Below are 70,660 nucleotides of genomic sequence, written 5' to 3' on the forward strand. Positions count from 1 at the left end.
GGAACTGGTTGTTGAAACACGCGCGCGTGTGTGTGTATCTCTCTCCTTCATTCAAGAGCGATACTAAGTAGAAAGAACAACGAATTATTGTGTTTCTCGATGGTCGCATTTGTTATGCACCCGTAACGATGTTTTGTCCGCAACTGTTTTGAGCCCACGCCAAGATGCCCACGGATGCCTCGCAGCCAAGCCTTATCCTTGCGGCCAAATTGGAAATGAAAATCCCACCCACCCAAAAACAACGACTCCCGGAGCAATGCATGCCGCCAACTACCGCATCGTTATGCGGTCATAATTCAACCACAGAACGCGCGTGTATGTGGCCGTGTGCCCGTGCCCGTGTGTGTATGATTGTATGTGTGTGCCGGTAGTGACCTACTACGGAGCACTCGCTACACACCGCTACACAATGCCCTCCCCAACGTCGGTCCGGCCGGTCCATGGCCTCGTTTATGTAACGTTCAAATTCATAAAACATTCTTTTTACATTTCATCAGCCGCAGGCCGCAAGTCAAGCGTGGCCCGACCTGGCGGTTCGCCGTCAAGCGGGTCACGGTCGCAAGGATCAAGCATACTTGGCATGGAGAGCTTAACGAAAGGATGTGGGAAAGAGGGGCTCGGAGTTTTTCCCTTTTTTCCTTCGCGAACCTTCACCGGAAGTCAGCTGGCAAGCGCACGAGAGTCACGCGGGGTTATTCCAAACGAAACGTGGTGGCGACAGTGTTTCGCTTATTGGCCTAGTGAGGCGAAACGACAAACAGACGGCAGACAGTACTTGCTTGCCGTGGCCGTGTGGTAGTGTTTCGTTTGCTTTGTCTGTGAACGAGGACATGTGGCCGGCGTGGGAAATTGGATTGTCGGTAGTCGATCGAGCAAACATCTGGTAGATATGGTGGATGAGCCACGAACTGCGGAATTCAATTCCATTTTTCTCTCCGCAGACCATCTGCAGGGTAGGTAACGAGGAGGGCGATTGAACCACGTAAAGAGGAAGGACCAAATGTGGCAGTTCGTGGATGCTTACGAAGGTTGATAAGTGTCTCTAGAGATGAACAGATGAACCATTTACTTCCCAGAACTAGTAAAACCAAACAGTCAGCAGCTTTGTCCCTTCTAGTTACTGTCAACAAGTACTTTCTAGGGATGAAGTATATGTGCTTCCGTTGTATTTGTTCGTCATACAGATCAGGAGTCGAACCCACGTCAATGTGTTAAAAGGATGTAGAAGAACAATTCATAACGAAAGGTCACGATGATATTGTCATCGCGGATCGATTCCACCATTCCAGACGGACGTCATTCCTGTAACCAATTATCCATCCTGATTGGCGAATGTGACCACAGCGAATGCAGGTATCGGTGGCCATTGTAGTAACATTGCCAAATGGCACCAATAATGTCCATATTTTTAGATCCTGCCATCGATTATTCTCGCTTTGTTGTTGACCTGATTCGGCGGGCGTGTGTCAATTCAATGGCAACTTTTAATAACCCCGAAGATACCCGAGAGTAACGACAACCTGGACGGACGACACCTGAAACGTCAACCGGCAGACCTACCGACCGAGGGTGCATGCAGGTTGAACGAACGAAAGTGTTGAGGACCGAATTTATTTATAAGCGTCATTTGCGATAAGGAAGAAACCATGAAGCCGTTGAGCATTCCTCTCTTCCTCCTCCCCCTGGTGGTATTCCTGGTGTCATCAGGAGCAGGAGCATCGCTCGGGGAGTCAGGAGTGGAAAAGGGGATGGTAATACGAAAATAATGATGTTGTCATCTACACGCCACCGGCGACCGGATGGCGATGCCGATGGCAAGAGAACCCTTGCGCCACCATCGCACGAGAGCAGGAATTTATGCATAACACAAACGCGTCCACATCGTGGTCGTTGTCGTCTGTCGTCTGTCGTTGTCCGCTTCCTCGTGTGAAACATGACACAAACATATATCATCGTACGATACGTGCTAGCTAGTGGTGGTGGTGGTGGTAGAGCCGGAGGCCCCGAAATCCGGACATCACAACAGCCCTCGGATGGTGCTTGCCTTTTGGCCATAGCATACCAGTGAGCTTTCGTAGTTTGGCTGCTCCATCCGATGTTTTTTTTCCTCGCTCTCTCTCGTGAAAAATGGCCAAAGTCAAAGCCAACAGATAGGATTATTATTAGCTGGCCTGCCAACCGAGTGAACCGGTGCGGTGGGAACAGTAACAGAGAGGGTATGGCCATGGCAGGGTTGGCAACGTTCGAAGGGAGTTATCAGGAAGGTGTGCTCGGTGATAAATGACACACGATTTGCTTCAGGTGGTGCTTGTTTGCCTCGCCCAAGTGAAGGTGTTTATCCCGCGATTGCTCCTTTTGCTTCGCTTTCGGCTTCGCCACTCCTTTAGCTTTCGAGACGCGGACGATAATGGTGCCACGGGATAAATCTTTGTCGCATCGATCATCGCAAATAACCGAACGGGATGAGCTGGCAATTTCTCATCCGAGAGAGACTGAACTTCTTCTACTCGCTTCTAGAGCTTTTGACGTTTTTGAAAAATACTCGTTGGAAGGATTTAATTTGCTAGAATGATTTTGCATAATTTTGGGCTCTTGGTAGGCTTGAACAGGATTGGAGTGACTTGCAACATATTGGATGAGACGAGTCTCTCTAATTGTTTAGTAAGATTTAATCAATTCAATTCAAATTTGAAGATATCTTTGGGAAGCTTCTTTAAGTTTATTATTATTTCAATTTTTATGTATTTTTTAAATTTTTGTAAAAATACCAAAGTATGATTGTCTCATGTTACAAATAGGCGTATAAAAAATTATCTTTCTTTTAAACAAGAAGTGTTTTTTCTAATAAAATTAATTTAACATACCGTTCAAAAGATATGGCTGATAGTAGTTCCGAAATATTTGGCAGTTTGGCTCGATTATCTTGGTACTTAGATAATCCTGTAACAAAATGCTTATGAAAGCATAAGTTAACAGACTTCGATGTGCTGTTGTTAGGATGTTGGGAAACAAGTAAAGCTCAATAAAGCTTAATAAAGAATAGATGAAATAGTAGCAATATTTTCGTTACGGTGCTTATCTAAAAATGTTCTCTCAAAAACAGAAGAACGAAAGTATCACCTCGATTCGCTTCCAAATTCAATTGCCCTGGAAAGCACAGTAATCCGTAAGATAATGAATACTTTACAAAGATTTGTTCTACTTATGCATGCGGAGTCGCAGCTTTTCATACCTAAAAACCAATAAATGAATTCCATTTTGCATATTTGACGAGCCGCCCCAACGGTATGCTCCGATTAACGTTAATGCCATAGCAGCGTTGCCTAATTTAGCATCATCAGCTATCGAGCTTTTCCTTTCGCGTGCCTTTTCCCGGGCAGCTGTATCGGAACGGCACCGGATACGGCTAAAGATTCTTGCGACGGTCCTTGGTACGGACGCCATCGGACGCCCAACTCCCCCACCCCAAGGAATACCGATAAATCCAAGCTAACGTGAGTAATAATAATAATAAATCTCATCAGACGCAAACCTGGCCACCTGCCGCTGATGGATTCCAGCGAAAGCGTCACGTTCGCTGGCTGCGCTGCGTAAAACGAATTTCAATTTCCACGCCCACCCGAGCAATCCGGCTGCCTGGTGTAACGGTGTAACCGCGGTGTAAAGACAAGAAGGTTGGTTAATGGCGCTACCAGAAAATCCTTTAAGACGCATTCGCGAGATCTCAAAGGCGCGTTCTCCCGTGTGTAGGTTGTCACGATGGATGTTCGTGGCTTTAGCATTCCAATCGGCATAAAAAGAAAACCTCGTATTACGATAGACGACCCGGGCTGTTCAATGCCAACGTGGTTCGCGATATTGCCTTTACTACGAGCAAGTAGAGCACATGACGGCCTTCACCTTGTCTGGTATGAAACGACTACGCCATCACATCAGCATAGAGCAACGGAATCTAATCATAGCAACCGGTGCGAGCTAGTTATGAATTTTAAATTAGAATAAATCTTTCATTAACAAATTGCACAATGCTACGCAACAATGGAGCATGTACGCGCGTGCTTGTGTGTGTGTGTGTGTCTTCCGACAGCTCCATTTAACAGGAAGCCGAACACGGAACATCCGGAAACGCAAATGCTATACCCACCATTTTGTGCTTTTCCGTTTGTCGGAAGGCTTCCGTGCACGCCGGGTACACCGTTAGCCATTTGCTTGTCTTCGTCTTCGACGTGCGGGAATGTAAAGTACGTGAGCAGCATACTGCACCCGCGAGGCGTGGGAAGACGTAGCAAGTATGTCACTGTCACCGTGTCATTCGGTGAAGCACCGGATGTGCTGTCACAGACTCAACGGTAAGGACCGACCTCACGATGTCGATGAAAGGAGATGGAAAAAGATGTGATGTGGCCAAACCCGGGGGAGGGGGGGGGCTGTGTTTTTTTCGTGAAAATCCGTAAACCCCTCGTGCGCGGTCGTGATGTGCACCGTGGAGCCGGAGATTGAATTATGAAATCCGGAAGAGCTCGCGCGCCAACTCGCGAAAGCCCAGAATCCAATCATCTTGTTCTTGACTCCCGCCGTGCGTAAGCCTTTGTTCACGAGCCAGTGCCGGTGTGCCAACGCTGCCACTGGTGGTGAAGGTTGTATATTGATCCCTGAGCATCCACCAGCAACCGGAATTGGCCATCTCGCAGAATGCCGGACGAGGAGTGGCGAGACTGTGACGCTGATATCGATCCAGAATTCAGAGATTCTGGAAAACTCAAAGCATAAGTAGCTACATCAGCTCACGCTTCACGACTGCCACGATTTTCGTCGAACGAGCTTTTGCCTGCCATCAAGACGACTCTCGTGTCGTGGCGCGAGACGAGCAACGAGTTAAAAGCAACGTCCACAGACACGGCGCCTCCGATTGGCCGTTCGTTCATTCTGGTCACGCAGACAAACCCTTTGGGATGTGATAATGGGTTGGGATGTTCGAGGCTGCTCGAGCAGCGTAACGAGTTGTTTCGTCGTGAGTCGGAACTTTTTTGATTTCGGTTGACAACATTGTGCATGATGGCAATAAGCATTTAAGTATTGGAAATGATACCGTTTCTACTCGTCGAGTGGAGTTTATTTCGTATTTCTGCCTTCATAGCCATCATCCATCAGTTCGTCGTTTTTTTTTTATGAATGTCTCCTGCTGCACATCCTTCACTTGCACACGGTTCGCTTTATGGTGAATCTGCGTCTCGGTCTCGTCGCCTCGCCAATAGCCTCCAGTAATACAAGACTTTTCACTTTAAAACTGCCATCGCAACGCTCCGAGCTAGAAGAGTGCCTTCGGTCCAGTTCTTGCTTTCCAGGACGTGAACCACATTACGGAGAGGAAACTATCATACAATCCCCTAGGAAAATGCTTCATTTCTTCCTTATCTTGTTGCGTAAAAATAAGGTTTCAAGTAACTTTCTTTTATCTGTGACTGTACCAGATCGCAAAGGGCTTCCGATGTCTTATCCAACTTTAACATCGTCCTGTTTTAGCCCTTCGGACAGCAGCGCAGCGTTGGTTCTGACCAGTGAAACCGGCAAGCTGCAAAATGGAAGCCGTCACTGTGATGCAATAGCAATCGAGAATTAATGACGCGTCAGCAATTGTGTCTGTTAACATCATTCCCCATGAATCTCAATCATGACGTGCTGTCTCACTCCTTCTCTCTCTCCCTGTCCTTACTGTCCCCGTGTCTTCCTTACGTTGTTCCAGATAACTAGAAATATTCAAATCAACAGGATTATCAGCCATATCCTTGGGAGCGAGTGCACGAATGAACGGGAAAGAAGCCATCATCCAGTGTGTTCCTTGCAGCTGACGCCATGATACGGTAGCTGCTCGGTTTCGTTACCGACTTGCTCATGCTCTCGAGTCAGCATTCATCAGGGACGCACCGACCGACGGACACGCCACTCTTTGCGACGACGACGATGAGACCATCGCAGCTCGGATGCTGGTTTGTGCTTTTCCATCACGTTTTACCATCTTTGATACCTTACTATGTGTGTCTGAGAATGGACGCCATCCTTTGCCATTCTGCAGCGTCAGCAGCTCATCGTGCTTCTTTAATGTTGCGCCCCGCTATCCGGCCGGAAAGAAAGCGTACAAACTAGAATCCATCGCATCCGTTCCGGTGCTGATTCCCGGTGACATGAGTTCATTTTGGACGTCCGTTTGAGCGCCAATGGTCCGCACACCGTCATTTCTGACCGTTCGTTCTCGTCTGCCTTTCAATCTCCTTCAGGCACACTGTAAAGAAGATGTTTCGTCGCTTCTTGAACGGAGATCTGAGCTTGTCGTTGATCCTATTTCGTTTGCGCTTCTTGTTACAGCGTGCGATGGTGTCTCGATATCTCGGCCACACCTTGTCTGAACCGGTGGCATTGCAAACCTGCTGAGCAGGAGCTTAAATCTTTAGCATCGTTCACTGGAACGTCCCCCCTTTTTCGGGCTGACATCACGCGGGTTCGAGTTCTGGTTCTGCGACGGTGGCGGTTCTTGTTACCTGGAGCTTGATCCGGAGCTTATACATTCTTTATTCTTTGTTCTTTGTTGTTCGAGCAGCAGCAGCAGCAGCAGCATCAGCAGCAGGGCTTCGTTTTCACAGACAAGCACACAAGCTGGACAATCTCCGCTTAATCCCGAGCTAATCTGCTTGGCTGAGACGATTTGGCTAAAATTGAATTCCTTTCACATCATTTTGCAGCAATCAATTGACACACCGCTCAATGGGATGGCAGAGATTTTCTTAGATCGTCGAACGCTGAGAACACATTAGAGAGTAAGTAACATAGTTAGGCCGGGAAAATTGCTTTCTGCTTCAGAAAAAAATTCATTTATTGTAACAAAGTTGTAGAATAACTTCTACCCTTCAGTAATTACAACATCATCTGGTTACCATATTAACCTAGAAACGTTATCATGGCATGGTTTGCATTAATGCCACTAAGTATGTCTTCGACAGCACGGTCCCCCGAAAAGGGATTTGTCTCCACTAAAGCCCCCAAAACAAGGCGCCTCCATTAGCATACAAACTCCTATTTCGGTTCGGTATTATGAAACCGTTCCGAGCATCATTTGATTCCCCAAATACACATCACTACGTTGTTTAGGGATTTTTGGGCCACGCCAAAGGCGTAACCAACCTTCCAACTCGCATCCAACCAACCATCTTCCACCACTCACACCCACACCACGACACCCGCATTTCGTTTGACACTTTTGCAACAACAATAATCACGAATTTGCAGTCGGCATCTCCAATGGTTTGCAACTGTGTCTGCGAACGAAACCAAGAAGAGCAACAAAAAAACGAGCCAAAGAAGAAAAGGATCACCGTCCGTCTGCTGAGTGTTTCCATTCTGATTCGGCCACCGGTACCGGAGCACGGAATTGAAATAGACCCACCGCCAACCCCCATTGGAGGCCAATTTAACGCGGTGCTTGCGAAAGTGGCATTAGACTAATATTGATTTTTCGATTCCTTCGCTCGAACCAGAGGGGGAGAGGGAGAGGAAGAGGAGGAGAAGGGGGGTGCCGCGGCGTTGTTTGGTCGGTTGGTGGTCGGACGGTACACTAGCACCTCGCACAAGACGCGCATTAACTGCCTCCGGCAATGGCGCTTTGTGATCGTGAAAAATGCTCCAACTGTAACCTTCATTCTGCCATCCTAGGGCTGCTCGTAGTGGCAGGGGCAATGATGCCGGGGAGGGAAACAATTTTCGATGATGTAAACATTGGCCCCGTCGTCATCGTCGTCGTCAGGGGAATTCGTGAGAAAATTCAACAACCGTTCTCCTGGCCTGGTCCACCGCACCAACGCCCGTTCGCGTCCCGCACAAAACGTAACAAGGACGCGTCAAGACGCGCACCATTCGCCGCAGCATTGTTACGCGAGAGAGCATGTTTATCCAATGAGTCCGTAGCATTTACCGGACCGGAGTGCTATGTCACCGTGGTGTGTGTGTGCGTGCGATGGTCGAGGAGATGTTTTACGGGGAGGGGTTTTAAGGTTGACAAACGAAAAGCAATAACATCATTTCAGGAATGAGCTTTCGGGAATGCACAAACAAGACGATGGAGGCGCCTGGTAACCGGTAAATCGAAAACCATTTCGCCAACAAATAGAGTCACACGCCGCGCGCATCTTCTCGAGAATGTTGCGAGTTTTTTTTTTCTTCTTCATGCCTTCGAGCTACATTACGTGTCCTGGTGCTGTAAATATGCCGGCCGCTCGAACGATGAGCGTCCAATCAGTGATCCATTAGTCGTCTTATCTTCTGGAACGAACGTACGCAAAGAAGACTCCTTATCCCCCGCATCATAGCACAACACAGATTAAACGTGAGTGGCGCGAGTTTGCAGATATCGCCGGCCGCGTCCTGCCTCCACGAAGTACAGTGATTCCGCTTCGACATTATGGGGTACTTGTTTCGCTTAGTGAAATTTCATTATCGCCATAAAAATGCTATCGCTACTGGCGACAGACACTGGATATTCAACGAAGGAGAGGGAGAGAGAGAAAGAGAGAAAGAGTATTTCCAATCTGCCGTAGCCTCCGTCGCCCCAGCGGAAACGATAGGCGTTGACTTTCGGTGCAAAGTGGCTCACTAAACATCCTAAATATGGCGTTTAGTCCGCAGAGAGCCGCACCTTTTTCGCCGGAATCATTAGCCATGGTGGCATCGTAGACGAAATGGTGACTTGACTCAAACACCCGGCTAGGGTGCTATTCCGCCGAACGGTATTAGCGCCGTTGACGCCAGCAAACGATATGTTCTGGGAGGAGCAGCAGTACCTGTGAAATCGGTTTTCCTCCGTTTTTTTTCGCTTCGCCCGGTTCGACGAAAAGCCCTTCCTTTCCGGCTTAATGAGGTGGCAGTCGATGATGTCGCTTCGGTCGGTTGAATAACCAACGAAGCAATGTAAACACTTCAACATTATGGTTTCAATAAATACGTTTTTTATATGCTAGCGCATCTTTTTAGTTTAACTTCTCTGCTCCGTAAATTTGACTTTTTCTGTGAAAAAGCAATCGACCAAAAATTTTGGATAAATAGTTAGGATTAAACAAAATAAAACTAACAAATAAACAGCCATTTAAAAATACGTATGCCTCACATAGCTGAGAGCATCTAGCAACGTTAAAATGCTCTGTACAAAAACAACGTTTTAACCATCGGTGCCTATTGTGGTATAAAAAATTCGGAACTGATCTTATTGACCTTCTGTAACTGACAGTGCAGTTCATTTACAAAGGTTCCTCATCGAATTTTTGTAAAATTTGTCATTCTGATTATTTAATAATTATGAAATGCTAGTTTTTTAAAATGAAAGATGAAAAAGAGCATTTATTTTTCAACACGAATAAACTAAAATCTGATAATTTCGTCACAAAAACATTAAAAATAATGCCTGTGTCCAAATAAACTACAATGCACAATTGCGTTTTAAAACTGGTATTCCTGGTAAAACTATTTCACGCAACACATTCCTCGATGGCTGAACGGTAACTGGTGATTAACAATTAAAATCACTTCACAAACAGATGTTTGTGGTTTTCCCTAATTTTCTATTTTTCACCGCATTTCACATGCGTTCAAAGGCATGCTTCCGAGCAACACGAGAACAAGTTAAACCACGCAATTTAACTCGACCAACTGGAATTGTCACGTCAAGCTTACATGCCGCAGAATGATCACGCGGGATGACCACCACAAAATCCATCAGGACATACGACGTCCCTTTTTGCTCATTATTGTCAACCAACCACAGGGAAGGGGCTGTGTTAAAACATGGAAATCCCTACCGGGGCGCGGATAAATCGCTCGGAAAGTATTTTATTGCATTTATTCGCTGGCCGACCAAAGGTTTTGAAATGTTTTAATTCCCTTTTTTGCTACGGTTTCACATTTATTTATGCCCCCAAAAATCCGATGCACGGCACATCAATCTCACTCCGTACAAAACCGGAGATTCCGTTGCGAATCGGTTGCCGTATCGTGCGCCAACTCCGTGGCCACTCGTTAATTACAGTCAGCCCCTCCCCAAAAAACCAAAGCTCCGAGCTAACTATCCTCTGCATTTCCCCCCGGGCAACGGAACAGGTCCGTTGACAACCGAATGAAAAGAATGGCGAATGCCTCCGGACCGGAGGTTGCACTGTCCGCGGCGCCATGACGACAAAACGACGAAACGAAAGCAACACTTCTCATTAGACGCCGCTCCTCGAGCGATGAAATTAAAGGCGCAACAACAACGAAAGCGACTCACTAATTGCGAAAAAAAGAAGAAAAGAAATACAAATTATCAAACCCCCGGCTGCCCGTGGGGCTGGTTGTCAAAAGCGTGACGGCACGGAATGACCAAGACCCACCCTTCCCCCCACTCCCGGAACACACCCCCGGAACATTGTCACAAAGACGTTCCAGCGTCATTCATAATTGATAAGGATATTTACTCGTTTACTCGTCCACTGCCACCAGCTAACTAAGGCTGCCGAGCGGTCGGCCGGCCGGCCGGTCAACTCTGACCGTAGTTCCCGTTGACTTGCCCTGGGAAACTAGGCCAACCGGGTATGGCAGCTGCTTCTGAACCGGGCTGCATGAACCAAGAAGGCCTGAAGGAACGTCTTCTGTCTTTGCTGTCGAGCGTCACTCGACCACAACACAACAGAATCGGTTGCGCCTTTATGTCTGCGACAAAGCATACATAAACATATTTTCATTAAACCTTTCCCAAAGGGCAACCTCCCACCCCACACACACACATACACACACACAAACACACGGCCAACTATTGGCTCGGAACAATCGCTACACCCCCGTCGGTCACGTCGCTCACCTTCATCTTCTCTTCTTGTCTTGCTCACCATTGTGTGTGTGTGTGTGCGGCGTGCTGTCGAAGTTGCTGCTACCAGCACCGAGAACACAAGAGAAAAGGGTTTCCAGGGATCTGCCCGAATGTCAACCTTCTGCACGTTCCGTCGCGCGTCTCCGGTGCAGAAGAACGGAGCGCGCGCGCGGAACGGAAACTGAATAAATAACGAGCCCTGAACCCGATGCTGCCGAATGCGCCAATGTCCCGGTGGTCGTTTCCGTCCGCCATCGCCATCGCCATCGCCAGCAGTCAGTTTTGCCCCCGACTGTCGGGATTGACCTTGTCAGAGTTCCGACGTATCCGGCGGAAGGTCTGGCCACCGGTGGCCACCACACGTGTCCCGGACGTGTAAGAAACTGTCTCTATTTCCCTCGTGGTTTACCGCGACCATCGTGCCGTACCTCTTTGCAGGTGGCATCGAGCTGCACTGGAACTTACCTCTGGTACTGTTACCGCAATACACCAACACTGCTACAACCTCTGCACAGCTCAGTGGCAACTGGAATGTAAATACCACGAACTCGTCCATCCATCCATCCATCCATCCAACTGACCGACGCAGATATCTCCGCTTTGCGGCACAAGTTTATGGCCAGTAAGGCTGAGATTGTGTAGCAATGGCCGAGGCACAGCCAAAGCCAAATGGAATGCAGCAATCGAGGACTTACAATGAAGAGCTTAGGCTCAGCACAAACTATTTAATGCGGCCCAAGAGGAGTGCGGCAATGGCAATCTGCTACAATCTGCTACAATCTGCTTTTCTCTGCGAAAGGGCAACGCTTAATGCAAATGGAACGTAATGTTGGATCGGACGTAGCTACTCAACGCTCAGATCTTAAAGAGCTCGTCGTTCAGCTCGGAATAACTAAAGTTTATACCCTTGCGATACACATCGCCCCATCATTTCCATGCACACACACACACAATGCACCTGGTCGTACAAATTACTTTGCAGTAGAAGCGAGTTTCCGTATCGGTGACTGCAGCCTTGTTTCACTCACTATACCGGAGACGAAAGTTCAATTCAAATACTCGTAAAATGGTACAAACTGACGGTGTAAGGCCATGCCATCCGTTACACCCCGGTTACAGTCGGTTAAAGTTTGTTACCTTGCTGTTTTAATTAAATTCAAACTTCATCACCCGTACATCATCATCATCGTCATCATCGTCATCGTCGTCATCATTCTCATACCTTATGAAAAGACTGCGCAATGCAGCGCACTATATCGTTCCACTCCCAGGTTACTCGGAACTCGTCGAGATCGGTTCTCGTTTTTATAATCTCATTTCCAGTCAAGTTTAGCTGCCCGTTGCCAACCGATGCGCAATACGTGACACACAGGTAATCCTTCACCGTGGCTCCACCGCAGCAGAACGGAACATCATCTCAACAAAGGACCGCCGGCCGCCATTGTACGGGTGGAGGTAAGGGAGGGGCTTAATAAAATCGTTACTTAAGCCGACAGGAGAGCCACGAAAGGGGAGCGTGGAGTTGCAGGAAAGTTTCGTAAAATTTAATTACATACTCTCTCTCTTTCATGCCACTTTCACTATTTCGTTTCGTTTCGTCTCGGCTTTTGGTGGCGGTCCCGGAACGGTTTACATTGGGGAAATTCTCGAAAACTTTTACCACCGGCATCTCCGGGTCGGGGCCAACACTTTTCCCAGGAGCACTCTTGGATGCGCGCGCCCTTGCTGAGCCCCGCTGAGCATTGTAACCGGAAGTCTCGAGAGGTGAAAGCAACGTTCTTTCATCAGCATTATGTGTTCAGCGTGGAAGCTAATAAACATAGCGTTACCATGGCTTTCCAGCATCAGCTTGTACGTTTGCTCTTCTTGGTCGTTTTTCCCGTGTTCTTCCCGAGTTGCGCATAATCCGTAGCGCATGATACGGAAGCACGATTGCTCGATTGAACTCACTCACGGTGTCACTCGGTGAAGGACTCTTGGCAGGATCGGTGGCAATCAAGCCGAATTTGTATTCACCAATCAGCAACCGTATGTGTGTCTAGAGAGCTTCATCCTTAAAGCATCCTTAAAACCCGCACCGCACCGCATAGGAACGGAGGTCCAACACCAGCTATCACAAACCCGAAAAGGGTGACATCAAATTTCACACCGAGCACGGCATCAGACTCCTCTCAGGTTCCACTAAACGGGGGGGGGCGAGGTGCTGGAAAATGCGAAAAGCGCCGTGTCAGGGATACATTCCCCCGCAGCCCAAAAAAGGGTTTGCAAACACGCTCGAGCGTGAAATATTGCGCTCATTAATACTTCTTGGAAGCCATTTTTTTGTTGTTGGGCAGACAACTTTTCGATTCATTCGGCTCTTCGCGTACGTCGGTGCTTATGATGATGGATTTGAGTCATTTTTTAAAAAACAAATTGTTCTCCAGACTCGGTGTAATCAGCATATTTTGCTGCATATTCGGTTCGGGGAACGTTTTTTCTACTTTTTATGTTTACTTTTGGACATCAAATTACCACCGAAGTGGGTGAGGATCAGGCCTCAGACGCCTCAGAGGACCAACCAAGGAGCTGAATCCCTAAATCATCCAACTTCCAGTGTTCGGAAGGAAATACGATAAGATGGCAAACAACGGAGCGGGAAATAGACACAAGTTCTAACATCCGGTAGCAGCATGTTTCACCTTCCAGCTTCTGCCATGTCCTGGGTGAAGCTAACAGTAAGCATAGTACGGGCAAGTGGGTTGTCTGCCGGATCTCAGGGAACGGAATCCCTAAAGTTACACTTCCGCTTACTCAACATGCAGACCGAACAAACTAGTTTACAATGCTCATCCAGCGGATGCCCCTCGAGTTTCTACGGTATAGTTCCAAAGGCAACAAGTTTCCGTAGCATCGAAGCCACAAGTTTTCATGACAATGCGGCATCACCAGGTGCGCTCATGTGTCATGAAGCGTGTAGCTGCCAAGTTTACCAAGTGAAAACCTTCGACAATGAGGCCGCGTATTTGATAAACTGATAACCTGTATGTAGGTAAATATTGTTTAAACATGAGCTCGCTTGATGTACTTAGTAATGCGTATTAATATAGACAAACATATCATTTCTCTTCTCCCTTTTCTAAGTAAATACAATTGGCAAACAATTTCTAAGCCAAATGCAAGGCAATAAATGAAGTTGAGAACGTATCCTCCACCTATAACGACAACCACTTTCGGCTCAAATTATCTCCACAAAAAATGCGGGAAACGATTCTCCCGAAACATGCGCCAAAATCGTATTAATTTCGAATTCGCATTCGCAAACCGAAACGGCACACATTTCACTGCCACCGAGTAGGGTAGGGTAGTGAAATTCTAATTTGTAAACCAATTAGAGGCAATCCAGCTTAGCCACGGTAAGTCCTTGTTTATAACCACACACATTTTAAGTGTGCATTTACGGTTGTCGCACGCCGTGCCACCACCGCAGTACGAGCGATATGTCTCCAAAGTTGGCCGAGGGAAAACCCAGGAACCCAGTTGTAAAGTGTGTCCGCGTGCGGCGGCAAACGAAAATAAAAACGAGCAAAACCAAAGGGCAACACACCAGCGGAAAAGCGAAATAATAAAACGTTATAATCTGCAGCCAAAGTTTGCGGCACAAAACTCCCGGCTGCCGTTGCCACTGCCACTGTCACTGCCACTGCTGTTGTTGCTGCTGCTGCAAACAGTTTTTCAAAAACAAAATCTTCCGCACCGCCTGACGATTGTGGGTGAACGCTGGGAATGGTGAATGGGACGCAAGCTTGCAGACGGGTAAAAGGTGGGAAAACACGGTAAAACCGAAATTGGTATTTCGTGCTTCAGCGTGCGCTGGGCAAATGGGCACCAATGGGAGGTGCCGTCGGTGCCTGCTGAACAGTTTATTCTTTTCTTTTCTTTTCTTTTCGTTTTTGTGGCGCACTCCACCACAATGCGTACACATGATTTTCCGTAGCGTAATGACTTTCCATTTCTTTCCGTTTCCGCTTCGGTAAACGAATTCAGCTGGCACACAAGCAGCAGCAGCAGCAGCAGCAGCAGCAGCAGCAGCAGAAGGAGACGCTACACGATTTCCCCATGACATTTCTAGTATTTCGAATTCCTGGATTGGAGGAAGACGGCAAGGGAGAGTCAGAAGTGTGCCCATTGCAGCCCGGAACATTCCTCTGAGAGCTTTCGACGCGGAATCGACTTCATATTTTCGCCATTTTGCTCTCCTTTATTATCCACACGTGCTCTCTGTCCGTTCGCTGGACAAACAACCATTAAAAAAAATGCCGTGCAGGCGTCGGACACGGACGTGACGTGGCGTGGCGTGGCGGACCGGTTGTAGTGGTACAGAATATACGAAGCGATTTGTAAAAAATCGAGCCCTCCCCTCGGCAAAAGATCGGATTTGCAAACGTGTCGAAAGTGTCCCCCAAAAACCCGTCGAACGCCACGTACAACCGTGACCGGGAACTGTCTGAAACAGGTAAACAGTTTTAAAAGTTTGATTAACTCAACGGATAGCTTTTGGGGACAATCGTGCGGTCAAGTTCGCGGAATTCGTTCACGCTCACGTACACAATTTGGTGGACTTAACTGCGACCTACCAGGCGGGTGCGCCCGGCTCGCGCTATCATGCTAAAAGGTGCTAGCAGCACCTTAACGGCCTGAATTGGCGACGCTGGAACGATTCCGCGAAGCGATGTGATGTAAACTTTATGGCCTCGCTTAGATTATCTGGCGCCTGGTGCTTCTGCATCGGGAATCGTATATTTTTTAATGGCCTTTCCTTTCACCAAAGTGACCAGCAACCCCGCTGTCGTCGTGGCCATTTTGTGGTCCACTTCAAATCACCTACCAGACGGAACCATGTTATCGGTTGAACGCTCGGACGGTCGGACGTGCACGGACTGGCATCCTTGTCTCCGAAAATCCGTGTTCTTGCACGTCCCGTTACCCGTGGTCCACGTGCTGGCATGTTCTGTTCTTGTGTGTGAAGGTGTCGCTACTGGTGTTGGAAGGAGGAGTTGTTGATCCTTACTTGAATCACTTTTGAGGATCTAAATAGTCACTTCACTCGACGCTACGAGGATTTATGGGGTGAGATATGAGAACGGGATTAGATCGAGAAGAAGTCAACACACGAACTGCGATAAGCAACTAACAAACTGTCAAGAATGGGGACCTGGGAATGTCCAAAAATGGTTCCATTCTCCTGCAATATGATTCATTCGGTTTCGCAATGCAGCTGCCAATGAAATACAAGTTAATGCCGAATACATTTCATGTTATAAAAGGCGGAAGGCGGTCGGAATGTACATCGGCAAGCAGGTACCCTCCGGCCATTCCAGCACTACTGCAACAGACGTATCTTCTGCATTTTGACCGACTATGTCCTTGGTACACACTCGCCCCCTTCCTCCACAACTAGACACCGATAACGAGCAAGGAATGTGTTTACCGAGTGGAGGAAACGTGACAGATTTACACCGACCATTGCTTCTCCCTTTGCTAACGCTCTGCAGTCATCATCAGCAGCAGCAGCAGCTGGCATGCGGAGCTGCATATGCGGTGCATAGAACCCTAGCTAAAAGAAAAACAACTGCATCGCTGAAGTTAGGGTTGGTAGTTACAGCAACCCCGGTTTCGTGCACAAATAAAACCGAAACACTGGACATCAAATATTTAGCCAGCAACAGCATGTGTCGCAGTGTCCGGTCCGCAACACGGGAACCACGCCCGCCGGAATGGCTCACCGTGATAAGAAACGTTCCAGACGGATGAGTCCTCGGCATAGAATAAGCACAAACACCGTGTTTCCGTTGGGGGCATCACGAGTACCAACCAACCGGTCGGAACTTCACGGTTGAAATGGTTTCGGTGAAATGGATCGTAATAAACCGACGATAAAGCTCAACGCTCACCTTTGCCGCCGCGTCGAGCTTTTGTCCGATTCCCATACCTTCTTCCGTTTCTGTTCTGTTCAACTCTGCCAGCGCATTGTGTACCATAAATTATGCTATTTTACATTACGCCAGCTATTCGACATTCGCGCTCTACTCGCGGAAGGACGACGCTCGCGCGCCACGAGAAACGAAGAGAAACAAAGCAGGCTGGGCGAAGTAATAATACGCGAGGCGACAGACACAGACATCAAGGAACACATTCTCTCCCGGGTAGCAAATCCTCTTCCCCCTCGGTCACAGACGAATAAATTGCGCGATAGACAAAAGAGACATGGTCGATGGGTCTCATCCTCCCTCTGTCCTTCTCCTCTTCACCATCTAACTGACATACCCGGGTTAACCCGGGGGGAAAGCATACAGCCCCGCCGCCCAGGACCCGCAGCCATGTTACGCGCAACAAACAACATTCTTTGTCTTTTGAAGAAGATGGTTCGCATAAAAAGAAAATATCTCCCTCTTGTGTGCTACTCCCCCCCCCCTAGGATTCTACATTGTTTTCTTGGACTCGGTCTGGTCGGTCAGCACGGGACAAGGATAACGACGAGCTGACGAGCCTTTGTTGACCGGGACGAATTTATCTGGAGAAAAGACGAGAAGAAAGCTACATGCTACCTTCCGTGTCCCAAACGTGGAATGTGGAAGTGTCCACATACCACGTCCGAGGAGACGTCTAGCGACTCTCGGAACCTATCCGCTGGTCCGCACACGTACCGGTTGACGGTTAATGGTGACAATCATGGGAGTCTGATAGTACAAGTGTATCCGCGCTTCGCTAACCCGTGACCATCGTGAACGATGGAAGAAAAGCAATCGAAGATCCACTCAGGCGTCCAGTCCAGGGCGTGACGTTCAACCTCGCGGTATCAGTTCCCGGGCCAAATGACCAACTGAACGTCCAACAAAGGGCAGATAAAGAACGATGATGCTGGCGGTGGTACTGTTTTGTTTGCGAAATGAACTTGATCACATCGTTGTGTTCCACCATTCGTTGGGATTCGTCCTCGGGGGTGATGGTGGTGAAGGGGATGGTGGGTGAAATGGGTGAAGTTTACAAAAGTTCGTTCGAGCTGGCTGTGGCTGTGGCAGTGGCGCACACCAGGCACAGTACCTTCTACGCCGAGATCCACCGAGAAAGATTTGCCAACTTTTGATAAGCGTCGGAACGGTTCTGGTTCCGGGTTCGGGTTCCCTCCCGAATCCATGCTCCTTGTTCCGACCCGCTTCTCCCCCAAAAACCTGTAACCTTTTGCGCTAAATTGCGTTCTGATTGGTACCATTTCGTATTGCATTACAACGATGATAAAACCAGGGAAATGCCAGAGGCAACAGCAGCAGCAGCAGCGAAGGAACTTGACTGCGAAGACATTCCCTGGGTTTCTGGGACCGTTTGGTCGTCCCTTGCTGCTATCGCTCGTCGGTTAATCGAAAAGCATAAATTAATCCAACGTACGAACACGCGAACCAAACCAGCGACAACCAAAACAACAACAACAGGGCCTGCGGGCCTCGGTTTGGTCGGATGCTGCATATACCCCGACGGATCTGGACCTCAGGTCCAGGACGATGAGAATCTAAACCATACCATGGAATGGAAGAAGGCGAAGGAATCGGGGTCGGGAGGGGTCTATGCTAATTCGGGTGATTGCTTTACGGTAGAATGGAAATGATCAGTCAATCTACATATCCGCGCGCGCTCATGGTCCAGGATCCACGACAGGGATGATGGTGGTGGTGTATGTGTGTGTGTGTGTGTGTTTGGTAATGACAGCACCAGGAATGGAATCATCGGCAACAAGCATAACCCGGGTGCGCATTGCCAGTCAGATCATGGCCTCTTCCGGTCGGATGTGAAATCAAATTCGTTCGTTCCACTCACCGGAATGCTTTTGGGGAGAAACAAAGAGAAGCAACAAGCGGATTCGACGCCCCGTTCGCTTCTCTGCGGATAATGGCAAACATTTATCATTCCTGGGGTTTTCCTGGGATTCTGGATCAACATGGATTGCCATATCATGCACGCATCGTTCGGTGCTTTGGTTTGTGTGTGTGTGTGTGTGTGTGTGTGTGTGTGAATCATCTATCCGTACCATCGCGATGCAATGAAACGGAACCTGTCTTGCGTGTCGAGAAATGCGAACTACGGAGCGCCATGAGACCGAAGCACTCCTGTTTCTTGTAATACTTTGCTTACCTAAAACAAGACTAACTTGCAGCAGAAGTTCATCAATCATAAAGCAAACGAAGAGAATTAATTACACCGAGGTGCTGTAGCAGAGGTGGATAAATATGTGCTCAGCACTAGATTATTCGCACATTCGCGCTCCCAGCCACCACCTACCACCTAACTCGCTCCTCTTCTTATGTTGCTCCCGATAACGGCGTGGTTCACTTTTACAAATGAACCCCAGAGTGCTCTGCACACCAACCAGCCAGCCAGCCAGCCAACCAGCCAGCTAGCCACACTAATGATCCAAACCTCCCTCGAGGACCTACTCCACTACTCCAGATAATAGTGATTACTTAATCGATATTTATAACCCTCCCAGTCCGGTGGTACCGCAACCACTCAAACATGAACACTTCAGGGGTGCAGAAGGGCGGGGTGGGGAGGGGGGAGGGTGTCAGTGGAGGTGGCGCAGGATGGCCGGCTGCTCGCTGTTATTTTTAGCCAAACCATCTGACCCAATATCTTCAGCTGTCGGCCGTGTTCTGGCCATCGTCTAACCCAAGCGGCACTACTAGACCCTCACCGTGTATCGGTGTGTGCGTGCGTGTGTGTGTGTGTGTGCGTGGCCAATCTGTTTCCCTGGTCCGTTCGTTTAACTTGGGCTTCTTTGAGAACACATTTTGGCAACTTTTCTCTCGCTCTCTTATTGTATTGTTGACTTGTACGTCGTTCGTTCCTTAGTTTCTTGTTCTCCGTTGTTTCGTTCCTCATAAGCACGACTTCTTCACACACACACACACACCGGAGGCCCGGCGTCAGTGGTCAAGCTAAAGGGACCGCTACATGATGGTCCAATAGTTTTTATGACCCCCGACTCACAGACGGTCGGGGCACTTGTATCCGGATGACCACTAGCAGGGTTCTCCGAAACTGAGAGGTCGTTCTTACGACAAACGACCAACCTTGGACCGTCTGGTGTTTCCGCGACCTGTCCAGTATGTTCCAACATGGTGTCAACGGGACCCGAGAGTGATATGCTATATGCTGTTCGAGTCCGTACGGTATCGAAACTACTTCACGCTGTCCACACTGTGCCGAGCAAGTGAAAACCAGAATAGAATAAGATACGATGAGGGGAGAGTTCATTGGCAGTAAAAACCTTCTCGGATTCGCGCATAAAAACCATCGCTTTTCCTGAGCCCTCCGGCCACACACACACATGCCGGACAGTACTTTGACGCGGGACTTTGGTCGAAAGGTCAAAAGAAAGCGGACAGCGGGCGAAGCTTAACGCTCTAACTCAAACCTCCGCCTTGATGCCTTGTCTTGGGTGCCAGGAAGAGCACGCCGGAGCCAGCTCGTTGCAGTAGTTGTAGTGGTAGCGGGCGGGCGTCGGCTGACCTTGGCCAGTACCGCTTGTCGGCCATTTTATTGGCTTTAGGTCCGTAAATCAAGAAAAGTCATAATTCGGATTCTTTCCAGCACATATGCGGCATGGTGCTTGGTCTTAACCAATAAAGCGCCAGTAGCTCATTACAACATATTGCGAGGCGTCCCGTTTTTCTTCGTCCTTGCAGCGCCTTCTTGGATTGAAGAAAGTCGGCCGCTATTTGGCAGAAGCCAAAAAGATAAAATAAAATAAAAAAGGAGATAAAAACCATTCCGAACATCAAAGCCAAATCTAACGCACGGGTACTTCTGGACTTTTCTTAAGAACAAACACTTCAAAAAACCATTTTTTTTTTCGCATTCGCATGGCAGCGCTTTTGCTCTTCTTCGCTCTACACACCACCGCATTCTACCTTTTTACGATCATTAATTCATTTAGCAGCGCATTCGAAGAGTGGAGTAACCTCACCAACACTGAACCCCTTTGCTACAGGGAAAGGCAAATAGGCCGGTCCGAGGCCGGGGGTCGGTTCCGTTCGTGCTTTGCATCCCACAGGCCGTCGCACGGGCCGTGGCCGAAAACCTTCATCAAACTAACCTTATCGTGTCCGGTTTCATTAATTAATGCTTTATCAGAAGCCAGTGAAGCAGCATGCGTCCTCCAACCCTCCCCGGCATCCCATGCAAACATTCGCGAGGCTTACGTTTCTATGAAATGGAGCCCCTGGCATGGTCCGTGGGCCAGATACGGCCACACCGGTGCCGGTGCCCCCGGGGCCCCCGGTCGATATCGAAGGAGACTCCCTGCTGTCAGCTACTACCACCACCTGAGCACCCATGGCCAGGAGAGGTATGTATGTCGTTTGAAGTCCACCCAAGGTTCGACTTTATATGCGCCGTACCTGGGCTTCAATCGATAACAACCGTACCGAAGAAGGTACGGCCATGGTCCAGAATGGCCTGCTATATAGTAGCACGCAAATATGAGGACTCGTTGCAAGCGTTCGCGTGACTCGCGCCACTGCCAGGAACTGCCAGGGAAAGGGACTCGCAAAAGAAAAGCCTGTCCTTGCGGCAGAAAACACGCGGGTCATCAAGTCGAATCGATCCGACCGCGGTATACACGCGACTCGTATAGTAACCACACTACCTGCCACACTGTGTATGATCCGGTACGGGAAATCGATGACGATGACTTTGTATCGATCAACCGGCGTGCGTGAACCGTTCCTGCTTTTATTTTCCATGTAGCATTTCCTTCCAGGTCCAGGACAAAGCAACCAACCTCCGGTGATCGAATGGTCGCTAGGTACGATTGTGCCGTCATAAATGCTGCTTGTTTATTGAACTGTGGGTCGGTGGGTTCTTGGATGTTTTTGGGACCTCGTCTCACCTCACTGCGAAGGTCGGTTGTTTGCCAAAAGGAAAAGAAGCAATGTTCCCGCTCGAGAACAGCGAATGAAAGTTGAATGTTACTTTGTTGTTACCCTACCCCAGGGGGGTCAGGACGGTTTTTTTGTTTGCGTTTTCCTGTAACCTTTTTCTGCTACTTTGCGTTCTTAACATGTTCAAAGACTAACTTCCATCAAAAGCATCCCAAAGCAACGCATCGCATTGAATGCATAAATTCGAAGAAAGCATTATAATGGGCCCCCAATTCGTCGGTTCGGTTTCTGGCACTCGGGATTGCACTCGTAATGCCGGTACTGAGCGTGTGTTTCGCTCTCGCTAATGGTCTGCAAAACTTTCGTCATTATTAATAGGATTCCACCAAAAAAAAAAAAAAACTCACTCTATGTTACCCTTTCTCATTCCCGTTCGTTCATTAAATATTCCGCTACTCGAACCATTCCGGGCTCAATGTTTGCATTCGATCCGGTGGGGCACTCCGGTACCTGGAAAATTACTCGCTAGACCAGAAGTGATGGACAGAGACTGGGAAATTAAAATTACAAAACTCTCACACAGACACACACACACACACACACCAACGACAACGGATCGAAAAGTTATGAATTTCATTTGGAATAAAAAACACAGGAAAACGCTCGTGGAGCTCCGATAACTCCGAGAAAACTCCCCAAAGTGAACCACTCACCTCGACAATCCTGTGGAGCGTTGCGTTGTGGAACTTTAATACTGGCAGGCAGCTGAAGCGACAAGTTAAGCGAGCTAAACCTTCCCCCAAGCATGAACCAGAACCGGGGGTCATCAAAGATTCATACTCCCGTGTACGTGTCACTCTCGCTTAGATCCGGCCGCTCCAGACGAGAATCGTTCGATGGTCGACGGCGCTACTCGATCGATGGAGGCGCACGGTTCCGGATTGCAACAAGATTCCTTCAGTCCGCCAATACAGACACACACACCCCTTTCTCAGACACACACAGCAACACACATGCACACGCAGGAGTGGACCGATAGCAGCACAGAAAGGTGATCCTTCCGGAAAAAACCTTCAGCACCACGAAGATCCCCCAATTCTCGGCACTCTTGGGATCACTTTTGCTATCCTCCGAACAACACCGTAGCCCACAATGCCGCCACACGACGATGGCAGTAGGCTGCGGTAAGAAGTAACTATTGCTTTAACCTCAAATGCCAATTACACCAAACCTCACGCCAAACCGCACAGACACGCATCACATGCACACACACGACGCAAAACAGCACTTCTCGGTTGTACCCGGCACGGACGGGCTATGGGGCTATAACGTTTGACTTCACTCCCGAATGGGCGTCCCCCCTTTAATGGGTAGAACGGGTGCCGCTGTCTGGCTGTCTGGCCGATCATCCGTCCGATGCCACTAGCGCCAACGAACTACTAGCATGCCAACCACCGCCGAAGCACCGAAGTGCCAACAGCTGAGCTGAGCGTGTACTCCGGCGACCGAATCGGATTTTCGCTTCGGCGGCTTCGGCTTCGTCGGCTTTCACTCGGCAGGTCGGGAAAACGGCTCCAGTCCTCACCCATCCTTCTCAACGAAGCTTCGTGTTTGTTTTGACAGTTCGCTCCGATCGCTTTCCGGTTACGCTGTTCCGGACGGTTGTGTGTGTGTTGCGCCCTGGCAAAGACCCTCTCGATGTCCCTCCTTCCGTCTCTGTCTGTGGAAGGAAGGGAGGGGAGCTGGCAAAACTGGCGCGAAAAATGTTTACAAAACGCACTGCACCAAATCGTGGAGTGGACTTTTATTTTTATAACCAACGCCCATGACCCATGATGATCCTACAAGTTATCGACCGTTAGCGGGTAAACGGAATACCCATTTCAGTTAGTCGAGAACGAAAAGAATCGATTCGATGTCGATCTACAATCTCTGAGTCCAAGTGTACGAACCGGTCACCACACAAGACGGAGTCGGACACGGTTCACGGCACCATTTTCCCACTGTATTGGTGTGCATCGGGCTTCACCACCTGTCACTGGTTACATGCGGCATTACAATGCGGTTCGCATGCGCCAGAGTGCGACCGCCGAAGGTAACAGGTCCCCTTGTCCCACTGCCACTGCCACCACTGCGGCTTTCCTCCACGAAGCGACGAGTCTTAAACAAACAAAGAGAAGCGCCGTGTTCATTGCCTGTCCAGCGTAATATGCTCCTCCGTACCGCGCCATTGCCGTCGTTTCGTGAAAATCCGATCACCCCACGATACTCTTAAACAAACCAACCAACCAACCGACGATGTTCTCCACGAATAGCCGGGCCAGTGGCCCCGCGTCCTTTGTTTACAGTAAAGCAGTCTCTTTATTTCATCTAAATTCCTACGCCAGTTCCACCGTTTCGTGTGCGGTTACGTAGGGAAAGGGTTTGTTACCGTTGCTAGTGGTAGTAGTAGTGGAGGGCACTGCGTACTGCGTGCATTGCGGCCAACCCTTGGCCGTAATCAATTGACTAGAGTAAATGAGAGAAACGGGGAATGCAAGATGGACACTGTCCCTAGCGTATCTCGTTGAACCAATACTCCTTCACCATGTCTGCCGCTTTCTCGCCGATCATAAAGACGACCGCGTTCGTGTGCGATGCCGGGATCGTCGGCATGATCGATGCATCGACCACACGTAACCCCCGGATACCGTACACCTGTAGCTGTGCATTAACGACCGCCCCAGGATCGGTGGCCGGTCCCATCTTGCACGTTCCGCACTGCAAAAAAGAACAACACACACACACACAAAACACGGTTCGGTATCAGAATCTTCCAATACAACCCAAGGTACATCGGTACTCACCTGATGCTGCAGACTGCTGCCGATCTGCCGTATAGCACACTCCCAGTACTCATCGCTTCGGAACTTGGGACCTTCGCAACCGAAAAACGGTGTCCGGTGAAGGTGTGCCCCGAGTGTCTGGAATGAGGGCGAGTTTTCCACCAGCGACAGGGTCAGCTTGACACCCTCCCGCAGTACCACCAGGTCGTCGAGGTTGGCGTAGAAGTTACCTTCCATATGGGGCCAATGGTATGGGTTGGTGCTCTTCAGCGAGATCCGGCCACGGCTCTTTGGGCGCATCAGTACCGGCGAGATGGAGAAGGCATGCTTCCCGAAGATCGTCCCGTACGTGCGCTGATGGAACTCTTCGGTGATCCCGATTGCCGCCCGGAGCGTCCCGGATTCATCGTTGTTGTACGCTCCGCTGCCCATCACCAGCTCAATGTCCGGATAGTCGGCGGCTGTAATCGAGAGGTGGGAAAACGTATCGGTTAAACATCATCCAGGTCCGGAGAGGTCGGTCTGGAGCTGAACTTACGTGTGTAGCTGATGTTTGTTTTGACGAAGGCGACACCTTCGGCACCACCGGGTACGGTGAATGGTCCACGACCCTGCAGGAAATACTCGAGTGCGTACTTCGGTGAGCGCATATCCCGCTCACGAACGGTGATCGGTTGCTGAACCGGAAACACCAGTCCCGGCAGGTTAACGTGATCCTGTAGATTATACCCGACCGGAAGATCCTGTATCACCGGGATGCCTAGCTCCTGCAGGTGACTCCGAGGACCTACGCCCGAAAGCATCAGCAGCTGGGGGGAAGCGATGGCACCGGCCGCCAAGATCACTTCCTTTCGTGCGCGAATAACGTAACGCCGTCGATGCTTTACAAACTCCACACCGTACGCGAGTTTCGTGATGGGATCGATCAAAATCTTGGTAACGCGCGAGTACATCGAGATGTCCAGATTGGAGCGCTTGGCGGCCGGTGAGAGGTACGCTTTGGCCGCACTGCACCGGCGACCTTTACGCATCGTAGCCTGCGCCTTACCGAAACCGAGCTGTATTTCGCCATTCGTGTCGGTCGCCTCGTATCCTAGGCCTTTGCCCGCCTCGATGAAGCGTTTCAGCAGCGGTGTCTCAAAGCTGGACTCTTCGATGTCCACCAGGCCGCTCGTGGAGCGGTACGGTGAGTTCCGCAGGGACGGGATGTGGACACGCTCCAGTTTCTTGAAGTAATGCAGTACCTCCCGGTAGCCCCAGCCCGGATTACCCGCCTGTTCCCATTCGTCATAGTCACGCCGGTGGCCGCGGGTATAGATGAGATAGTTGATCAAACTCGTGCCCCCCAATCCGCGTCCCTTTGGCCAGTTGCAGACGCCACCCTCTAAACCGAGACAGGCACCGGTGCTCGGATCGGCCTTATAGCCCCAGTTATAGCCTGGTAAGAAGCACAACAAGCAGCGTTAATCACAGCCCTGCTAGCGGTTCGAGTGCTATTTTTGGGAAATAAACATAACTTTAAATGTTCTTGGCTTGTTAAACAACCAGCCAGTTAAAGGGATTTTAGTAAGCTACCTTGGCATTATTCTTGATAGCTAAACGAATTCAGACTAACTTTTCTTTGTTTTTAACATCGAAACGCTTCATAGATATGTTGTTATGAAACCATTATTACAGTATTAGCACAAAACAAACGAGGAAAATGAGCAAATTATTACTTCCTACAAATAGGCGAAGAGAACCGCCGAGAAGATTGATCCAAGGAACGAGAGAAAACATAAAGAGTAGCATATAGCTCAATGCAGCAAACACAGGTTTAATGCTTTTGTCAGACCCTTGTTTAAATAACGCAGAGTCCAATTGCGATGCAAGTGCTATCTGTACCCATTTGTGATCGTTTTTTTTACCGCTCAATTGCAAGCGAGAACGCTTACTGCGTTCCGTTCCGAATCAGTTTTATCTGCTGCCTACAGATACGCCGCAGCATGAATTTCGCTTGCTCAGGGTATGCAACGAGCTGGCAGAACCTTACAAATGTCACCACAACGGTAATGCTATTTATAGAACGCGCATAGAACAAAACATTGAAACATTTAGCAATCGCCAGGAGCAGTGCATTTGTGTAAGCAATGTACAAGTAAAATAAACTAGGCGAAAGTTACACACAGACGGGTAGTTGACTAATCTGATGGTGACGAGTGGAGTAATCTACTCTCTGTACCTCGTGGAAATCTCATGACCCTGACTTATTGCTTGGAGAAGAAAGACACATCTGTGTAACAATGCCGACACGTCGCAGAGAGAAGCGCGTGCACCATATTCCTCCAGAAATAGCATGAAGGGTGAGAAGAAAGTCGATGGACGAGGGAGGGGGGAGAGATGCTAGACTAAAGAACCCTCTCAGATCGGTTAGCTAGCAACCTTTTTGTTGTTGCTTAGCAACCTTTTTGTTGTTGCTTAGCAACCTTTTTGTTGTTGCTTTGTGGGTCCTATTTTTTGTTAAATTTGCCAGAAGGAATTTGCAGCACTACTGTTAAGGGGGTACAGAAATACCTCCAGCACCTGAACACTTACCCGTAATGGATGTGATTCCGGCCGTCAGTGGTACCTCGGTGATCATGTTGCCTTCCTTGCCAGCTTCCAGCAGCAGCACACTCCAATCGCGCATCTCCGACAGCCGGTTAGCCATTACCGAGCCACCGGAACCGGCACCGATAACGATGAAATCGTACTCCTTCCTGTATACGACCGTATCCGGAATGCGATCCGATGCATTCCCAAGCAGTGCGCTCGTCTCATCGAACAGAATCTGTACGACCGTGTTTCCGCTGGCTTCGATCGCTGGGACAACCAGCAGGTACTGGAGCAGCACTACTAGCACTAGCGCAGGCAGCGATTGTTGGACCAACGATGACTGCAAAGATGAGTTGGATTACCTTTAGCTTCCAAAACGCGATTCCAAAACGGTGGCATGACGTCAACATGGAAGCCATTATTAGGCGGTTAGCCTTAAAGAAGCTCCCATCCCATCAAGGGACCATCGATGGTCACGGACGAACCAAAGGCTGGGTGGGTTGAACCCGACATAATCCATTCGAACGGTCTGGCTTGGCCTTACACTTGACCATCAAAAAGCCGAAGACACTTCTCGACGTTTAGGTTTATCGATCATCCATCGTGCCGTGGCCCTTCGACCAAGGCCCAGCAACCTCCGCGATGCGCATCATTCGGCTCATTACATATGCAAAGCTCTACGAAGATCGCTGCGTCTTCGGTGCATTGTGCCCCCTTCCAACCACGGCCCAAGGTGGTCAGTTGGTTGATGGTGAGGAAAGTGGATGAAACTCATCACGCAAACGGGAGGGGAGGGGGTGATCACAACCTTCACCGTCCTTCTTTCACTTCCTGCAAAGCGTCCATCACTCGGTGGACCGGCTGTTATCTTTGGTCGCATTCAGGTCATCTCACATCCGCCGGCGTGCCACAAGGTCAACGGCCCGTGGTACGATAATGCTTGTAGACCTCTCGGCACATGTAATAAATGACATGTTTTCGGGTGTGAGACAATAAATAAATCCACAAAAAGTAGAGCAGAGCGCGTGTGAGTGAGCGAATGGACAGGGCCAGGCCAGACCATAATACTGACGGACGCCACACGTGCGTTCACCACACAAGCTGCTTACATAACCGGCCCAGCGCGTTACGATCTATTGGCTCGCAAGATCGCGCACCACCGACCGATGGGAGTTGCGCCGTGGCAAAAGGGTGTTTATGGCGATCAGAGTTCGATCAATCAATTGGTACCGCCACGGGCCGTCGGTTTTCATTTGGCAAACCACAACTCCAGTTTGCCGGGCCAAACTAGACAGATACCTCACCTTGAACTTCCACGATACAGCACCGCAAGAGCACTAATGGACCAAACTTTCAGACTGGAAACGAATAAAAAATGTATCGCCGATCCAAGAGTGCATTGAATATGTTTAAAAGAAATCGATTTAATCTCCTTCCGAGCATCCCATTGCGCCCTATCATTCGCCGCTTCCGATGCCAGGTGCAGAGGTTGAATCAGTTCCTTAAATCCGGTTTCCTCTTTGGTGCCTCATGGCGGTAATTAACCCCCTTGGCGGAGATGGAATCTCCAATCCATTCCGAATCCATTTCAGTCTTCGGCGAACCCTAAACTGCTGAGCAAATTATCAAATCATTGTTGACACATTGGGCCACCAAATTAGTGTTCGCAACCAGAGCCAGAGTGGCAGTGGCAGTGGCAGCGCCTGTAACCTGCGGTCTGTGGTGTATCTAATTGATCTGTTAGCGTCCGAAATTCGCCCCTCTGGCCGATAATTGCTTGAGCAAAGCGATGGAACGGCCACACGCGCACACCGCGCACAGACCACCGCCGCTACTGCAGCAGCCACCGCCGCCGCCGCCGCCGGCCGGGGAAATGAATCATTATCGGCCGTTGGACGTTGGTGGGGCAACCTTGACCGTCAAACGTGGGCGCCAGCTGCCTATTTTTGGGGGTGAGGGGCGGCGGAATGAAGTCCGGTAAATGGTCATAGCGTGACGAGGTGCGGTCAAGTCAAAGGACGGACTGCTGGTCGTCAGTGACCCGGTGAACCTGCGCCGCCGCCGGAATAACTCTCGTCGCGAACATTCGCGGCCCTTTTCGGTGGAGCTCATAGCGCGAGCCCATCTTTTCGAATGGCTTAGATAACAAGTGACCAGAATAAGAAATGGTGCTTTGCGTCACCCCAGGCCACTAATGACCGACGCGAACGGTGAGCCCTCCTTTCCGCGGTTCAACAAACAAATATGGCGTCATCTATCCAACCAACGCCCGGTATCAGTTGGCGAGCGGAGAGTTCGCGGGAGATATTTCCTTTAGGAGTGGTGGTCTCAACCACGTCTACAGCCGGAGAAGGTTACGCCGGTTGCGCATAAATTAATGCAGCTGCCACTAGTTGCCAAGACTTGGCCCTTGCGTCTAATTACGGCCACCACGACGGAGCTAACGAAGCTGACCAATTGCTCTCTCCTGGTAGTCGACACTGGTTACTAGTGACAGGACAGGGCAGGACGATTACAATTACAAACAGCATTAACCCGCGCCACCGTGCGTCGTTTATGCGGCGACGATTATAAAACCAAATCCGCCCAAACGCTGGGCGATATCGGATATTAGCGAACCGGACCGCTCGGTGACATGCTCGTGGCTCACCGCATCTGCGCAGGATTAGAACTAATTTGGATTTAATTATACCCTTCTCCCGACCAGACCGAACCAGATCGCTGACAGACAGCTCGTGGTCGTGGATTACGATTTATGTTACATGCCCGGTGTTCTTCCCAAACCAAAACCGGACGACGATCGGACGACAGGTCGACGACGCTGCTTACGTCAAACCGCATCGGGTTTTTCTGTTGCAATGGCCACACTGAGCCACAACGGAACGATCGAACGAAACGCTCGATCAAATCCACGTGATTATCATTTCCATTCCATTCCATTCCGATCTGTCAAATATGCGACAGAACCAGTGAGGTTCCGAAGTGACGCAAAATGCTCTTCTTCCCTCAGGGCGACAAACTCGGGCCGGTTAAACCTGTTTTTGGGCCGTTTGTGGGCCCAAAAATGTTCTTTCCATTCCTGGTTCCTGGAACTTGCCCATCGGTTCGTGTCGCTTCCCCAGCGCGTGCGTTAATCGATGTAAATTGTATGGACATTCGGTCGGAGTGGAATATTATGGACGGGGCCGTGGTTTGAGGTTATGGTCGTTGCTAATTTGATCCAAATCTTGTTCCCAGTCTCGAGGAACACAAAGACCGTAAGGGAATCGTATTAACGCATCTCTCATCTTATCCTACGCCAAACATGCTGCATCCATCGCAATCTCACGCAATTCCAAGGTCATCGCATAATAATCTCACCAATGATGATTGGTCGCAACTCGCCGCTGAGAGGTGCAAATTGCGGGTCACGGTGGGAACGCCGACAAATCGGCGACTAAATCGCACGGGAATGACACATAATCCATCTGCGTCGTCGACCGTGGCCTTCGGTTTCGCTACCAACCGCCCAAACTCGGCCAATATCGTGCGTTAAGCGGAGAGTACGGTTGGATGGATTACGAAATGGACTCGCTGATGTAACTCGAGGCGCGCTTTGGACGGTTAAGCCCAATGGCTATCAATGGCCTTCAAATAAAGGGGGTTTTAATCCGACTCCGTAAAGCACACTCAGTGTTGGTGTATTTTAATGAGACTTCTCTCCTCGGCAAACACGCTAGCCCCACGAAGCACCCACGTTATGATGTTGAAGACCGGCCCGGAAGATCCTTCGAACGGTGGACGGTCCGATGGTTGCGCGCGTTCTATCGATCATGCAACGATCGACTGCAATCGACTTCCTAGACTCCATCTCTCGCTCGCTCTTCCTATTAACTGCCACTTCCGATGCCGCTGCAATTCACATGCAGACCTACAAGCACGCCCAACCGGCGGCAGCGATGCTAACCCTGCTAACCTTCGCCGCGTTAGCGATCAGGTTCTGGCGTTACTGGCGGCTGGCCACTTGTTAAAAAGGGTCACGCTGAAATGAATTCACGATGCAGTCGTCTCCGTCGAAGTCGAATATCGGATGCGCATAGAGGTGTTGTGTTCGCTGACGCTGCATTAGTTGTTTGCATTGCTCGGCGTTGTTGCAGATTGTGTTCTTGCTCGCACACCGTCCAGGGCCTTTGATTGGAATTCGACGACACGAGCTGCATAAATTGCGGTTCGGCCAGGCGCCAGAGACTTAGACACTGTCCGAGAAGGACATTTTCATTCAGAACAGCGGCTTCTTCGAACAACCAAGCTGTCATGATGGCCCGGTAGCATTGCATCACGCTGTGGCTAGCTCCGAACGTCCGTCATCCCGCGCCCGAACGAATCATCAATTTCGCTTGTCAACCGGACTCACCTCTTCTGGCCAGTAGCTGGCAGTCAACTGTCATGCTGGTGACCCTCGCGCACACACACACACATCACATCGCTCAATTCGTCTTCATAATGATGTGCCGTCGATCATCACGATCGCTGGAATCATCCATCTCTCCCTCTCCCGGGGTAGCATCAGGTGTTGGACTCCCTTCGCCAACTGGATTGTTATCATTTCCCGGCCTCGTGGGTTGCGAACCACGTGGTACGGATTCCATAAGGAATGGCCGATCAAACCAGTCCTCGTCGTCGCCTCGTCAAAACACACCAGCCGAAACCGGCTACCGGGCGCGTCGGCATGAGCTCAAGGCGAACCAGATACGTGCTTCGTTCCCTTGTCACTCGGTGTGTCCGAGATTCTTACGGCCTGGGCTTCGTTGGGGCCAGTTCAGGAAGCGAACAACAGATGCCGGTAATGCGAGGCGACAGAGGAAAGTGAAATGTTGACAACACCGGCCAGACCTCCTTTTGTTGCCTTTCTCCGGCGCCGAACCCGACATCGCGGTGAGGATTCTCATTGCAACGAGCTCAAGGTTTAAGACGTTCCAATTTCGGTCACTTGCATCGAGCTAAAAAAACAAGTGCATGCCGGCCTGCATGGTCGAGAGAGAGAGGCTGTAGGCATTGGAGTGCACATAACCTACAATCACTATTCGGTCGCTATTGACGTATAAGCATCCAAGTCCCAACAATATGTCTCAATTGCGTAACCGTAATTCGTCGATTGTGGCGTTCGCGCGAACGCGAATTCAGGTGAACGATCTTTCCGACTTATTATATGGAAATGAACCAGATCAACTCGACCGATCGGTAATCGTCGGTACCCGACCACCAGCCAAGGCAGACGGAGTTTCATGACTCAAAGCTAATTGCGCCAACGCAAACACCAGCCCAGACTTAGACCACTTTTCGGATTGGACTTCGGCGCTCCGAACGAACGAACGAAGACCATCAGAGATCCGGCAGTACTTTTCGCAAGTTACCTCCGGACCTCTGGCGTGGCCTTCACGAGGAGAGTGCTTTTGCCACGAATCGCTTCTAACCTTCGTGCACGGTGCGAACCCATATCGCATACTATACGCATACCGGATGGAATGTGTTTGTCTTTCTTCCGGCCTGCTTCGTTTGTCAAACTAACCTCACTCCGTCGAGGTCGGATGGTCGAGATGGAGACAGTGGTTTGACGGTTCTAAGCGCATATGGACCGTGTACGTGGCTGTGTGGAATGGAATCATATAATGGAACCGTAAACAGTGGAGATTCCTATTCGGTAGAGGATTGGACGGCGGACACGTGCCGTACGTGCGAGTAGCAATTGATCCGAATCCTATCCGATCACCAGCAGCATCTCTTTGAAGCCACTTTGAACTGTTTACATTAACGCTCACTTGACCAAAAATCCAACTTCGAGAGGGTCACCGTGCGATGTAACCGTTAGGAGGCCCCTTTGTTGCCTCGGCCACCTTTTTGCAACGGCCAGGGAACGTCACGGTGTGTAATTGTGACCCCGACGACGACGACGACGTGGACGATTGCGTTGGCATAATATTATCCGACCGGCCAACCTACTCCCTAGAGAGACTTTTTTCCGTATTTATCCGAAGACGTTCGCACACAATGATCGCTGATTGTCGGTCAACCGGTCGGTCGGTCGGTTGGTTGACATGGAAACATGGAAGCATAAATTTTCCGTTTTCTCCAAACCCATCCCTCGTCTCACACACTTTAAACGTTCATCCACCCCCCATTGCGCCTTGCTCAAAAACACACAATCGCATAACTGCAAGGTTGGTCAAGGTTGCGCCTCGCTCGCTCGACGGACACCTGTTTCGGGCATAACACTCCCGGCCCGGCACAGGCCGCAAATCGCCGAAATGCAAACTATCCGCCACGAGCAATGGATGAAATGGAGAAATTTGCATAAAATGCGGAACACAAAGGCCACGCAAAGTGTCAAAAACTCCGTCCGTTAAATCACCCGTAAGGGTGAACGCGTCGTTCAGATGGAAATGTAAAAGCAATTGTACCATCTCGAGGCGAATGACTCGTCGTCACGCGGTATGGGGTTGTCATTTCGAGCGTCAATATTGAGACAGCACATGGCACGCAGCATCAGCAGCAGCAGCAGCAGCAGCAGCATCAGTAAGCCCTCCATTGTCACACCAACAGGCAAGACGCGAGCTTTATGAGCTCTTCGACCATAAAATCATTCTTTCCCGTCCCAAAAAAACTGCCGGAACAACAAGCGAACCACCAAGGTGGGACCGTCTTTCCGCGTTTTATTTTTTGGGGTGGCCGGGGAATAGTGACCAAACCGAGCAAACTCTATTTCTCGCAACCCATCCCGCACAATATTGATTCGCGACTCACTGAATCGTCGTTTTGTGTTTCGCGGGCTCCGTACCCATCATGGCGCGCAGTTGGTGGCGCATGCACATTGGCTTCGGTCTATGGTGCGTCGTGGCGGGGGCATGATTAGCATGTTTAGCACAACGCCCAGTATGTGCGCCCGTCCCGAGGGAGCCCCCCGTTGGTAATAAGAACGTTCTGTCCAGGACCGACGACACAAACATTCGAAGACGCAAGACGATCGGAGACGAGTGCATCAAACACGTAAAGCAACACGTAACACTCGGTCTGTCTGCTTGTCTATCTGTCGAGTCTTCCTGCTAACGAATGCGGAAATACGAAGCGTCTGAACCCGCGTTCTGTTCTGGGAGACAGGTTTGAGATTGAAACCGAAAACATGCGCATCTGAGCGGTCGAAACTTGTTCATGATTAATTTTACGGTTCAAAACTCCTAAAACACGCAACACGAATCACGAACCACAGCAGAAACAAAAAAGATCCCTCGGTTTACCGGGTCTCCGAGTCTCCATTCTAGCTAGCAAGGCAGATCAACTTATGCGACATTCCTTTTTTGCGATTTAAATGGTTCTTCATTTTCGCCCTGGATTGAAACCCATTTCATGAGTTGCAATAAACAGTTTCCTTGCCACTTTTAGTGTTTTTCATAACTATTTAAACTAATTAAACCACTACCCAACTCACGTACCATGGTTGCTGGTTCAATAACAGACACACTCGCGATCCAGAACCGACAAATGATCGTGCAAACTTGTTATATCACTTTCACTCTTCGCTCCTGCCACTCAACACGATCGCGCAAACATATCCCACCGATCACCTCACGTTTGTTCGCGTAGAACTTCGATTCACTTTCCACTAGGAACTCTGAATTTTCCTCAAAACTCCAAAAAATCGAACGTTTTGAGCACTTAAAGATCACTTTGCTTGAAGACGGTACCGCGATCTCTCGACGTCCTTCGTTGCCTTCGTAAAAGGTCCTGCTGCTCGCGACGCCTCACTATCAGTGACTGACTGAACCGCGCGGTCCGATCGCGATCGCGCCCGCGAGATCGTGCCCACACGCAACCGCACTCGGACGGTCCGATAGCACCAGCTACGCCTTCGCTGTGACGCGAATCGCGCAAAACACCCCCCGGGGGGTTTGGTCCACAGGTACACAAACACACACAACGCAACGAGCGACGCCGAGAGACGAACGCGATCCGCGCGTATCCTGAGTGTACCGATTGAAGCCGAGTTGGAGTTGAACGGAGAACGACGCAACGGCGACGATCGGCATACCGGTGCACCACAGCACAGTAATTAGTTCCAAGGACACACACACACACAGTGCACTCATCGGACTGACATGTTTTATCAGGAGCACATCAGCTGCAGAAACAACGGCAATGGCGCAGTGCAGTGCAGATCTGTGCGACCATCATTTCACGGTCGATGCCTTGGTGGAAGGTTTTTTGCAATAATGCACCTCGGTAACACAGTCAGACAATTGCAACCATCGGATTGGTCATCACAGAGCAGATGACCCTCAGCCGTGCGTAAGAGTGGACACGAGAACGTAGGCAGCAATCAGCGAATCGCGTAAACGGTGATCATTTGTGCTCAATTCGGATTCGAGACGATTAAGTAATTGTGTCTCATTGTGCGATTACAATTTCATCCAAGAGAGAGCCGGCGCCGCCTCAAAATAGTGACCCCAGTTCGGTTGTTAATGCTAAATGGTCCTAAGCTAATGGTTCAAAGCATGGTTGGTGGTTATTTGATAATTATGTTCTCGCTTATTTAGCATAACTTTTGGCTGACCTCCTGACTGATCTCTCCACACCACCACCACCCTGAAAGGGCTAACGATACGAATGAAGGGCTTGAAAGATTGAATACTGACGTGATCATCTGCTCACCACGATACAAACGATCGCGAGACGATGGCAACCACGGTGACGCAATCCGGTCGCACGCCAAATCTCACGGAACTGTGGACACCGCGACACCATTGGTCATCAAATTAACCGGCCCAAGCGTCACGTGCCAGTGACTTCTAAGGTTTGATAAGCACGCGTGGAAAACGACGAGCACCGAAACCATTTTCGGCGATACGAACTGACCGGCATTGCGTCCGATTTGCAGTGGCACACACACACACACACACGCTCGTGATGAAACTGGGCCACCGGTCAGACGACGGGCCAGTGGGGCCGTTGGAAATACTATTTAAATGAATTGAAGAGTGATTGTATCCGTCCTCTGCGGACAATCGGCAAGGACAAGAAGAAGCTCGCCGCTGCAATCGCCGTGATCCAGGTGATATAATATTTCCTTTTTGGCACCTGCAGATACCGACACCACACTGATTGATTGGAGTGGAAGAAAGTCGAATTGCACAACCGTCTCCTCGCAGTAGAATGAAATCTCTTTTCATCGTCGCATCGCGGTGCCTCGGTTCATATTGTCATTCGTCTTCCGAACTGCGTAATTCCGAACCGAAAAGCAATCAACCTTTCGGTCCGATATGGTTCGAACACTCGGTGAAAAGCGGTGATCGAAGGGCACTGAATGCCACTCCGTTCTTCAGGGCTTGACAAGTGACGACACAGAGCTGTGGACAAACAATTTGTCATTCGGCATCACCCTTAACAGTAATCTGAATCTCGCCGGCATCGGCGTACGGAAATGACATAACAACGGAACGCATCCTGACGCACCACACAGACAGTGACAATGATTTGCAGAAATTTGGGTTTTTGGTAAAGTAGCGAACGACTTGCAGTGTCGTCGAGTAGTTGTCTCTGCATGCACGGCTATGGCATAAAAGCTTCAAAACAATCACATTCAAAGGTTAAGCACGGATTTCGGTTGGGAGTTGCCACTCCAAGTCGCGTATTGGTGCATGCGAGAGCAAATGAGAGACAGTCTCGCGACAATTCACCCTTCGACCCAAGCCGTGCGGTGCGGTGACAATCCCTTTAATAACAACCCTCCCAAGGACAACTGCTTCGGCTGGGGGTTAAAGATTGCGAAGAAAAGGAAAAACGGGTTCGTGATCGCACGTGATCACTCGGTCGTATGCATGCACCGCTTGCGTTGCTGCACCGTGAGCTGGCTGCACCAGACACTGATCGATGATGAAATCATCTGCAATACACGCCCAGACCAAATCAAGAACGGCGCTACGAAAGAGCGAAAAACGCGTTAAGCGACGAACCTGCAGCGAAACGAGGTTGAAGCTAACCGTCCTCCGAAGCGACGAACTGCCTCGCTGATAAGCAACGTGAACTCCGGCACGTAGCAGCACCACTGCACACTGACCACCGGTAGTTTGGAATGCTAAAAAAATCGGTCCCTGGCACTGCGGCGCATAAACGATCAGCAAGAAGGACAGTTCAGAAACAAAAAAAAAGAGCTAGAGGAAGAAACCTGTTGACCTTTCTGCGGTTGCCACCGAGTACTCGATCGAGCGAGAGCGCAGGAGTTGACCTCGGTTTCGTAGTGAAAATCCTTCAAACACCAGATCGTCGATCAAGTGCAGCATGTCCGGGGGAGGGGCGAGGAGGGAAGGGTATGATTGTCGGTTAATTGTCGGGCTATTGTCGGTTTTGTTGGATTCCGTTGATCCTGACTCCACGATCAAGGTTACGCGATGACCATTCATGCGTTTACGCCGTACAATCGATACCGTTGGTCGCTGCCACCACCGCGCTCAAAAGCGTTCGCCGTCATAGGAGGCCATGCAGTGACTCGCAGCACTCGCCAAGCTACCTAACCTCAAACCGAATCAAACTGATATCGACGATCGGCGATGAGTTATCGTATGAAAGTTGGAATATGATAATGGGGACGTGGGACGAGACCTGCGCGGATGCGATAGGACGTCACGCGGAACTAAAAATAGAACTCGCGCCTGACGTCACAGCACGCGCACGAGATAGCCATGATGTCAAGGCCATGCCGTTGTTTGTGTCCCACACAAGATGTAGATCATCTTACCACCAGACCAATAATGTCATTCCGATTGAGAGCCCCAGACAGAGTCCCCTTTCCGCGGAACGTTTCTGTCCTGATTTCAGCCAGGTCACCAGACGCTGTTCCCTCGCGCGTTTTTGCTTTCGATTTTTGGGGCAAAGAATGGGCGAAACAAAAAGCCACAATAAAACACAGAGAGAGAGAGGGAGAAACCTGATTGGCGCTGAACGCTGCGCAAGACGATGACCCCAAAATTAATATGGCTCCTTTTGATCGAGCGTCTCTTAAGGCCTCGAATCGCGAAGTAGTGTCCCGGGCATCGTCCGCTTTGGCATCGATTGCGCCATCCTCCAGTGAGTGAGAGTGATATTCGCGAGTTCGATTCCGATGACCGCCAGGTACCGCCAGCTTCAGGCGATATTGGTCTGTGGGAGGATGAGCTTTGGCGGTGGTTTTTTGTTTCTTTTTGGGCCCACCCGCCAGATGCTCATTGGATATTCTACGCACGCACCACGCCGCTGTCGTAGTTGTTCTGGATGGTAAACCGATGCCGACCCCAAGTTTATTGACTTCTTGGCGACGTTCGGCTGATGGCAGCTGACACAACAAGCACAACAGGTACGAATGGCCGTCCAGCACAGAATGGTATGAGGCAACCTAGAGAACGCTGGCTGGGATGGTGTAAGATCGTTTTCATGGCGCGCGCGCGCTTGCCTGCACGATACCACCTCACCTTCCATGTCCGAAAGTCGAAAAACCGGATCCTCCAGCGATCGCAACATCGGCGCGCAAATTGGAGGGTCTGAAACTACACCGGCCAACAGCATTAATCGTAATCGGACATCACGGTTTAGGCGCAGCCGCAGCACTAAGCTGCTCGTTTGGTCTATGCTCGCCGAGAACTTGTTTAGATCTAGGTCAACCTAGGTATGCGCGCAACATATCGCGCCGTGTGGCCTCGGACGATCAAGTCGAACAATCCAAAAGCCATACGTACACGTCCGCCATGAATTGTCACCTGACGGTACCCGAATGGTTTGGTCCCACCCGTCGGCGGTGTCTGGTGTGAAACAAACAACTCCGTCCGTACACCGGACCTGTTCAGTGGCGGACCCGGTCGTGAACTTCACCTTCACGCCCAAACCACCAACTGACCTGGAGGATGAAATCTCGGAACGCGCTTGTCCAACCGATTGTACGCTCTGTTGCTGATGATTGCCACGGTTCTCATCCAAACGAGAGATGATCCATGTTTGATTACCACAAACCATGGACATTTGATTGTAATGTAACCCCACACCACTCCCAGACAGCCGACCGATCCATCGATTAGCGGCAATTCGATGCGCAAAGCCGTCGATCCGTGACAACGACATCTGCAAGACGACGGCGACCACGACGACGACTTGACGTTCGAGGCTGGATCTATTTGGAATGCACTGATCGCCGGCACCGATCGGTCGCCGGTTGAAGAACAAGCGGCTAATATGAGTGAGGCTCACGCATACCGCCACCGTGCCTCTCCGTGAAACTCACCCGCTGTCGCGGCCCCCAAAAACCGATCCCTCCAACCAACCAACCAACCCATCCGGTCGCCGCTCACCGTAGATTAGGTTTCTCGCGCGAACCAGCGCGAAAGGAGTAGGGAGGTGCGCTTAGAAGCGGTATGATTATTGGTCACGATACGGCGAATGGATTTAGTTGCAGTTTGAGACCCACATCGAACAGATCATCGTGGCCGACCACGGATCGTACGGGATCGTACGGCACGCGGGACTTCTTAGTGTGTGACCATTGGATGTGCGAAACGCCAAAAGGCTCCAAACGGTGTGGCCACCGGAGGCGTGCTGTACAACAAGTGTCAGGGCGCTACCATAACGCTGAAACGCTGCAAGGTCAGTTTTGATGGATCTTCAGAGGGCCTCGCTGAATCTCTTCGATCGGAATCGGTGCGACCGTGCACGCAGCGTGAGACATCTCGAGTGTGAAGCAATGTGAAGTGTGCACGAGTGATCGCTTGATGCGGGTCCTATTTTTGCATCATAACAGACCTCTCTATCTCTCCGTAGATGCATACGTGTTTACTTGTTATTCCAATCACAACGCAAAGCAACAACAACGTGCAATGCCTTCGGTTTAGATCCGATATTGTGTTTAGCCTTCAAGTTGAAGCGGTGCATTGCAACTTCAACAAACGGTTTAGACTCATTGGTTGTAGAAGCTAGCGCTTAATTCGTTAAATATCTGACTGTGTTTGGTGGTGTTTCTTTTATTCTACTCGGAATGAAAACTTACTTGCAAGATACAAAAACCATGTATCGGAAAATATATTCAGCAATGAGTCTCGAAGGTCTAGCACCGCAACTACATTCACTAAATTTAGTTAGTACGCTACTGAAGATGAAAGTTTGAAATTAAAATTTAGTACCTAATTCAAAGTCCATCACGCTTGAGACAAAGGCTTAAGAGGCTTATTTTAAGTGGTGATAATGAGGCCATTTATGAGAAATCGATTGCAAGGACATTGATATGATAGCTCGACAATGCAATGTCAATAACAGCAACGTAAACTTGCATTTTTTGATCAAATTGGAGAGCAAATTATGAAAAAGAAAACAAAATATCTCGAGTTATTGTAAACCACCAATCATCTCAGAGGTACCTTACAAAGATCGTTACGTGTCGCAAGTCACGATACAATGTTTCGGTCATTAGAACCAGGCGTGAATCATTTCTGTAACAAAAACTAAAGCCTAAACTCAATGCAATACCAGCTCAGGCCACTGCTAGCAGCCCAGCGATGGTCCAAACGATCTTCAATAACCATAATTAACTAACTGCCTCCTTCAGAGGTACACTGGCCGCTCACGCCAGCGGCCATTTGTCATTGACATTTTAATTTTCCGCTCAACCTTAACCGGTCGAATCGGATCGGCATTCTCAACTACCTATGCGCGGAGGCTAAACAGTGACAGAGCAAACCCCCGCGTTGGTCTACTATTGACTTCTGTTGCCTGCTCACGAGTCGTGTCCCGGGGTTATGGAATCGTTTAAATGGTGATCCTAATAGCCAAAGACACGGAGAGTAGAGCGGAAGACATCCACACAACTCGGATACACCGATACAGATCCAAGGTCCGTAATGAAAACTGCGGCCTGTGATGCGGGTTCCGACAAAAACAATTCTCGATCAAAATAGGGCCCTCAAAATGGCGAGGATGACCACCTGTTGGGGCCACACTGATGATTTGCGCGTTGATGTTTGCACAAAGGCAATCAATCAACTCCCACCGACATCAAATTGCGATGTGGATGGCGCCAACGGAGCTGGTCTGGGAGAAGGCGGCAATCCGCGAGGATCTGCACAGAAGATGCTCGGGTAACGAAGGTTAAACCCGAGGTCCGAGGCCCCCTCCGGACCGTACTCGGAACTGGTTGAGCACAATTAGTAATTGGCAAACGGGTTGAAAGCAGCCGAGCAGAAGAGTGGTAAATGGCGTATGGCCTTGCGCCATGGAGTGCCGTACCCGTACACCCGAACAAAGGACCGCGAAAATCGTGAACTTCGACTCGCGTAACTCGAGACCAGCATCGCGCAGCCGATCGATCGATGAAAGCGAATGCCACAATGAAGATGATCACTCGAAACATCGGTCTATGTCCATCTAATTCAACTTCTCTCCATATCCAGGGCTGACAGATGATGCACTCAACATGGACGCTGCGGTCGATGGCGCCACTACGATTCGTTGCCATGGTTGCGCTGATGCTCGCGATGATGGCTTCGTTCGTGCAGACCCAGAGTGGTCCCTCGTACGTGCTGGAGACTCTGTTCGATGAGCTGAGCTTGCTGATGCGCCGTGGCCCAAACGCATCCATACCGATCCCGGAGGCCCCGAAACAGCTACGCAAAGAGTACGATTTCGTGGTGATTGGTGCCGGATCCGGTGGATCGGTGATGGCCAACCGGTTAAGCGAGATGAGCGGCTGGAATGTGCTGCTGCTGGAGGTGGGCAAGGAGGAGAACGCCGTCTCGAATGTGCCACTGACGGCGGGCTTGACCACGGCCACCGGTAAGTGTAGTTGAGTGAGTGGTTCGATGTAAGACTCCAATGACGCATGATGGCGCCTGTTTCGTGTATTTCATTGCAGGTTACAGCTGGGGCTATCGATCGGATCCAATGAAGAATGCATGCCGTGGCCTCGAGCACGGTGTCTGCTACTGGCCGAAAGGGCGCGGTCTCGGTGGTACCAGTCTGATCAACTTCCTGCTATATGGCCGCGGTCACCAACGGGACTATGATGAGTGGGAAGAGGCCGGTAACTATGGTTGGGGTGCCAAGGATGTGTGGAAGTACTTTGAGAAGGCCGAACTGGTCAAAGGCCGTCCGACGAATCCGTACGGTTATCTGCACATCGAGGAAAGTTCCTACGAAACGCCAATGTTGGCCCGGTACATCGAGGCCGGTCGTCGGTTAGGTTACCGACACATTGCTCCCGACGATCCGCTACAGCTCGGATTCTACAAAGCACAGGCCACTATGGTGGATGGGGAGAGATGTAGTGCAGCACGAGCATACCTCAAACCGGTTGCTGGACGTCCGAACCTACATATCGCAACCCGTTCCTGGGCTACCCGTATCCTGATCGATCCGATCACGAAGACAGCCTTCGGGGTAGAGTTTACCAGGAACAAGCGATCGCACACGGTCCGGGTGCGGAAGGAGGTGATCCTGGCCGCTGGTGCCATCGCTTCACCTCAGCTACTGATGCTATCCGGAATCGGTCCAAGAGAGCATCTCGCAGAGCTCGGCATACCGGTGGTGAAGGATCTACGCGTTGGCTACAATCTGCAGGACCACTCGACGCTATCCGGGCTCGTTTTTACCGTCAACAGTCCGGTTACGATCCGGGAGCGTGATATGCGACGTCCGGCTAACTTCCTAAACTATTTGATCGCTCGTCGTGGCCCCTTCACACTGCCCGGCGGTGCCGAGGGTATTGCGTTCGTCAAGACGAACGGTTCACGGTCACCGGACGATTATCCGGACGTGGAGCTAGTGCTAGGGACGGGTGCGGTCAATAACGATGAGTCCGGTGCACTGCGCCACACCTTCGGTATGACACGAGAGTTCTACGAGCGTACGTTCGGAGGTGCACGCGGACAGCACGCGTTCGGTATTGCGCCCGTGCTGATGCGTCCGAAGAGCCGTGGGCGTGTGTGGTTAAAGAGCCGCAATCCGTTCCAGTGGCCGCACATGGAGGGTAACTTCTTCGATCATCCGGACGACCTGGCCACCATGGTCGAGGGCATTAAGCTGGCCGTGGCCATCGGGGAGTCGGATAGCTTCGCCAAGTACGAGGCGCGGCTACTCGAGACGCCCTTCTACGGTTGTGAGGCGTATCGCTTCCGGTCGGACGATTACTGGCGGTGCTGTTTGCGGCAGGTAGGCGCCAGCATACAGCATCAATCGGGGACATGTAAGATGGGTCCGGCTAGCGATCCCGAGGCGGTCGTTGATCCGGAACTGCGGGTGCATGGTATACGTGGGTTGCGGGTTGTGGATGCTTCCATCTTCCCCATCATCCCGTCAGCGCACACCAACGGGGTAGTTATAATGGTCGGTGAAAAGGCGGCCGATCTGGTGAAGCAGCACTGGAACAATCAGGTGCAATAGTGCGTCCTGAATGTTGCAGTGTTGGCGCGAGATATTAAACTAGTCAATCAATTTGCGGTAGTCCATAAAATGCTCATAAAAGCGGGAGTTCTAGCGCCAGACACACGCGCACTGTGCCAGTAGAACAGCTATTGATTTTAAAAACTCAAGTGAATGCAAACAAAAACATGTTAAGAACAAAATTAGCTTCATTTTCTAGAATAAAGAGAAAACTTTCGATTTTATTCGTAAGGTTTATTTTAATTCAACTGTTTTTGTTTCATAAAAATGAGGGCATGCACCGCCCAGAGCATAACTGGTACAGAGCCTTACAAATGTCAGTCTCCATATTTTCATAGAAACGAACCGTCACACGTTGGAGACCAGAAGGCTAGAGTTCGAATCCTTACAGGAACAATGGTTTTATTTATGTGATTAAGATTTAAAACATATAATTGTTTTTTTAATATTGAACCATTTTTAATATTGAACAAGAAAGATAATCCTTATTGAATTCTTTTAATAAAGATCAAAACCCACAAGAAAGAATTGAGCCTTAGGCAATATCATTTGGGCGCAGCAAACAAAAAATTATGTTTTGAGTTCGAGCACAAGTTGAGGATCTGAATAATTTTTGTTCAATAAATATGATAATTCGATCAATAATTAAGAGATAAAGAATTCAAAAAACTCAGCATTAAAAGATCCGCCAACTCAAACGATCCTTGTGCTAGATTGATCGATATTCGATTAATTTCTTTCGTAACTGAACGCAAACCTCATTTAATTATGTGTTTCGATGACGAATGGAAAAGGATACCATTCGATTTATTTCCGTGTTAATCACCTTCCAGCGCTTCACTAAAGTTATTTAAATATAAATACCACTTGGATGTTCTTTTTTGCATCTACCTTTCCCTTCGAACGATGAAGAATGGCAATCGATTGTTAGTTACACGATTAGTGTAATTTGCCAGCAAAACTTGTTATTTACTGTCAACTCTCTTATACGTATGATTGAGATAAATCTGCGCCCATCTTCACAGAAGCTTTTTTCTTACCTAACGTCCTCCCTTATCTGTTACCTACTATTACAGCATAATGATTCCATTATTTGCTTCATTTTTATTCACTATCGCTATCCTTCTTTAGAATAATTTTCAATGTTGTTGCTGGTTTTCAAAATTACTGGGATATTGTTTAACTGGTTCAACACTAGTTCTTATTGCAGCTCTTTTTTTTATAATTACGGAAGTATTACAACACAAAAACAAATTATGTGCGCAACAATAATCTTTTGTAGAAAGTGACGACTCTGCAGCTACGAAAAATATTATTTAATTTCCACAATTACGAGCGTGCTAATAGCGAACGAAACAGCTTATCTTGAAATTTTGAGAAACAAAGGTTGATGACAAAGCAAAAGAAAGCTGCCAGATAGTTAATTACCACCCCGATTTATACACTCCGTAAAAGTTATGCACAGCTATCGGAGAGTTGCTTTTGACGCTATCACTTGTTGAATCGATTGGATCGATTTTGATAAACACTGGAAGCAGACAGTAAAGAGCCAAGCAATTGGAACAACATTGAGCTCGTGTTAAGTGCCTACACTATCCTTCCTACCGTTCTAACGTATCTTGTTTTCGCAAACACTATCATCTACCACATTTACATTCATTTCATATCCCCAAAATGCATCAAAATCCAGCAAAAGCCTTCACAATATTACGCTTTGATCTCACAACAGACTGTAGTATGATTGCTTATAGAAAAGAGTTTCTGTTTCTACCTAATGCTACTGATAATGGGAAGTTTGATACGCGTTAGCGCTACGCTAGCAGTGTCTGGTGTCTTGTTTCCCGCGATTCCGGACTATGTGTATGCTTTGACTGCACTACTTCGACTACGCTGTACATCTTTTATGTGTCGTAAATATGATGGATAATAAATAGAACATAGAGTGGCCAGCGATAGCGTCAGTGTCAATCGAATCACCGAAATAGAACCACTGACACCGAGGATGTGCCTGTCGTCCACTGAGTATGTTGATGGTGAGATGTTGCCAGAATCTGAACAACGTTACGTGCATATAGATGGCAACCGGTGAATCAGAGGGAAGGTAGAAAGAGAGAGTGTGTGTCCATAGCTTCTTCTTCATTTGTAGCGCTTTACACATTTGATGCGTTTGATTGAATCTCCTTCAAATCAACCCCGATTCATTTCTGAAGAAGCCTTTTTTCTCTGCAGTCTATTCTCTATGACGATGATCCCGCAGGATAGGCGGGTGTAGTATGGCTGTTCACTTTTGTACCGTCAATGGAGCTGTTATCCTCTGTTTACTCTGTGGTCCATAGAACTGGCTGCGTAGCGTCTCGTTCTCCGGATTGGCCATTACCGATTCGATGAAGGCATTCGTTTCCTCCTGCAACTGGGACAAGCGTAGCTGCAGCTCCTGATTACGCCGAATCAATCGTACCGTCTTCAGCGCTATATCGAACAGACCCTTGTGATTGTTCGGATGATGCGGTACATTCTGATGGTTATGATGCAGCGGATGGTGCGACTGGTACGACCGTGAAGCGGACATTACTGCGTACGCGGTCGAAACGCTGCTATCCTCACGGAAACCATCGTCATCAAAATCAGACATACTGTACGAATTGCATCTGCAACAACACAAATAGATAAAGGACAATTAGTTACACTCTATCACAAGCGCTAGGATCATTCTCAGTTCCTCCACTTACTGGCAGCTAACGATGCTTCCCAACGGTGAGAAATCACAATTTCGATCGTCCATCGAACTGGAACAGCCGCTCGACGATACGCTCATCGATCGTCGACTCCGCACCCGGTGGCCAACCATGCTGCTGCTGCTACCATCTTCCATCGAATCGATACTGTCCATCGGATCGCTCGGCTCTGAGCTGGTGCTACAGTGGATGTTTGCACCACTGCAACTGCTGCTACTGCTGTTGCTATTACTGACGGTGCTGCCATTGTTACTGATACTGGTACTACTTCCGCAGCTGAACTCGCTGCTGGACGATGTCGACGATGAGCTTGTCGTTTCATCAATTTGCGGCTCGGGCCCACTGATGACGCACGGCCGGGGACTGCTCTTCCCGTACGGTGCCGTCCTGCTTCGTCCAGACAGCCTACAAACTGCAGATTGCTTCTGACTTTTACCGACTGAAACGAAGAACGAACACAAAACAGATGGTCACAATTATGATAACAGGCAGATCTTAATACATTGTATAAACGGGGTCCAGTACACACACACACACACACACACACACACACACACACACACACACACACACCAGCGTTTTGGTGAATTGACTAGTGACTATCCGCGACATTATGGACAAATCATGAGTGAAACGGAACGGATCGAAAGCTCCCGATAAAGACGCCTTACGTGATCGCCACTACATTGCAAATCAATCTCGCGAAGCGGCTCTTTACATCCCCGCAGGTCACGTTACACATCACATCGCGACATGATCTCATCCATTCCCGCACACTTCAGTGTGGACTTTTCGCTACACCAGACAATAGGTGACCGGCTGTCCAATGAGAAGGAGGATGTATGCGACGACCGTTGCAACGACTACTACGCTGGTCGTCGGGCTACCGCTTCGTCACTCCCGGCAGCGGATTTGAATAAAAATATTCTTGGTGCGACAAAATAAAAACACTCCGTCCACGCCACACACAGCCTGATCACGTTCCGAAGCACTTGCGGACATGATCTGCAAGCAGTGGGTTCTTAATGCACATTGGCCAGCCAGTTACCAGTAGCCATTACATGACCAAGCTGTCAACTGTTTTCATAACAGCTCTAGTTTGCGGTCAATTAAAGCAATCTACGATACGCAATCAGCGAGCGTTTTGTGAATAACAAAATTTAAAAAAATATTGATGGGACATGCTCTTAAAAATTTCTATCTTTTTTTTCAACCAAAGATAAAAGCCGTGAAATTACGAAAAAAAAACTGTATTTCTAATTGTCTAATAGTAATGGGCACTAATACTGGATAAAAACGAAACATTCGAGGGAAAGTATGACAAAAGAGCTTTGTATTGCAAAAGTACCGATACCATATAGGCTCTATACAGCATTTGAAGCGGCCAATTCATCGTACTATAAGACGTAGCCTTGGAATTGGATGTACTAATCACGTTTGGACAGGACATTTGAATGAAACCTGAAACCGAATTACAGCATAAAACGAACACGAGCTGGCGACCCTGGAGGTGGAATGGAATCCATGTCATAGACAATCCGTATACACCCATTAGGAACAATCGTTCATCGTGATGAGCTAATCTATGACTCTCCTTGGCGCCAATGCGGATCATCATTATCAACGTCCCGAGAAAACTCAATGAAAAGAATCATAAATTCCAAACCCCTCTTAAAACACACCTGCTGCGACCGGTTATTCACCTCCACTCCCTGCCATTAACCAATTCGCTGCTAATTATCCCGACGAAGCACCACTAGGCCTATACCAACAACCCTTGCCTTCCCGTCCGTGTGCTGTTGCTAGAGTACCGTGGCATAGTTAGAGCTGCTGTCCACCTCCTAGCCTAGCAGCACATGGCCGATCGTGCTTCACGGTACACCGTTCGCGCACATTGCTAGGCGCGCGACACCCAAACGCATAGCAAGTAGACACGCCATCAACAAACGCGTACCACATCGCGGTCTGCCATGTGCTTCACACGCCACCCGGCAAACAACGTGCAGCAGCAGCAGCAGCAGCAGCATACACACACACTCCGCACCTCATCGGCTACGGCGACGACGGCGACGAACGGTCGTCGTCTTCGTCATCGACTCGGTTCCGTGATCATTGTGTAGTAACCACGTTGCCAGTGCAGCCCCCGTAGCGAAAGGGCGCACGACAACCACGTGGACGAGACCGATGGTGGTTGATAATGTCGCGACACTCCTCGGCGATTGGAGTAGTGCGACCACTGACTCCTTTCCTCCTCCGTCAGACCAGGGCCGTAGCTCGATGAACGTGCGCACCAGTTACCAGGAGCATCCAGCCAGTTGCTTCCGTCAGAACGGTGACGATGACGACGACAACCACGATGTGCTCCGTCTAATGGATCGGTGGGAGGTGGGTGCAGCGGTGGGGTGTAACAAATGAAATCCAACTGAAACTGACCAGCTTCGCAGTCAGCCACAGCTCCACGTGCTATTTAGCGATCGCGCGTGAGCTCGAACACTACTTTCGTGCGAAACTGCAATCCTTCCCCGGATTGAAATCGGAATCGGAGGAAAAAGAAATACAACACGACGGCCATGTCTGGTCGCGCCACAGAATGCGAGTTGGCTGAGCTCGCTAAATCATGAATTTCTTATTTTTTCGGCTAAAAGCATCATCCTTAGGGCTCACTCTCTACTCAATTTCCTGCTGTTGCTGCTGTTGGCTCAAGTTAATCCACTCGGAATGTGTGGACCGGCAGGATAAGAGAGGAGCTGCTTTGCTGTGCATGCATTAGTAATTCACTTTTTTTTTACTTCACGAGGCAGCGCGCTCGAGAACCGGAGGTCGGTCGGTGTCACGTGTTCGATTCCGTTGCTTGTGTTTACTCGTGGTGGCGACTCTCCTTGTGCGCGATCACTATTCGCGCGTTGTTGCCGTGGCAATCCGCCACTTCAGTGCGGCTACTAAAGGAGAATCGCGATGGTAACGAGGGGGGGAGAGGGGAAGTAGTGCGTCGGCAACATCCACCACCAAGCGGTGGTCGCACTTAAACTCTTTCCGATCCATTCCAACGTACTCGATGGATCGATGGAAGGATGGCGTTCAAGTTTGCTACAACTCTTGAAGATTAGGTGTTTGCAGTAGAGTTTAGGGTTTGGCATTGCGTTCTCACTGCCGCGGGGGATCATCTTATCTCTTCTCTTGACCTACATTTGAGACGTAAACACAGTTCAGACGTGGTACAGCCACGAGGTAAACGCTTTTACACGATGCGTTAGTTTAGTGTTATAGTGTAGTTTGTTGAAACAAATGGTGCGTTTCAACAAACAAGAGATAAATACATTGTGAGAAAAAAAATGTTTCCATATAAAGCAGTTTACTAGTACAATTTTCTTTACTAAGTAAAATCCTGTAACAAAACACAAGTGCAAAAGCAATACCGATAAGAAGAACAAATGTAATATTTGCATTGCAAACTACGCTTTTTTAAGCATAATCGTGCAAAATTAGCATAATCATTTTCCCACAGAAACCGAATACGCTAAATGAATTACTAATGCACTTTGAAGTACATTTCTTTTAACCTGAAGTCTAAAAACAAGATGTATGATCGTTTTGTATGATTGTCGCTGAGCGATAATATGTATGATTTCAATTGTTCTCTCTTTCTTTAACTCTTTAACTGGAAAGATCTCTTTACCAGTCGAGCATAACGGCATGTTCATGTAACCAGTACTTCTGTTTTGTCAGATTCAGTTTGAACATTGTTATGACGAGCCATGATCGTTTCAATTGATCAAATCGATGATATCTTTAAATTTAGCTTAAAATCAATCGATTGATAAAAAAAGAAACTTCACTTCAATCAGAACTTGTCACAACAGCAACATTTGTTACATGATCGTCGCTAAGCACATATAAAAAAAGATTGAGGAATAGGAAAACTAGCATTAGCCCTTGGCAACACACCCCTTCCACACTCCCGAGGTGACGAGTGTGTCCGAAACGTAGTACGGAAATGGAGAACTTACAACTTAAGCCGCTTACAATGCCCAACTGCATTCGCTGTTGCTCGGCACAAACGTCGAAACCAACCCGAAGGACAATCATTTACCCTGTCCGGAAGTGACCGACCAACGCAGAACTGGAGGGAGGTTTCGAGGTTTGAGTGAAATCGTAGCTGATTAGTCACAACCGGTGTATGCCGTCGTCATCACGTGTCGCTGCAAGTGATCTACTGTACGTCACGTCAGCGTTGGACTCGACGAATGGTCACAACTCTTTTAACCATTGTTTCTAGCAAACAAGGAACCCTCAGGGAAAGGAAGGGAGGGAACGCTTTACTCAGATACTTGTTCCAAGAATCCATAAGAGCTTCTTCCTCTCGCCGAGTATCATTTCTTAATACCGTTAAGTGCGCAACACCAAGGAGTGGCATGCTGCGGAACAAACAACATTCCACCGTGAACAGCAGGTGGCAGTGGGAGGAGAGAAGCGAGATGTGTTTACCCAACCAAAAGAAGCATCATCAAGTTTCCGTTTCCATCCGGTGTCGGTGGCCAGAACGAACCAATTACATTACCGCCACGAACTGAAACAGGCGTGCATGTACCGGGGCCCGCCGGTCGTCGAGAGACTTTTACTTTCGTTGCGTGTCCGCTCCACCACCCACCACCGATGACCGTACCCCCCACCAGTCCACCACCGTTTAACCCGACGCCTCTATAATTGGATGCAAACGACGCAAACGACCGCGAACCGCGCACCGCATTCGGTCCCACGAAAAACGCGCGTTAAACCGCGCTTCAAATGCTGGCCAAGATGGTTGAGAGCCGCCGTGGCCGTCGTGTAGGCCGCGAATATCGCGAACGTTCACATAACTCCCTCGCGCATTCGCGGTTGATGAGGATGAGGATGTTAATGGTTGCTAACGGACTCGTTGCCATTCGTCGTCGTAGGGTGGCCAGACTCATGTACACACACACACGCACCACCTACTCGCGACGCTTGTCAGCAAAACACGTGACGGATGCGCCATGAAATGAACCGCAGTAAGTAAGCAATCAACGGCAATCGCGGGCCCCGACAGTGAACTAAACGTGCTACTGGTAATGACACGAACAAACACACACACACACACGTACAGAGTAACCACGAGATAACTGTGGATCATCTGTGGAAGAGGAGAAGCACGAGGAAGGCTCACATCGCGGGCAATCCCAACTGACCTACCCTACACGATCGGCTGGCTCCAGTTGAGCATTCTCATCGCTTTTAATCATCGATATGCTCTGCTGGCTTCGTGAGGATCGCTGTTTAATTCGCGATTCCGCTCTCATCGTCGTCCAACACCTCGCCTACCCAGATCAGTTCTTCCCACTATGATCAATTCTTCCTTCGGATGATCGCGGCACGTTCCTTTGTGAACGTCCGCAATCCGTGCCTAAGCAAACGGTCGTTCAGTTCCGGTCACGTGGTGCCAGACTCATGGAAAAAAATCGGTGATCCGTTGTTGTTGGACTTACCGTAGTTTATCACGGAGAAGTTGGCGACCGGTGGTATGCCGCCACCGCCTGCCGGTCTCGGTGACAACGGTGAATCGCTACGCGCCGGTGACGGCATTTGGAGATCGTCGACCGTCGCCGGCTGCTCGGTTGGAGCTGTCGTCGCCTTACCAGAAGACATCACTATGGTAACGAAGTTGGTGTTGGAAGAGAGCTCGATGAACTTGAAGACGAGGTCTGCTAACGGGATTGTCTGCGAAGAATACGAGAATGGTTCGTTAGATAAGAATATACGAAGCAGAGGAAATAATAAAGAAGAACTGAAAATATAATGTCATGCACTATTGAGAAACCGTAGAATTTAAATGGATAGATTTGAGGTTCTAAACATATCAAAACTGGATCATATTCACGATTAGAAGTTAACAGTTTGAAACTTCCGAAAAAAAGTAATGTATTGTTAATCGTAAATCATTCATTTCAACTCTTAAATTATTTTAACATATTTAGCTCTATCCATTGTTTAGTTGTAGCATGTTACTGTTCAACATTAGACAAAAAGACACAATCATGCGTAGCATCCGTCGGCACGTTGTGCGACATGACATGGTCATCCACAATGCATAACGAATGTCCCAAACGAATGTCTTCTGAATATCCTTATTCGAAATCCAAGATTACACTTAGAACAAACCAATTAAAATGAACATTTCACGTTATTAATTTATTCACGTTGGACACTTTCGTTTACAATAAATTGAATTTAGGTTTGCTCCTCTGTTGAACAACATAAAACAGTGCAGCATAACTACAACATCATTGAGTACACGTTTTGTAAACCTATAAAACTTCCAGATTAAACATCAGACCGTCACAGCCTAGTAAACTAGTTAATAATATTGTGAAATTGTCTTTCCGAACTCATGCCACATGCCTTATGGCAATGAGGATTATTGTGTTTCCTCTCTTATCGCTATAAGCATCTTCACCTCTCCCTTTCAAGACAGTGACCTGACCTTTACGCCCATGCATTTCGTTTATTTTCTCCATTAGCAGCATAATCTACTGGCTATTATGTCGACATACATTGTGTTCGTTAGCTCCAGTCAACGGGCATCCCTAGAAGTTGCGGTGGTAACAAACAAAAAAAAAAGCAGACACCTCATGCTGCCACCACTTTGATAATCGTATTCTCAGCTCCACAAAACGGTCCAAGCAAACATACAACAAGATTAAAAAAAACTATCAAATACTGATCACCGAGAACGCACATGGGCTACGAACTGCGAAAAGCGATGCTCTGTTATGGAGGAATAAAGAAAATCCGTACGTCTGGGGTCAAAAGGGCCATGAGCGGCTCGGTTCGACGTGTTGTGTACGTGGAAGTGATAAAGGATGTTATACAGCGACTTTTGAGGACAACTTTAAAACCCTGAAATACTTCGTACCGGAAATCACGGCTTGGGGTTCACACACTCTTTTGCATAATCCTTGTTCCAATTATTGCTGAGTATTTATTTGAAAGTGGATTTAAAATTGGAAGAAATTTTGCTTTATTTGCGATACTTATCTTTCACTTAAATATCTTTAATCTCCACTTGAGAAATACTCTCTATACAACATACTTTTTGATTGAATAAACCAACCAACCTATCGTCCAATTGGATAGTTTTCTCCAAATGCATTTTGGTCGACAAATTTACTTATTCATGCTCATTAACGATGGAAGTTAATGACGATGACGATCACTTTTCAGTTCACAATTTTCGACCGCTTGTCAGATAAGGACGTTTAAATACAAATCTAGCTTTTTTTTTTCTTTATGCTACATATTTCAGGAGTGAACATATCGGTGAACCGAAGCATTGAATTGCTGCCTAAGTAAAACCGCAGTTTTTGTCATTCGTAACGGCGAAACTAAAATTGGTTCGGAATGTTTCTGCTTTGCACATATTACTGCAGCACATTCGACGGCTTTAATCTATTTAATGTAAAGTCAATTGTTGATTTTTGGTTAGATTATTTCGAGCCAATTTCCATTATTCTTCTACATTCGTTTGAAATGCTTAACGATCCTGTTAATTCCATTCCTTTTCTAGTTTCCATACTTAGTTGTTGGCCTTTTTCACCGACTATTTTTAAAGTTTAATGTTAACTGTTTAATAATTCGCGGTCTAAAGATGAAATACCTTTTTTAACTGAGCGAGATTTTGAGACGCTCGTTTCGGTGCAGTTATCAATTACCAATCCCTACTAACGATTATCTTATGCTCTTCTTGTTTTAGTCAACATGCTTATGATAAAATTCCCAGTAGCATAAACAATATTTTATATTTTATGTGTTTTCTGCTCCCCATTGATGCCACGTTATTAGAAATGCCAGCATAACAACACGAGGCCCTGCTCGAAGTAGTCTGCAACGACCATTATTGTAACCGTTGTGTTGTAATTAATGCCGAACATGGCGCATGTAGAAGCCCATTATAAGCGAAATGTGATGCCTTCCACACCAACCGAAACCTGTCCCACGACTCGTGTCCAGCTGCTGCTCTGGACCATTTTCGTTCACATCATTGGGCGGCCATCGTTGCAAGCCCAACCTGTGACCGTCATTTGTGCCAACCAGACACTCCCAAAATAACTTCAATTAATCATCCGCGACCGCGATGTTCCTCACCGCGTACCGTTACCATCCCCAACCAAGCACACGATTCAACCCCTGCACCAAGGGTGTTTTTGGGGAGCTGATCGCATTACCAGACACCGTCGTCGGCATTTGCGCTGGCCATCGGTGCTGTGGTCACGTACACTATAGCGCGTGGCCTCGCGTGGCGTGGCGTCGCGAATGCGAACGCCGAAAACCTAGCGGCCCCGTTGCATGTTTGCACGGTCATCTGGCGTCGAAGTTTCTGGTTTTTGGGTTTGTTGGGTCATCGACACTTACCTTTTCGCTCGAAAGCAGCTGCTTCGTAAAGGAATAACCACCTGCGGCCAGCAATTACTTCCGTTTGTCTGTAGCGTAGTGGTTCGAAGGGTTTTTTTTCTAACCCGCCTGCTAGATTGTTTGCTCAGACGGCACGTCGATATGCACACGACAAAGCCGTCGATTGTGTAGTACCGTAGCACCGCGAAGATTCCACCAAAAGGCAAACCCGGATGGCGACGGTTGTTGGTAAAAATGGCCGCAACTGCCTATTTTATCTCCGGCTTTTCACTGGCGGCAATAAACCCCTTGCTTTTCGGCAATCTTCTTTGTCACTTTTCGTTCACACGTTTAACGTTAACACACGCACACACGCACGACGCCAGTCGGCACCACGCACTTTTGGGAAGTGGGAGGAAGCGCGACCTTTTTTTTTTGTTGGGGGGAACAGCCGTCGCCACTCGCTTGTTGCAACCGAGTTTTTGGCTTGCCGGAGGAGCGGACAAACAAAGATCCGAAGCAAACAGAACCCAAACACACACAAACACACAGAAACTGTCGTGCGTACCCACGGAACAATATCAACAGTCGCGGCACCACCACTTGCAGCATAGAAAAAGGGGTTGTCACGCGCTAAACACAAGGCCAGAAAACTTTTCGAAACTCAACCCTCTTGACGTCCGGAATGCGGTTGAATGAATGCGTAACTGTAACTGCACTGTTGGGAATTCTTGGTACAGAGAACCACCGAACACACCTTGACGAGCCCTCCCCGATCAACGGAACGTATGTTGGACACAACAAATTAACCCGTTTTTACGACGGCCGGACAACACGCGCTGGCTGAAGCTGAATCAACGAAGTGCCGTGAGCGAATGATGGCCGGTGAGAGGCTGCCATACCACGATGGCGATGGGCCATACCACGCAATCTCGCGCTCGCGCAATCCATCGGCTGCATCACCAGGCGCCACCATCGTCCCGCTGACTCCGCACCACCGACAACATAAAACTGAGCATAACCGTTGGAGAGAGAAAGAGAGAGAGAGAGAGAGAGAGAGGAGAGAGAGAGAGAGAGAAAGAGAGATAGAGAGAGAGAGAGATAGAGAAAGAGAGAAAGAGATGAGGCGGACAAGAGACTGGCGTGCGTTTGCCAATCTGGCCATCTGGATTCACGAAACAATAAAAAAAAAACAGAAGAACCGCGTGAAAATAAACAAAAAATAAAGAAAATCGTTTTTTTTTGCAAGGAAAAGAGCATCCCGCACGCCAGAATATTGTGAATACTTTTTAAAAACACGGCAACGATCTCGTCCGAACGTGGCTTGGTAACCGGAATACAGCGTTGCGAATACACTCGTGAATCACGCAGGGAAGGTTGCCAGCACACGTGCTCGCACCACCGGATTGCCAATCCCCACGTTGCCTTCCTGTGTGGTTGCACGGCTGTTTAAGGCCCGTTTGGGGCCACCACAAACCAAAGTGCATGTCATTTCGTTCCGAAAATCATAGCCTGCGATGTTGGGGTGCGATACGAAGTTCCCGATAGATAGGAATATTAATTGAAAAGTTATTCACAATAAACACATGAATTTAACCACGGACTTTCGATGAACTTGGCCGCCTTGAGCAAGACTCTATTGTTAGTAATTGGATTAAAAGGTCCGATTAAAGGTGCTTTAATTGCTCACATTAAAGCAATAAACCATTGGTACTTTAAGGTACACAATTAGATTGATTGAACAGTTTTGTGATAAGGATTTTATGGCATTTTATGTTTACGACGGCGAACACTTTTAAATAAATTAAATAAATTAAATTAAATCTAGCTTTTCTACAGTTTCTTTTCATCCCCAGGCAATTCGAACGGCATTTTATTGAGTAAATATTGATTTGCTAATACTTTTCCATTGATACTTGTCTTCTGCCTTCGCACTATTTTTCGTGCAAACTCTTGGCCAGTTCCATTAATTGATTATTTGAATTGTTTTTATTGAGACTGATTACTGGTGGTTAAGGTTCCATTCCGTAATTGCTATTCTATATATAATTTTAAATAATTAAATTAGCGAAAAATCATCAAAAATTTCACTATTTTCAGTTCAAATATCCCTCAGAAAAGAAAGAAAATGGAAAAGGAGAAAAATCATAACGATAGAAAACTATAATCTTTATATCTCAGATGATTTTATGATTCTCACAGGCACCCCGTATTTATTATGCGCCCAGGGTGCTTTGAAGAATAGAGAATTGCCCTGCTGGTGAGAAAATCTTGAACTGAACCGCCTCGTGGGTAGGATATGTTTACTTATTATTCTACATTTCATCGCTCGGACGAAAACAATTTGAATCTCAAGATTCCGCAGCACTCCGCAAAATATGACCGATCTATGCATTTCCAAGGCTTTTAACATTTCGAACCTCTCGAATTTCAAATTTGAAGACTAATATTGTTCTTTCGGGAGAGAGAAAGAAAAAAACGGAACCGCCACTTCAAGTGCTGCTCATCGCCTGAATTCTGCCGGCAGCATACTGTACACGTGCGTTCCTGGAATTTCGTAAATTCGCCGGTTTTTGCCGGTGAATAGCGGGAGTAACTGAGACCACCGCGACGTTTTCTTTATTCGCAATATTCATTCTTGAGACGATCCCCGGCTATTGTTCACTCGATACTTCTGGAAATCCAGCCGTACGGAAGGGAATTCCAAGTGAACTAGCTGTTTTGCTTTAACTCTTTTCACAACAGAATACCTTTTTTGTGACTCCCTTCTATTACCTGGGAAAATGAGTATTTCCATCGCACAAGAAAGTGTGTTGTTTGAACGTTTTACGTCCATCTTATGTGGAAATTCCGTTCGAAAAAGGGGTTTTCGTTGTTCGGAACACGCACAGTAGACGCTTTATGGTCACATTCCGCGAATAAGTCGTTAGTGAATGCATAATATGATCTACTTTTGCCCCATCTGCCTAAACTCTATGATAAACAACGGACGTAAACGTGATTGCCGTGAACAAGGTACAGAATCCGAATAGTGTCTCAGGCTGTTATCGAATTGTAGCATCAATCTGCACGTTGCAGCTGGTTAATTCTGTATGCTAGCATGTGCTTGTGTAAATCCTCCGGTGACCGCGACTATTTGTCTCGTTTTGCGATTGAACATTAATGCGATAGCAATTGAATTCAGGTCTCGTCTGTGCTGCCGATTTTGCTGAGACCATCGAAGAAGCGATACTTTTAGACGTAAGGCAAAGTTCGTACACGTGCCGTGAGTCGATTGTTTAACCAAAGGGTCCGAAATCCTAAGTGTCGCGTGGGAGACTGGAGGTGTTGTTTGATCAAATTACCGTGCAGCATCATTTGCGCTGGAAAGCGCTTCTTCCAAGAAGTATGAACCCCACTGCACACACTGGAAAGAGGCAACGAGCTGAAGCGGTTCTGGGCCAGGTTAGAAAGCTTGTTCATTACCGCTGGAGGCGTGAGATGAATTCATTAGCGAGCGGCCACCAGACCAGACTACGGTGTCCATTAGCAGCAAAATAGGGTCTCCCGGTAATAGGCAGACGCGAGAACAGTGGAACATGCTGACGGTATTCGTAACACCACGTGGTACATCCGGACTCCGGTGCTCGTGCGGGGTCATGCTCGCCTCGCCTACAAAAAGTTACCGTTGCCGAGGGGTTACTTTTGCCAAGCTGTTGAAGCCTATCGTACCGAACCGAGACACCCCGTTCTAGACAACATTGCTCCCGCTTTTCGGTTCCGTCTCGCCCCGGAGAAGGTCAGCCCGCGTGACTGCCAATGGTGGGGGGGGGGTGTTTGTGCGGTGAGCGGTCTGATACGCGAACCGGAGGCTAATGCCTCGCACAGCGCATTAACACGTGCGTGACGGTCGAGACCGTGCGGTCACGTGTTTCGTCGCTGGAAACTTAAACATCGAAAGATTTGAAGAATGGTGAGCAAAAAGACAAAATGTAAACGTAAAGGTGACACGTATATGAGGCTAGCGAATTTCACCGGACAGGGTTTAACCCGCGGTCAGCTTTGAAACATTGACCGTTCTTCATGACCGTTCATTGACTACGAAATCAGTTTTAAAGTGGCGCAGCATGATCCGTTATAGCATTTGAATTGCAAGCAATGCGGTTCATGTTTCGGTTCTCTGTCCGAAAGGTTAATCGAGTGCGATGCATTTCAATCCTTAAATTTGTCTAGCTGAGGAGAGAACAATTTTGTTTCCATTTATCATTGGAAATATCTTCACAAACCATGTATCTCTTTGAGGCAAATTGTATCAATTGGAATCGGTTTTGACCGCCCTGTAATGTCGTTGAATTTTCCCACACTTTTCTTTGAACGTTTCCAGCTTCTGGAGGACCAGGTGTTCTTTCTCGTACGGCTGTTCCAAGATCAGCCAGGAAGAGTGGGGATAGGCAATAAATCAACACTAGGAGTTAACAGAGGCGAGAGAAAATGAACGGAAAATCGGGGAAAAAGCGCAGCAAGCGTATTTCACTACCGAGTGAGCGAGGCTCGCGTGGTGTGAGAGAGAAATGCTACACGTGTCCAGGCATGGCACACTCGTGCGTTACATAATGATGAGACATTCTTCGTCATGAAACGCGCTAGATTGTAGTGCGGATCGAGCGAAATGAAGTAGGAGGAACGACGACGAGGTGCGGATGTGTCCTACTTTTTTCGGCAGACGACTGAGAGCGCACGTGCTGCGGTTATCTGCCCTGAAGGTGGATGAAGCTAATGGAAAGAGCTGGCTGGATTTTAATTTTTTGTCGTCGCCACAATCCACCACGTATACAATCCTACGCAACACTTCTTAATCGGGATCGGTTGTAAAGATTAACTGATGATTCAAAAATAAAGAATAAAACTTGTTAGACTGATTTTATCCACTTTTACTGATACGCAAACGGCAGTTTATTATAAAAAAAATACACGAATGCAATTCATTTATTACAACCTAACTCAACAGTCTTATGTCCGAGTTTTTTGTTTATCATATATAAAGGCAGTCGAGCCGTATGTTTCTTATGTTTCGTATGTAAATCTTATGTCCGAGTTAAATCAAATTCATTGCTCTATTCCTCGTTAGCGTTTTGCACATACCATGCTAACAGTTATAGTATGTATTAAATCAGTAGCTATCACTTCACACAAAACAGAATCCAACAAATGCTACAGTTAGCAAAGAACCGCCGCCCTTCGATTACTCTTACGAAATGAAAGGACTGTTAGACGCATACTGGGACTGGTAGGACATTACCCTAATCATTGATCAGTATTTAAACACTTAATCCAAAAATTTTTAACGCTATTCCAAAACCCAACTGTGCGGATATATTACGTTCTTTGAATTGATGTTTAATTGATCGATGTTTCAACACAGTTCCCTTGCAAAGTAGAACGTTAGAAATTTTCCAAAAAGGATTTATTAACAAACCGCAGTGTAAATCCAAAAATAAAGGTAAACCATATGTACTATCTTATGTCAATGGATCGGGCGGGCCCTGCAATCCTGCTGCCGTTATTCCGCAGCTACGGCAGATTTCATCATGAACATCAAACTCGTTTCGGATGTATTTTGTATCTGGTACCGAGTGCCTGTAAGGAGAAGGAACACATAAGATACGGAAGCTCATTAAGAAGACTGATAGGAAGAGGGTTTGAGATCGCTCCTCGCTTACTGACCAGCAGGTAGCACGAAGAAATCGCCTCCAACGGCCTTGGCCTCGATTCCGTTGATAGTGAATACAGCCGTACCGTTCAGTATGAGAAATCGCTGCAACGAAGATGGACAATAAGGGGTTTAGCATGAGGGATATGTCTGAGCGCAAACTCTACCTGCCACTCGAATCGGTTTCAATCGCAAGCTACTTACCAAAACGCAGCCCTTGGCTCGCGACGTCTTCTTCTTGGCGTTCGGCAGCATCCGGATGAAGCCGAAGTTGTCCGTTACCGAGAAGCTGTAGAACGAGTACTCAATATCGCCGGAACGGTCGAACATGAGGTGTTCGACTGAGAAGTGCCGAAAACCAGGCTTCTCCGGTGCAGGGGTATTGGTTGGCCGGTCTTTCTGCGACTCGGTGAGGAACATCATCCAATCCAGAACGCGCCTTCTCTCGGCCACGATGTCCGCGGCCGTACTTCCTTCTTGCAGGGAAACATTGGAGCATTGCGTGGTTTTGCTGGTGCTTGGAAGGGCCGTGTCTTGTTTGCGTGGTGCGTTTTTGTCTGCACGTGGGTGGTTGTCCGTTTCATCCCCGGTGTGCGACACGCACGTTGCCGACGAAAGGCCGGAATCGAGTGAAAATCCATTGGGTGAGCTACCCATGTGGGACAGCAAGGTGGAAGAAGAGGGAGGCTGTGGACGCTCCTTTTCCGATTTGGGCGATGATGAAGCGACGGACGATGGTGATGATGGTGGTAGTGGAATTCGAAAACCTTCCTTATCGATCTCGTTCACCGGTTTTTGCTTTTGTTTCGGTTTCCTACCCCTCTTTTGCACCTGCCCCTCCTGCACGGGTTGCTGTCGTTCGGTCGTCGCTGTCTTTGCTGTCTTGCGTGGTGCTCGCGGTGCCTTCGGTTTATTGGCTGTCTTTCCGGTAGCCATTTCAGCTTCGCGGTAAAACCGAAGCACATCTTTGACCGTTGGCTCCCGATAGTTTGGCACATCGTTATGCATCATGATTGGATTGCGCTTTAGAACATCCTTCGCCAGTCGTCTGTTCCGATGGCTACGTCGAACTCCTTCCTCGGGAAACAGCGGGCCATCATCGCTGTTGGTTCCTTCTACTTGCTGGCGGATTTCATTCGCGACATCCTTTAGCTGTTTCAACTGGCGTGTCTCATCTGATCGCACCATTTTCTTCCATGGCTCAGCCTTTGCGGTCTTTGTGCGCTTCGGTTGACTGGGCATACATGCTTTCTCCGGAGATTCCACATTCTGCTTTTCCGTCACTGGCGGGGGACTGGCGAGGAGGATCATCGGGGGTTCGGGCTCCACAGGCGGATTGATGCAAGTGGACAGCGTTTGCTTTACGCCGATCATCCTTTCGATGGTTCCGTTTGAAAGACGTTGAAGACGCACAGCTACAAGAGGACAGGTGATCGCCGAAGAGCTTACACTTTCAATGGCACGGGGCACCGGTTCTTGCTCTCGTTCCGGCGCCTGTTCCGGTGGCTCTAGTTCCGGTGACGGCACAAGTTCATTCGGTTCCTCATCTTTCCCGTCTCCCAAGTCATCGACAGCCATCTCTTTAATGAACAGCTTCCGTCGCTCCTTACCCGATTTTACCTTCTTCGATCGCTTAGGAGCGCACGTCTTCTCGATCGCTTTGAAGTAGGATACTGCATCCGGATTTACTGCAGCTAAAGTGGATCGCTTACGTGTTAGTACTAGCGTACGGCGATCACCTTGTGACGGTCGATTTGTTTCCACACCCTTGGCCACTTGGCTGCTCTGTGACCGATGTATTTCGTCGACGGCGGCAAGCATATTCATCGATATATGATCGTGCGGTGAGTTGACGCTCTTGATACGTATCGCAGAATTATACGGTACATTCGCTATGGCACCATTATGCTCAGCCTCCATGGTACGCGCTTCTACGGTCGAAGAGCCGTCCGAAGAAACTCCCGAAGAGCTTTCACCATCATCCGTCGGAGGCATATTGTTTCTGTCGCTTTTACCATTAGCGGGCTCTTCAACATCCGAAGCAGAATTCGCATCTGTTTCGTCGCAGAATGCCGATGGTGGATCGAGAATCTCGTGCAGAATGGGTCGCGGTGTATCGATGTTGGTGATTGGAATGGGTTCCGTGTTGGGTGAGGTGGAACGTTGTACACGTTGTTCCGTTACCAAATGCTGAGTGTCATTGGTGCTCGGTATATCCTCGCTATCCCAATCCTCCATGATCATGTTTATCGTATTGCGATTGGTCCGATTGCCTGCCCGCGCCGTTCCAAACGATCGACTGATCGGTCGCTCTGCATCATCCTTATCTGACCTTTCGACGGTGAGCGCGATGGGTGATTCCCGAGCCTCGGCATTTCCGTGCGCTTCGATACGATCGTGTAATCTCCTGTTGTCATTTGTTTCGATGCAGGGTCTAGTAGGATCAGGAGATTGGACCATGTTCTCGCGGCTTTCTTCTTCATGATCGCTGGTTTTCTTTTGCTGCTCACCGATAGCCGGCTGTGATCGCACTTCGACAGCTGCTTGCACATTACTTTTCGCTGGTTGAACCTTATCCAGCGGTTTTCTCGTTTCTTTCGTAGCAATACTCGTAAAAACGACAGCCGCTTCGTCGTGCTGCTCCTCTTCCTCACTCTCATCAGATGTTATGTCCGAGTTATGCGGCGAGCAAATATACGCTGGCGACACGTGTCGAACTTCGTACAACTGTTCCGCGAAACTAACATGTTTGATGGACGAATCGGACCCAGTTTCACTTTCTCGCTTGAGAATGGATCGACGCGGTGTCGAGAAAACATCGTCTCTTTCCTCCTTCATAAGCGTCCGACGTACCGCAGATCGTGGAGATGATGATCTGCGGAAAAGTCGCAAACCGCTGAGTGGCGTTGAGATGGGCTGATGGCTTCGGTGTACTGGACTGGGGGTTTCAGGAATAACGACCATTTGCTCCGCACGGGGTGGAGAAGACAGGACATCGTTCTGCTGACTAGGTATACCGTCAGCTTGATCTTGGGTGGCCGGTACGAGACAGCTGATACGTCGTTGTAGAGAAGAAGGTGAAACTGCGGAGTGACGTTCTGGAGCAGCTGGAGCAACTGGAGCTGGAGCAACTGGAGCTGGGCAGGGAAGCTGGAGAGAAACTGGAACAGGGGAGCGACGCTGGGGAGAAGAAAGAGCACCGAGCTCCGTTGGTTGCCGATCGGGTGCATCCAATTCGGGGGAATTTAGTTCTGGAATTGGTGAGATGCTTTTACTGAGACTCATGAAACTCTTGCCAATTCGTTCCTGCTGGTTGTGGCCAGTGATAGGCGTACTCGAAGCTATTTGGCGCAGTTTCTCGAACTTTAAATCATTCACACGCTGGCACTCCTTCAGCAATGCTAGGCGATTCAGATCCAATTTGGATGATTGTACCCGTGACCGGAATGGACTGCCTCGTCCCGGAGAAGCGGCCGTAGTGGAAGGCGAACGCACCCCTTGCTGGCCAGTGTCGGTGTTACGACGAGGGCTCAAAAACGATGGCACCCTGTTTTCATTCTGAACGACTGTAATCACTGCCTGGGACACAGCCGGAGGTTCAGTGGCGACCACCTCATCAACGGTCGCATCGCTTGCTCTTGCGGACTCTGGAGAGACCACCGCTGGTGACTTCGGACTTACTGGCACTTGTATCTTATCGAACTCAAACCGTACTTGGTTGTCATCGTCATCGAAGAGCACATTCAGCCGGGGTCTTCTAGATTTGCCATCTTGATTGCGTATATACTCGATCAGCTTGTTCCCGCTTGATGAGTCAAGAACATTTTCCGGAACCAGACCATCGATATCCGACAAGCGCACCGGTGGGAATCTGCGTGCGATGAGCGATGTGCCATGAAAACAAGAAATGGAAACAATTAAACACTCGGTTTATGGGGGATGAAAACTTACGAAAATCTTACTTTCCACTCGCGAAGGCCATAGTTGGGAAAATAATCACATCACCGTCGACAAAAAAGGCAGTTGACGACAACGGATCGCATTGGCGCGCTCTAGCACACACACACACAAACACACGCACAAACACACGCCAAACTGGTTTTATGATGCCCTCCTCCGTGCGCAAACTGCGTAATATTTGTCTATTTGCCAACTAGCTCACTGGTACTGTATGGCCAAACACGATACGATCACGTAACACAGCAGGGTTTCTCAAGCAAGATCAACGCAAATTTCGCGAATTTTGTTGTGGTAACAAGGACGCCTCGATTTTCGTTCGGTTGGAGATCGGAAAACCGTTAAATAATGCTGCATGGGTCGTTTGATTTTCTGCAAGGGTTCACGTGACGTCACTTTCGATGAAAAGCGGTTTGAATTTTCGATGTTTTTGTTCGTGGAAAAGGAAAATCGTTAATGAAAAATTGCACAAAAAGAGTATTGCCCACTTTTCCTACATTTTGCTCGAATCTATAACAAACCCTAGATTGGCAAATGATTTTATTTGGTTTCGTTCGGTTCTCTAGCGTCCGGTTCAACTACAAACACGACACCCAGCAAACCGAATCAAGAATTTACTACCGACGGCCGTGACGAGGTCCACCCCAGCTCAAATGAATACGAAGCCGAATAAATACAAGAACGTAACTAGTATGTTGTGAACATAATCGCAAGGATTTCTGATTTTGTTTTTGTGAGTGTGTGTTTGTATGTGTTGTATGTGTGAAAGGTGCCTGTGAACGACTTCGAACGGCAGATCGAATCTCAACGAAGAGCTAGCTGGCTTAACAGAGGGCCCATACTATCGCCATTGCACTACCTAACAAACAGGGGGATCGGGAGTGACACGCACCTGCGCGTCCTCTGACCCGCCTCTCCCTTCCACCTCTAGTTCACTTTGGTCTTGACGACGGTCATGCGACACACGAAACCGTACAGCTTGGGGAAATGGAAGATCGCGAAGTAGATACCGGTGAGGTAGAGTGCAATCATGCAGGTGAGGAAGAGATCGAACGGTGCCGGCTTGACGCTGTAGATGTTGAGCAGTGCGTCCCGGTCGTCGTACAGCATAAAGTCCGGCTCGCGGGCATCCGGTTTGTCGTACGTTACTTTCACGTTCCGCAGGTACTTCTCGAATGCGTGTTTCAGATCGTGGTTCTGCTGCGTGGAGGCGATTTTCAACCAGGGCAGAATCTGGTCACGAGAGATCGCCATCGAACCGGTGAAGATCTCACCGGCCGCTCCATTCTCCGCTGGCACATTGTAGATATGGCTGGCCAGTGCTTCGGCGATGATCTTCACATTCCGCTCGAGTGCCTCAAGCCGTTCCTCGGCCGTATCATCCTCGAAGATGGTGTTCCGAAGTGGATCCTTATGGCCCTGCAAGAGAGATGTGTAAACGGTCGACGATGAAGAAACCGAAACTTATAGCCCGGTGGCCAACACTCGTTCTGTACCTTCACATTCGATAGCGTAAAAGCGGGCATTCGCTTCATGCTAAACCGTTCGTGTTCCCAGGCGAGCAACGTGTCCGCGAGATTGATCTTCTTGTGGACACCCTCGACCGTAACGTTACCGTAACGTTGGGCTACGGTACGAAGCGTTTTGTAGAATCCACTCATTGCCGTGCCCTCCTTTGGGGGTTTGGAAACGTGCATATAGAGACTGTCCTGTGCCACGAGCTTACCGATCGTGTCGAGACACACGACAAACTCGGCATGCTGGATCTGCACGTTTTCGTCCAGGTTGGAGTCGAGCCACTTTTTCATGCCCTGGAAGTTTAGCAACAACCCCGACTCGGACACGAGAAACATAAGCCGGTACTTGGGTATACTGGCATGCAGTTTGCTGAAAAGCTCCACCAGTGTTAGCAGTATGGCCACATCGGTATTGCTCTGCCGTGTGTTCGTCAGTCCGAACGTATCGAGATGTGCCGTCACGATGATGAGCGGTAGTTTGCTGTCCGAGTCAATGGATTTGCCGGGTTTGCTGGGTGCCAGCTCGCCCTGAATGATCGGAATCTTTGACTGCTTATTGATGGCGTGCGAAGCGCCCGAGATTGCTATCTGATACCCATTGGCCGACACTGAACCGAACATTTCGCTCAGGGCCGACGGACGTGCGGGTGCGTTTGGTTTGTGGCTTCGAACGGCGGTACGTGTCACCTCGTCGATGATGCCACTCAACTTGGGATCGTACCGCGAAAAGTACACGGGGATCGGAACCTCTTGCATCATCATCGCCTGCTCCAGCAGGTGAATGTGCTGTGGAAGAAGAGAAATGTGGAATATTAGCATCAGGACATACCCCGCACCGATGGTCGCATCGTAATCGCATTAGTGACGAGCGACAAAATTAGAGCCTTCAGATGAATGCGAGGCTATTTATAATTGGCTTAGCCAACGGCCATTCGCCGGTTTCTTACTGACCTCTTTCTCTTCCAAGCTGAGGGCTGCCGTGTCCTCTGGCAGTAACACCACCAAACCGCCCGCTTTGGCACGAATCTCTCGGAAGTGGTCGATGGTCATGTCCTGTAGCCGGGTCAACACACAGTGCCTCGATGTCTGCCAGGTGTACAGGGATTTGGCCTCCAGGTTCAGCGCCGATGCACGACATCCTGGAAAGAGTTCCCGAGGTCCCGGTTATGTTAATACATTAATGCTTCCATTAATTAGGCCTCCAGCACTTGCTTACCGTAGGGAACACCGTGGACGTCGTACTGTGACATCCGCTGCACACCGAACTCGCTCGCCGCGAGCACCGGATTCGAGGAGCAGATGATCAGAATCGGTAAGGTGATCAGCAGGTAGTACGGTAGTCCCCCACGGAACAGGTCCGCAAAGTTATCGGCCTCTTCGAACATGATCACCGCTCGCTCTCTCTCTGCCCGTCGACTTTTGCACCGATAACCAACACAAACTTTCACACAAATTGTGAGTCTACCGGACCGGCTTATCACGGTTTCGCCAGGGGAAACTGAACGCCTGTGGTCACGCGGAGCGCTGGAAGCCAAATGGGGACAATTTTATGCGGGATTTCTGTGACGAAATGGTCGGCAAAGTAAAACCTTGCCGTCCCTAAAAAAAACGTGGGAAAAAATTAATAAAAATCCATCTGCGCGCACACAAGAGCACACATACAGCGGGTACACACACACACACACACGACGGCACTTTTCTGCCCACTCAGCCGATGCGACCGTTTATGAGGCCTGACTCAACTCTCATCGATGTTTCTCCGCGATGTTTTTTTGTTATGTGCCTCGTCCTTAAAATGTAGATTATTGCTATTTTTCCTTCGCGTTTCGCCCTGTTTAAAAACAACATGAAATGGGTAAAAATTATGGGAAAATGGGTATTTTATGTTACATAAAATCACCCCATCGTATTATTGTTAAACATTTGCATAACACTGTGTCGATACCCGATTTTGAACACGTGTTCGCCAACTGAACTTGTTGAACATAAATGGAGAAAAGGATTGTAATAATCAGCGTAGAAACAAGGGACAGGAATCAATAGAGTTCGCAGAGAAACGGCAATATCAACGGTAAACCTGTTGTACTTATCACTCATTCAGTTGCTTGTTGTTCCTATCACGTGCTGTAACACCACTACAAAATTGTTTCGATTGCCGGCTGCAATTCGCATCTTTATCAGCCTTAAATGATCAGATGTTCGTCCTGTATACACTCACACAAATATTCCGAAACACATGCTGGAGGGTCGAGCCTCCCTTCGATCCGCGCGTTGGTTATTCGCACGCCCCAATCACCATGGCGACCGGAACTAAACAAATCCTATCATGTTTACATGCCCCCAAGGTGTATAATAGACTTCGACGGACACTACTGAGCATCCACTGGTCCAGTATGCTACCGAGTGTCCTGGTGGTCGATACAGGTCCACCATACCTGCTGTCGTCCTGTACGCCCGTCCAGTGAAAGGTCCACTGAAAGTGAAAGCCACCAGAAGGTCCGGCCGTTACCGTATGATGCCGGTGCATTTCCGTTAAACTAGAGTGTTAGTGACCGGTTGTTCGGGCAACTTCTTGGATAGCACAGCACAGTGAGATAATGGATAAGTTTTCACTAAAAATCCTGCTATTAGTGGCACTGCTAGTGCTCACGTGTGCCGATAGGTTCGCGATGGCAAATGCCAATTTTTACGGTTCGAACGATGAGCAGCTGTACGCAACGCCGGATGATTGTCGAGCGAATGAATATTACGACCTCATTTCCATGAAGTGTGCCTTGTGTGATGATGGACTGCATCTAGTACCGGCCAAGGATAGTGAGTATTTGGGACGCAAATTAACCTACGTTTGTTTAGAGTTTTTGAATTCTGCGCCCTCCAGCTTATTGATCCAACAAACGGATTGTCGGGTGGTCTTGAAGTTCAACTGCGTTCAACTGCCAGACAACCGTCGGGGGGACCTTTTAAGGGTGCTAGAGGGTGCTAAAGGGTGATAGGATGCCTGTTCTTAATTTTTGAACGTTATTTCATATTTTGAACTACTGAAAACCGCATTTTACAGTTGCACCAGCTGCAATCTAGGATTCGCATCGAAAAGGTCACTCATTTCTGTCTTAACTTCTTCGCCACAGAACTGTCCTGCACGTGCAACGACCAGTCGGTGGCACTACGCGACCATGACAGTGCCCTTCAGCGTCCGGTTTGCCAGAACGTAAGTGAATTCTTTGCTCAATTCGCTGCCACGGAACGGTTCGATACGGTCAACTTTTGCAAAACCATCCAAATCGGGATCGTTAACACGACCAAGTCGCTGCGAACGGTCTTCCAGCGACGTCGTACCTTTCCACCCGGCACCGAACGTACCGTGTGCGAATGTGATTCAAAGGCCAACATACTGTACGCGGAGCCGGATTTGCATGGCGATGTCCATAACTTCTGTGTGCCGCATGTGCTGCTGCGCGACGTCCAGAACTATCCGACGTTCAGCCCGAGCCGGCACCTGTACCAGAGCCGGCAGAATGTGCAGCTGTACAAAAATATCAAGTATCTAATAGTGTTTTGTCATGTGATGCGAAGCATGCGACACTGTCAGCAGTTGGCAAATTTGTGTGTCCTCAGCTTCTACAGCCTCGACCGCTACTCGCCCTGTGCCATTTTCTACGCCTATCAAACGTATGATGTGACCGGAATGGGTGCCGGTGGAGCGAGCATTCCCGGTGTGGTCAGTGCGAGCCAAAGCTATCTGGCCGGTGATGGTGCTGGTGCTGGCGGTGTTTCGAAGGCCGAACTCGTGCGTCCCGGGTTATTCTATCGCCGCGGAAAGTACGTCAGCGAGCTGCTCGAGAAGTATCTGGATTTTGAGTACGACAATCGGCAGGACAACCAGGTAAGGCTTAATTCATCATATTTATCCTTCTGCCTAAAACATCATTTCAAACCATCAACACACCATCAACAACAGTCTTCCCCTTTAGTGCTTCTCCGCAATATGTTATCCACCTAAATAGAAACCCCCTTTCCTGTAGCTATAAATTGAAAATATGTGCCAGAGTATGGCGTGACATTGTCCGGCAAAAACACAAGAATATGAGAAGGTGGTGGTGCAGAAGCAACTCCTTTTCATTAGGGGAGGCTTGGGCGTGCGATAATTTATGCGTAGCTAAATAGTAAATACTACGATACCGCCGCACGCTCGCAGTGTAGCAGGTTAAGAAATCGTAGTAACCTAGCCTCATAATCAGATTGTGAGTCACCATATTACACGATAGAACATGATGAGGAGAAATTCAGGTCGGTAGGGTGGACACAACGAATGGACCCACTTCTTTACAAACTGGACCTAAAAATTAAGAAAAGGACGATGAACTCTTAACGACGGATCCTCGATGGTACAGGATCCACTGACCCACTATTTTGACCCAGTTCTGGGAGAATCTGAAAAGTTGAAAAGCCACTGCTGACTAATTAGTTCGTGATTTGCATACAAAAAAGTGCTATTATATTACACACATCGCTTCCCAGGCAGAGGCACACCGAGGCTATGGTGTTCTGACCTTAGAGCTGGAGTCGGTGTTTCTCGCTGGAGCCGGTGTTTCAAACTGTGGTACATCGGAATCGATAGTAAAACGATTCTCGCTTACCCCTCGAGCTGAAGGTCAATACCAACTGATCTTCTTTAATATTTGATCGAATCACAACAGCCCATTGATAATGCATGTGGTAGGGTGCGTTTCTGTGAGTGAGCGC

At 48.7% G+C, this 70,660-nt stretch overlaps 6 protein-coding genes across 7 annotated transcripts in view; 2 read left to right on the forward strand and 4 right to left on the reverse strand.

Annotated features, from left to right (window-relative positions):
• Positions 1-24,163: 24,163 nt before the first annotated feature.
• Positions 24,164-34,961, reverse strand: LOC125949518 (glucose dehydrogenase [FAD, quinone]). Its single transcript, XM_049676638.1, has 5 exons — positions 34,664-34,961; positions 27,198-27,537; positions 25,162-26,061; positions 24,645-25,084; positions 24,164-24,558 (listed from the first exon to the last, which is right to left on the reverse strand). Exons 1-5 carry the CDS (start codon positions 34,664-34,666, stop codon positions 24,352-24,354), a joined length of 1,890 nt encoding a protein of 629 aa, XP_049532595.1. The 5' UTR covers positions 34,667-34,961; the 3' UTR covers positions 24,164-24,351.
• A 6,678-nt stretch (positions 34,962-41,639) lies between these two features.
• On the forward strand, positions 41,640-43,979 carry LOC125949517 (glucose dehydrogenase [FAD, quinone]-like). Its single transcript, XM_049676637.1, has 2 exons — positions 41,640-42,011; positions 42,091-43,979. Exons 1-2 carry the CDS (start codon positions 41,642-41,644, stop codon positions 43,614-43,616), a joined length of 1,896 nt encoding a protein of 631 aa, XP_049532594.1. The 5' UTR covers positions 41,640-41,641; the 3' UTR covers positions 43,617-43,979.
• Positions 43,980-44,390: 411 nt separating this feature from the next.
• On the reverse strand, positions 44,391-55,603 carry LOC125949543 (uncharacterized). Of its 2 annotated transcripts, XM_049676673.1 has the most exons (4): positions 54,776-55,603; positions 51,853-52,084; positions 46,346-46,790; positions 44,391-46,264 (listed from the first exon to the last, which is right to left on the reverse strand). In XM_049676673.1, the coding sequence occupies exons 2-4, from the start codon at positions 52,010-52,012 to the stop codon at positions 45,898-45,900; spliced, it is 972 nt and encodes a 323-aa protein (XP_049532630.1). In that variant the 5' UTR covers positions 52,013-52,084; positions 54,776-55,603; the 3' UTR covers positions 44,391-45,897. The 2 variants fall into 2 exon arrangements, with proteins under 2 accessions (XP_049532630.1, XP_049532632.1); XM_049676675.1 differs by lacking the exons at positions 51,853-52,084; positions 54,776-55,603 and adding an exon at positions 50,359-50,783.
• Positions 55,604-59,662: 4,059 nt separating this feature from the next.
• LOC125949492 (uncharacterized) lies at positions 59,663-64,718 on the reverse strand. Its single transcript, XM_049676591.1, has 4 exons — positions 64,406-64,718; positions 60,648-64,314; positions 60,458-60,548; positions 59,663-60,370 (listed from the first exon to the last, which is right to left on the reverse strand). Exons 1-4 carry the CDS (start codon positions 64,423-64,425, stop codon positions 60,294-60,296), a joined length of 3,855 nt encoding a protein of 1,284 aa, XP_049532548.1. The 5' UTR covers positions 64,426-64,718; the 3' UTR covers positions 59,663-60,293.
• Positions 64,719-64,861: 143 nt separating this feature from the next.
• LOC125949522 (nicalin-1) lies at positions 64,862-67,567 on the reverse strand. Its single transcript, XM_049676645.1, has 4 exons — positions 67,134-67,567; positions 66,869-67,056; positions 65,897-66,703; positions 64,862-65,819 (listed from the first exon to the last, which is right to left on the reverse strand). Exons 1-4 carry the CDS (start codon positions 67,300-67,302, stop codon positions 65,328-65,330), a joined length of 1,656 nt encoding a protein of 551 aa, XP_049532602.1. The 5' UTR covers positions 67,303-67,567; the 3' UTR covers positions 64,862-65,327.
• A 1,019-nt stretch (positions 67,568-68,586) lies between these two features.
• The window catches only part of LOC125959155 (meckelin), a 5,467-nt gene continuing 3,393 nt past the window's right edge, over positions 68,587-70,660 (forward strand). The window contains exons 1-2 of the mRNA XM_049691965.1: positions 68,587-68,731; positions 69,046-69,800. Coding sequence (XP_049547922.1) covers positions 68,587-68,731; positions 69,046-69,800 — 900 coding nt within the window. The remainder of the gene's footprint in view (positions 68,732-69,045; positions 69,801-70,660) is intronic.

This window comes from Anopheles darlingi, chromosome 2, assembly GCF_943734745.1.
Source record: "Anopheles darlingi chromosome 2, idAnoDarlMG_H_01, whole genome shotgun sequence".
Classification (NCBI taxonomy): Eukaryota; Metazoa; Arthropoda; class Insecta; order Diptera; family Culicidae; genus Anopheles; species Anopheles darlingi.

Excerpts from the sequence above, each read along its gene's own strand:
- LOC125949518 (XM_049676638.1), bottom strand. Across the intron at positions 26,062-27,197 it reads CGGAATCACATCCATTACGG|GCTATAACTGGGGCTATAAG; the intron begins GTAAGTGTTCAG and ends GCTTCTTACCAG. Across the intron at positions 25,085-25,161 it reads AACAAACATCAGCTACACAC|CCGCCGACTATCCGGACATT; the intron begins GTAAGTTCAGCT and ends TCTCGATTACAG.
- LOC125949517 (XM_049676637.1), top strand. The coding sequence starts at position 41,642 with ATGCACTCAACATGGACGCTGCGGTCGATGGCGCCACTACGATTCGTT. Across the intron at positions 42,012-42,090 it reads GGGCTTGACCACGGCCACCG|GTTACAGCTGGGGCTATCGA; the intron begins GTAAGTGTAGTT and ends ATTTCATTGCAG.
- LOC125949543 (XM_049676673.1), bottom strand. The coding sequence starts at position 52,012 with ATGTCTTCTGGTAAGGCGACGACAGCTCCAACCGAGCAGCCGGCGACG. Across the intron at positions 46,791-51,852 it reads CTTCTCCGTGATAAACTACG|TCGGTAAAAGTCAGAAGCAA; the intron begins GTAAGTCCAACA and ends TCTTCGTTTCAG. Across the intron at positions 46,265-46,345 it reads GGAAGCATCGTTAGCTGCCA|ATGCAATTCGTACAGTATGT; the intron begins GTAAGTGGAGGA and ends GTGTTGTTGCAG.
- LOC125949492 (XM_049676591.1), bottom strand. The coding sequence starts at position 64,425 with ATGGCCTTCGCGAGTGGAAA. Across the intron at positions 60,549-60,647 it reads GAGCCAAGGGCTGCGTTTTG|CGATTTCTCATACTGAACGG; the intron begins GTAAGTAGCTTG and ends TCTTCGTTGCAG. Across the intron at positions 60,371-60,457 it reads TTTCTTCGTGCTACCTGCTG|GCACTCGGTACCAGATACAA; the intron begins GTCAGTAAGCGA and ends TTCTCCTTACAG.
- LOC125949522 (XM_049676645.1), bottom strand. The coding sequence starts at position 67,302 with ATGTTCGAAGAGGCCGATAACTTTGCGGACCTGTTCCGTGGGGGACTA. Across the intron at positions 66,704-66,868 it reads TCAGCTTGGAAGAGAAAGAG|CACATTCACCTGCTGGAGCA; the intron begins GTCAGTAAGAAA and ends CTTCTTCCACAG. Across the intron at positions 65,820-65,896 it reads TTACGCTATCGAATGTGAAG|GGCCATAAGGATCCACTTCG; the intron begins GTACAGAACGAG and ends TCTCTCTTGCAG.